Raw genomic sequence first — 71263 nt, forward strand, 5'->3', positions numbered from 1 at the left:
CAGCTAGCCTCCTAACAGAGACAAGCCACATTACATCCCTCTTTTTTTCAGATAGTTTTTTGCTCCATATATTTTTCAAGCACACCTGTTTCTGCACATCATCAAGACCTTTATAGGGGAAGATGCCACCATACAGATCATCACAGATAATAGAATAAATATGTTTACTGGACATTTCGACCCAGTCAATGTTCAGGTGTTCAGAGTTGGATAATAAATCCCCATACATTAACTTATAATAAGGTACTGAGCTCCTTGCCCTACCCTTCTTTTTGGACCAACTTAAAACCTCTCCAATCCACAGAGCTTTCCTTTTAAAGCCAGATGCAACATTTTTACAAAATGAAATTTTTAGTTTGAGCCCAAAGTCCACAGCCCCCAGCCCCCCATTCTTTTTACTTTTATAAAGCAGGTCTCTTTTTGTTACCTCTCTGGTGGTTCCCCAAATAAAGTTAACCAAAGTTTTATTAATTTTTTTCAGAGTCTGGTCCTTGGGAGGAAAAATTGTTGCTAAGAAAAGCACCTTAGAAACAATAAATGACTTAATAATAATAATCTTAGTTCTATAACAACAGGATTTGTTTTCCCACTTGTTTAATTCCTCCTTAATTTCTTTATCTTTTTCGTCCCAATTTCTCCCATAGGAATCACTGGCACTGAACTTAACACCCAGGATCGTCATAGAATCTGTATCCTTTATGTTAATATTCGGCCGTGCCTCACTCCTCCCAAACCAGACACCCTCCGTTTTATCCAGGTTTAACTTTGATCCAGAGACCTCTTCATAATGTGATAGATGCTCGTTAATTATATCTAACTCTTTCTTATTTTTAACAATTACAATTACGTCGTCGGCATAGGCCAGGACAACCAAGCGCTCACCCTCACTAGTTTTAATACCTGTTAGTCTTTTATCGTTTTTTATCTTTTTTAATAAAGGGTTAATTGCCAGAATATAGAGAGCTGCCGATAGCGGACAACCCTGTTTTACTCCTCTTTTAATTTCAAAAGTTTCAGTCAAGACACCATTAACATTTACCGCCTTTTCCACGCCCACTCATTTTTCAGTGTCAGTCGAGTTGAAGATGCAGAAGTGAATGATTCCAGAGCTGAGAGCCATGCCTTTTTATCTGTGTTCTGAGGACGTAAGGGAGGACAGGCAGACTGCCATGCCCCTCCCCTACCACACACACGCACCCCCCATGTTCATTTTGGTCAAATCACCCCCTAGTTTATTCAAGTCCTCTATATCATAATAATTGTACATTTTTTAAACGTATCCCCCCATTCATATTCTTGTCAATGTACATTTGGTGTTACTGAATACATGCCTAATACACCCTCTGGGCCATAGCATTTCTTTCGACTCTCAAGTTCAAACGTTTGTATTGTCACAGACATAACCTAAATACAGTTATCTCATCAATAATTAAGTATTAATACGGAATTCTTGTCTCGCTTATTTGAGGTGGACCAGGGTTACTATGCATAATAATGTATACGATTCTGAACAATAACAATGGTAGTAGGCTACTATTCGATATCAATGTTGAATTTGAACCAAAACATACTAGTCAGGACAATGTATCTATTAGTATCTATTAATGTATCTATTAGTGATTTATGATTGAACAAAAGTGAGAGAAATGGCCACATTCAAAACGTAGGACAAAGTAAAGGCTGTGCTTATGTTTATTATAAATACATTTATGTCTAGACTGTTAGTGTCATTATTTGTGAGTGGCATTAGACCATTAACACACATGTCTATTAAACAGACTGGTTATTATTCCAGTGCTCACATATGACCATGGCATATAAAAAGTGAGGATACTCTTATAAAATGAAGTGGTTGGCTCTTAAAAGAGCCTTTTGTGGGAATAAAGATGGAACAGATGATTTACTTCTTTTTGGGGGCTGCCTTCTTTGCTGCCTTGGGTTTGGCAACCTTCTTGGCTGGAGCTTTCTTGGCTGCTGCGGGCTTCTTAGCCACTTTCTTGGGGCTCTTGGTGGCCTTCTTGGGGCTTTTAGCGGCTACTTTCTTGGCGGCGGGCTTCTTGGCTTTCTTGGGTGATTTCTTGGCAGCTGCGGGCTTCTTTGCTGCCGCCTTCTTGGGCTTCTTAGCCGCTGCGGGTTTCTTGGCGGCAGCGGGCTTCTTTGCTTTAACTGCCTTCTTTGCAGCGGGCTTCTTCGCCTTCACCGCCTCTGCCTTGTTCATCTTGAAAGAGCCAGACGCGCCGGTGCCTTTGAGCTGGACCAGGGTGCCTTTAGCGACCAGGCTCTTGACGGCGATCTTGACGCGGGCCTTGTTCTTCTCCACATCGTAGCCGCCGGCAGCCAGAGCTTTCTTGACGGCAGCCAGGGACACACCGCTCCGCTCCTTGGAGGCGGACACGGCCTTGACGACCAGCTCAGCGACGCTGGGCCCGGTCTTCTTGGGTCGGGGAGCTGCTTTCTTCTTGGCGGCCTTGGCCGGGGCTGGAGTTGGTGCGACTTCTGCCATTGTTCTCTTCTCAGTAGTTTATCCTTCCTTTCCTAAAGTAAAGTCTGACGGACTGGTGCTGAACGCTCTGAAGGGGCTGGACTTAAACACCACATGAGAACCATGTAGAGACAACACACACAGCCCCTCTTGTCTATAGTGGCTTAATGTGCCTTTTGTGTTTTCTCCTCTATTAAAACAAGAGATAACTAACTGCGTTGTGTATTATTTAATGCAACAAAGAGCTGTCCAGTTAGCACACATGTGCCTTTTCGTCATTAATATATCTGAGATGAAAACAGCAATCTAGTTTTTAAGTGATGTGATCGAAACATCACCCTTCCACAGTCCGAGAACAATGTTTCCTCCATTATATTTCTTCTAAAACATGTTAAACTATGTTAAATTAACATCATACTCACATACCTCTTCGCAGAGATACTTTGTGACGCAATACCATAAACTATATCTTGTTTTGCTATCAATTTCGCTATAACTAGAAGGTTTTCTGACCCCAGTAAACACACTTCAGTTTATGCAGCATGGTGGTGGATTTGATCTGACTACCAATGACATGACACATGAAAACCGTTGGAACAGTTTGGACAGATAACTTATTTGTGATCAAGCTAAAGTAAACTAAACGTTTAAACATTCAATCAACTGTATCACACAAGGTAGAAGGCCTACTTCATGATGAAAGCCAAAGGTGTCATTCTATATCATATTTTTATGATTAATTCACCATTGTGCTCTGTATAGAATCAAATAAAAAGTGCTGCCATATTTAGATACAATGTTATGCCACCTTACACTTATAGCAGCATGTGACAGAACTGTTTAAATACCTATATCACATCTGTCACTGCATAACTGAACAACAGAAGGCCTTTAGTCCGCAGGCGGTCTAAAGAGGTGGTAATTGTATTTATTATCAACATAAACACATGTTGTCATCATTACAATAACACCCAGATATAAACAGAAGTTGAATTAAAAAAAGAGTCACACACACGCACGCACAAACGTGCAGTAGTGGTGTGTTACATCCATCCATCCATCTTCAACCGCTTATCCGGAATCGGGTGGCGGGGGTAACAGTTCCAACTGAGACTTCCAGATTTTCTTATCCCGAGCAACTTCCTCCACTCCCTCAGGGAGTATACCGAGGCGTTCCCAAGCCAGCTTGGAGATATCCTTCCATCTGGTCTTTGGTCTGCCACGGGGTCTTGCATCGAGGACCTTCCTAGGAAGGAACTCGGGGGGCATCCGTACTAGATAGATACCTGTATTATCCCAAGGGGGAAATCAGTTGCCCAGAGGCAGCACAGCAGCATAAGGTTATTCACAAAGTTACAGAGAAGTAAGAAAAAGATAAAAGAAAAACAAGAACATATACAGTAAAGAGTAAGGTACATCAAGAGAGGGAATAAGATACAGGTGTGTGTGTATATATATATATATATATATATAGTGTCCAAATCAAAAGTGACCATAGCAGTCCTTTAACTTTACATTTATTTATTTACCTAAACAGAGAATACACCATGGCAGAATACCTGAGCAAGGTGGCCGACCCAAAACAAAGAAAAATCTTAACTAGGTACAGACTCAGTGAGCACAGACTTTGTACCAAGACATCAGAGACACATACTTCCCACAGATCATAACCACTCAAGGAGAGTTTGAAAATATGACCAATGATGAAAAACTCCCATACCTGCTGTGTGAAGTAAAACGATGTGCAAACACAGCAGCAAGATTCGTGAGCTGCTGTGATAGGATATCAAATGGAACCCAACCACCTTAAAAACCATATGTCCCTGCTCTGCCTGCACGTAACCGCGATGCATGAAAACTGTACATATTTTAAACATATTGTTGTGCCCTGCACTGTCCCTCAGCGCCCCCTGTCGTTTTTCCCCCTCCACTGACTTGTTTTGCTCTTTGACTCTGATTGTTTGACTCACAGCTGTACCTGGTTCTCTGATTATTGTTTGGTGCTGCTACTTAAGTTAGCCTGTGTGATTCACTCTTCACGCTTGCATTAACCGTGTTAAGACGTTACTCTGCCATCGACTTGCTCTGTTGGACTTTTTGCATTTGAACTCGCTCTCCTAGCTCCGAGCCGAGCCTTGAAGGTCGAGTCCCCGACCCCAACTCCCCCGTAGTCCGACAAAGAGTTCCAGTCGGCGCGGCGGGTAACCCGACTCCGCACCCCGGTGCCAACCCGTTCCCCTTCCTGTCCCGGAGGTGGTCCAGCACAAGCCTCACTGGGAGCCACAGCCTGGCGAGAGGCGCCAGCCCTTTGAGGAGAGAGAGCGGCGCATGAGGCAAGGCTGCTGGCTGCTGATAAATAAATCATTGGTCAACTTCATTTGGGGAACCACTAGGGAGGTGACCAAAAGAAACCTTTTATATAAAAGTAAGCGCTATGGAGGTCTTGGAGCTGTAGACCTGGGACTAAAACTTAAAATTTCCTTTTGTAAAAATGTAGCTGCCGGCTTTAAAAGAAGTGCAGTGTGGATTGGTGAGGCTCTAAGCTGGACTAAAAAGAAGGGCAGAGCAAGGAGCGCTTCTCCTTATTTTAAAATTACGTACCGAGATCTTTTGTGCAATTCTGCTCACCTGAATATTGATTGGTCTGAAATGTCAAGCAAGCAAATATATGGTGTTTTATGTGATGATATGCATGGTGGTGTTTTCCCCTACAGAAATCTGGATGACAATCAGAAGCAGGTGTGTTTAAAAAATATTTGGAGTAAAAGCTTGTCTGAAAAAAAGAGAGACGTCATGTGGCTGGTGTCCGTAAGACAACTAGCCGTTTAGTTTTAGTTTAGTTTAGTTTAGTTTATTTGCACATTTTTAAAAGAACATATGGATCAACAAAATAGAAAAAAGACAAAACAATACATCATAAAGAAATAAAGACAAAATAAAAATAATGTGCCGGAAAGGCCCAAAAAAAACCATGAAGGGCTTGTCGAGTGGCCTTCCTAAAAGCTATCATTCAAGCTTAAAATCATCTTTACAAGAAAATGAAAAATAGTTATTACTAATAATACAATTATGAAATACTGTAAGTATTCATTTTTTCAGTATGTATATCTTAACCTTCCGTGAAGGCAGAAATTATCCATAACATAGTTAATATAAGAAATGGATGATTATAAATATATACTACACTGAATATAAACCCACACACAACATACCAGTATCACATGCAGACAACCATATCCATAACTAACCCACTAATGGCTAGCTATCTATGTTTTCTAACAAAAACATCATTAGTTGTTTCTTGAAAGAGCTGAGGGTTGTACTGTCTCTTATTTGATGTGGCAAACAATTCCAAAAATGAGGTCCTCTATATTTTATGGAAAATTGAGCGGTTGTTGTCCTAAAGAAATTGGAATGCAAATCATCAGCTGACCTGGTAAAGTAATTATGAATTTCATTGTTAAACTTAAATACATTTTGAAAACTGTCTGGAAATAGTTTATGAATTGACTGAAATACAAAAATGCATATTTGAAAGTTGTTTAAAGCAAAAATGGGGAGAATTCTGAGAGACTGAAACAATGGAGTTGAACTAGTGAATCTGTTAGAAAAAGTAATCATTTTTATAAAACGTTTTTGAAGCAGAAAAATACAATTGAGATTGGTTTTAAAATTGCTTGCCCAAACCATATTACAGTATGAAATATAAGGATATATCATTGTATAGTATAAGTTAATGAGTATCTTTCTTGCCACCAGGTGGCGTATTCTTCTGATGACTCCAATATTCTTTCCAATCTTATTAGATACAAGTGCTATATGATCTTTCCAAGTAAGGTTTTCATCTATAAGTACTCCAAGAAACTTTGTTACAGTGACCCTTTCTAATATATTATTGTCAATCTGGATATTATTAAGGTTAAGACCACTCTTAACTGGGTGATTAAGAGGTCTGAACAACATATATGAACTTTTCTTTGCATTCAGAGATAATTTGTTTGCTTTGAACCAGGTGTCTACTTTACACAACTCCTGGTTCATTTCCACTATTAATTTTTGTTCGTCATTACCAGAAAAGAAAATATTAGAATCGTCAGCGAATAAAATGAAATAAAGTTTTGGAGAGATTAAATATAAATCATTTATATAAATAAGAAAAAGAAAAGGGCCAAGTATTGATCCCTGGGGCACTCCACAAGAAATCAATTTGTATTCAGAGGAGGTGTTATTCCATGAAACAAATTGCCTTCTTGATGATAAGTAGCTCTGAAACCATGACAAGGCAGTTCCATTTAAGCCATAAAGTGACAGTTTATGCAATAAAATATCATGATTGACGGTATCGAAAGCCTTCGATAAGTCTACAAACACGCCTAGTGTAGTTTCTTTATTATTACGAGCTAAGAGGATATTATCGACTAATTGGGTGAGAGCCATTGAAGTGGAATGTTTTTCTCTGAAACCATACTGATGGGCATAAAGCATATTGTTATCATTAAAATATTTTACCAAACGATTATAAACTAGTCTTTCCAAAACTTTAGAGAAACATGGAAGGATGGATATAGGCCTGTAATTAGAAAATAAAGCAGAATCCTCTGCTTTATAAAGAGGGATAACTTTAGCTAATTTAAAGGAGCTATAGTCAACTTTTTCTTGAAAAACGGATGCTAAAATAAAAATAATGTTTCGAAAATATTTTATAAAAAAATAAGCTTCATATATGTGTTTCAATTAAAAAATGAGCACAGAAAGCAGAAAAATAATGATAAAATAATCATTTTGGCCCTTTGTTTACATTTACGGGCCCTGTAAATGTAAACAAAGGACCAAAATGATTATTTTATCATTATTTTTCCGCTTTTTGTGGTCATTTTTTAATTGAAACACATATATGAAGCTTATTTTTTTATAAAATATTTTTGAAACATTATTTTTATTTTAGCATCCGTTTTTCAAGAAAAAGTTGACTATAGCTCCTTTAAATTGATCTGGAAATACACCTGTTACAAGAGAGCGATTCAAAATATGAAGGAGTGGTTTGGAGATGTATGGAAGGCATTTCTTCAAAAGTTGAGATTTAAGTTCATCATACCCAGCTGCACATGATTTAAGTTTATTTATAATATCATTAAGCTCTTTCTCCGTGATCTGATCGAGCACAAAGGAATGAGAGGGACACTTTAACCCAGAGATTAACAATGGAGTATCTGGTATTTTTTCACCAAGCGAGGGACCAATATTTACGAAAAAATCATTAAATGCATTTGCTATTACAGATGGATTGGAGGTCATTGTGTCTGCCATTTTAAATTCAGTTTGCAAATTAGACCGGTTATTTTTTTTATTTATAAGCTCATTAATAATCTTCCATGTAGATTTCATGTCATTTTGACATTCAGAAAATTTGTTATCATAAAACCTTCGTTTTGCTGACCTCAATAAGTGATTTAATTTATTTCTGTAAGTTGTATATTGATTCAAATTTAACGGTGAAGGATTAGTGAGGTAATCACAATGTAATTTATGTTTCTTTTTAATTGACCGTTTAAGGGCGGCTGTTAACCAGCCATTGTTCTGTTTCCTAACTTTATTTGTTTTCCTTTGCAGTGGAAAGGCCTCATCAAAAAGTCTGAAATACATACCATGGAAGAGATCATATGCAGCTTGGGTTTCATTTTCATTCATAACCGCATCCCAGTTTACTGTGGATAGGTCATTATTAAACTTCGCAATCCTGTTGTTGTTAAAGCTTCGTGCAAAATAAACATTGTTATGATTAGGGCTTATTATAACTGATTGTGGTGCCAAATAAAACACCGGATAGTGGTCGGATATGTCACAACGCAAAACACCAGGTACACCTGAAATGCTGTCATGATTTGTGAATATATCAATCAATGTTTGACTTGTGGGAGTAACTCTGGTTGCCTTGGTTATAAGAGGACGGAAGGATGATGCGTTAATTAGATCAATGAATTGGGATGATTGACTACTAAACAAATTGATATTGGTATCTCCCAAAATATAACATGTTTTATTCTCATTCATAATCTTACCAAGTGCAGTATAAAAGCAATCAATGAAGCAGTTCGTATTTGAACTCGGAGGTCTGTAAATACAACCCACGATAACCTTCTTTTTAAAGAAAGGCTCAATAAGTTCTATAAAAACAGCCTCTGCTTCATCTCCAATTAAAGCTACCAGATCGTTGCGTGGGGAGAATGCGATGCCCTCCTTAACAAAGAGGGACACTCCACCTCCACCTCGCTCAGATCTAAAGCTCGGGTAGTGATTATAGTTATTAATAAAAACTTTTTTTACTTTATCTTTGTCCAACCATGTTTCAGTTAATCCAATAACGGTAAAGTTTATGGGGAGTATGTCAAGATAATCTATAAGATCGTCAAAATGTTTGTCATTATTAAGACTGCAAATATTGAGATGGAACAAAGAAAAGCAGTTTTCATTGCTTATATTTTTATCCACACAAATAGACTTTAAGGAGTCAGCTGAATAATAATCACAGGATGAAATGCCTTGATTAAAAACTGTGGAGTTGGTATCAGGGTCAACATTAGCTAAAGGAAAAAAAATACTTTTCATCTCGAGAAAGATTTGTACCTGTTAACCTGAGTCGGCTCGAAGTGTCCAGGTCCACCATGAGAAAAATTAAAAATTAAAATAAAATCAAATTAAAACTAGAAGCAGTGCTCTTCCGAGCACAGGTCTCCACCAGGCCACACAAATCGGCCTGTTATAGCGCCACCATGAGGCTGATTTGAAAAATGTGGGGCAGAGGTTCTGATTTGGCATCCAGGGAGTGTGTGTGCTCAGTTTGGCAGCGATCGGGCCAACGGCGCCAGAGATTAGCTGGTAACAACCAGGCCACACAAATCGGCCTGTTATAGCGCCACCATGAGGCTGATTTGAAAAATGTGGGGCAGAGGTTCTGAATTGGCATCCAGGGAGTGTGTGTGCTAATTTTGGCAGCGACCGGGCCAACGGCGCCGGAGATTAGCTGCTCACAAACTGCGAGGACGCACGGACGGACGCACGCACGGACGCACGCACGGACGGATGGACGGAGGGGAAAACATACTCTCCCTCAGCCTTCGGCTGGTGGAGACAATAACAAAAAAGTATAAGGAAAATAAAAACAAACTATTTATTTATAGGCTAGATAAGGCCTACGTCTCCTTCTCCAGTCTCTACAGGAGCAGTGCGCGAACGCACGACCAGCTTGTCATATCTGAGGTGCGCAATGTTGCCTTTGTTGCGCGCCTCTCTAAGCTGGGGTAGAAGATCCTTTCTTCTCTGTCGAACTTGGTCTGAGTAGTCCTCATTAATGTAGAGATTTGTGCCCTTTAGGTTTTTGCATCTTTTAAGTATTTCTTCTTTATCTTTGAACCGGAGGAGTTTAATCACCACGGTTCTGGGCCGCCCGTCGGCTTCGAACCTCCCGGTTCTATGACAGCGCTCAAGTTCAATGAGTTTAGGATCCAGCTGCAGATGTTGAGCTAGAATTGTTTTTACTTTACTCTCTGAATCTTGCCAAGATTCAGTTTTAATGTCAGGGATGCCGTCAATCAGGAGATTGTTGCGCTTAAGTTGATTTTGCATGTAATCTTCTTTAGCGGATAAATCAGCAAGGGAGGACTGAATTTTTAGCAGGTCATTATTAACCTTGTCCTTTTCATAAGACACATTTGCCTTATTTGTTGCCAATTTCAGATCCGCTATTTCTGCTTGTGAAAACTCCAGGCTCTGTGCGATCTTACCAAGCTCACTGCTAAAGCAGTCCATTCGCTTGTTGGTGGAATCCATGATCATCTGTACAGTACGAATGATCTGTAGGTCTTCTCCTGCTGTTCCAGTAGATCTTTGAAATAAGCCTTTTGTTGATCAAGCAGTTCTTGAAGAACTGAGTGGCAAATAAACTCATCATCCGAACCAGCGCCGCCGCCGGCAGTCTGGATTGGAGCTTTCCGTGGCATGGTGAATTCAAACTGTAGCAAATAGTCCGCTGCGGTGTCGGAATCTGGGTCCCGGCTGAAGACGAGCCTACCAGTGGTGGTGCAGGCTGCTGTGGGCCTGGTGGTGCAGGCCTCTGTGGGCCTGGTGGTGCAGGCCGCTGTGGGCCTGGTGGTGCAGGTGTCGGGTCCATATCTGCGCGGGGTCCATATCTGCGCGCCTGCCATATTAACATCCGGCGGTTGCAACTGACGGCACACAATATGGTGTTGTGATTGGCTTTTCCTCTTCAAACCTTTATTGAACAAGGACTAACAACATCCCCCAAAGTAACTTTTAATAATACATAACAGTACTGCATTAATTCTTATTGCCTTTAATAATAAATAACAGTATTGCATTAATTCTTATTGCCGAAAATTCCAAGTAACTTTTAATAACTATAATAAATAATAAATAACAGTACTGAGGTACCCCCCTGAGGACCGGTGGTCTGCGAGAGACCTCAGTGTGAGTCAGCCGTCCTGCGGGGGTTTCTCACCGCCGACCACGGGGCGAGGTCCGTGACTGACCGTGAGTGGTGGTCTCCCGGTGGAGGGTCGCACGGTGGCCGTGAGTAGCCGCCCTGCGAGGGTCTCTCGCCGCCGACCACGGAGCCGCTGACGCCCGCTCCTCTCACGGACCTCCTCTCTCACGGACCTCCAGCGGAGGAGGTCCGTGAGAGGAGCGGGGGTCAGCGGCTCCGTGGTCGGCGGCGGGGGTCTCGCCGCTGACCACGGGCTGCGGGGGGCTCGTCGTGGTCGGCGGCGAGAGACCCCCGCAGGGCGGATGACTCACGGCTACCGTGCGGGGATCTGTCGACCCTCCACCGGGAGAACCGATGGTCACCTCGCCTCGCCGATGACCGTCACCTCGCCTCGCCTGACCGTGGTCAGCGGCGGAGGTCTCGCCGCTGACCACGGGACCAGCGGCGGGGGCCTCGCTGCTGACCACCGGGGTGTCTCTCACCGCTGATATTTATTATTAAAAGAAACTACCGGTATTCACTATAATTATTAATAGAGAAACTATTTACTATATTATTATTATTACTATATTAAAATAAACTATTACTATATTATTAATATAGTAAATAGTTTCTTTTAATAATAAATATTCTTAAAGAAACGTGTTATTTTCCTGTGTTCAATAAGAATAAACCCTTTTGCAAATCCCGCCCCATTCTGCCCTGTTACTATGATGGGACATTAACCCTGGGCAGATGGTATTTATAGTGGAAGTGGATGGGTTTTTTTTCCCCTTCATAGCCTCATTACAGCTATATAAAGTACCAAAGGAAAAACACCTAGGTGATATTAATAAAAAGGGAAGACAAAGGTACAGTAGTTACATTGCAAAACAGGGGATTTACCCGAAAATATATGTTTTAATTTGTTTAATCCCAGTGGGACAGAATCCTCTTTGCAGATTCTTTTATAGTGGTAGTGGATGCGATTTTTTTTCCCTTCATAGCCTCATTACAGCTATATAAAGTACCACAAAAAACACATCTACGTGATATTAATAAAAAGGGAAGAAAAAGGTACAGTAATTACATAGCAAAACAGTAGTTTTCCCCCGAAAAATAAATGTTTTAATTAGTTTAATCCTCTGGATAAGAGATAGAAAGAGAAGCGCATTGCATCTTGGGTACTAGGAAGAGGACAGAGAGAATGTTTCTCCTCACATAATAGGCTGGCTTTTCGTAATTCTGCCCATTTAAATTATATGTACCCAATCGTGACTCTTAGACCATTGATAAGGTACATGTGAACTAGTTTGTTGAAGCTTATTCGTTATGATGAGCGAGATCGCTTGACGCTTGCCGTCGCTATCACCGTACCGGCCGATCTCCGTGTCGCGCACTGCGGACAGTTTTTGAAAGGCTGAAGCAACATTCTCCACTGCACAAACTCCACCCCCGATAGCAAAAAGTGAATGTTTTTTTCTGGTTGGCCAGTCAGGGAGTCTCAGGGACCAATCAGAAGGCTGACAAACGGTCTATTAATAATCCATGCAGCTGTAGTATTCTAAAAACTGGGCACCGGTGGCTGTGTTGGGTGGCGAAAACAGCCGATCTACAAGCCCACAAAGCGTTGCGCTTGCTATGCGTTTTGAGCTTGTAGGTCTGCTGTTTTCAGCCATATTTGTGACGTCAGTCGCAAGCGCCGGAAGAGAGCAGAAAAGGCAGAGCGAAAAGATCGAGTACCGACACAGGCCGCTGTGGGCCTGGTGGTGCAGGCCGCTGTGGGCCTGTTGGTGCAGGCTACTCAGGCAAGGCCTGGTGGTGCCAGGCAGGCTGCTTCTGGCCTGTTGGTGGTGCAGGCCTGATGGTGCAGGCTGCTGCCGGCCTGGTGTTGGAGGCTGCTGTGGGCCTGGGGGTGCTGGCTGCTGTGGGGCCTGCTGATGCAGGCTGCCGACCTGGTGGTGAAGGCTGCTGTGGGCCTGGTGGTGCAGGCTGCCGACCTGGTGGTGAAGGCTGCTGTGGGCCTGGTGGTGCAGGCTGCCGACCTGGTGGTGAAGGCTGCTGTGGGCTTGGTGGTGCAGGCTGCCGACCTGGTGGTGAAGACTGCTGTGGGCCTGGTGGTGCAGGCAACTGGGGGGCTGGTGGTGATGGCTGCTTCCGACCGTGTAACCTGGCTGTTGCTGGCTAGTTTAGCCTGGTGTTAGTTGGCTGATGCTAGGCAGGTAGAACCCAGTGTTTGGTGGCTAATGCTGGCTTGGTAGAGCCTGGTGGCAGCAGGCTAACAAAGAGCCTGGGCCTCACCCAGCTTGTAACTGGAGCATAGGCTCAATCCAACTTCAGACATTAAAATCCACTTCAGTTCAGAAATACTAGCTATCAGGTTATAAGAGACTATACACACTACTGGTAAATCTTGGATTAAAAAATGAAAAAATACTGAGGATTGACAAGATGTATATCCACTAAACTGCTCAGTTCTGTGCTCAGTGCTCTGCTCTGTGCTCAGTGCTCTGCTCTGCTCAGTGCTCTGCTCTGCTCAGTTGCTCTGCTCTGCTCAGTTGCTCTGCTCTGCTCAGTGCTCTGCTCTGCTCAGTGCTCTCCGTTAGAGAAGTTGTCAAGTGGAGCTGTTTCGTAACAACTGTTAAGTGCCCATTTGTGAGCTGTAATGATGATGAAACAATAGAGCACCTGCTAGTTTATTGTCCAAGGTCACAGTATGTTTGGGGGAGAATGGCCCGTATTGGTTTCAATGTAAAGTTGACTTATAACGCGGTAATGTATGGCGTATTTGATGAGAAGCTCTCACCCATGGACCAGGACTTTTATTGGGCTGTTGTAGGTACCACAGTTAATAAGCTGTGGAATACCCGCTGTGCAATGACTATTAAGCAGGAAGCGGAGCGGTTAAGTGCTACGATCTTTCAATTTATGATAAAAGCGTGAAAATTGGCATGAGCAGTCTCCATGGGTCACTTGACAAGACAATTGGCCGAGGCAATTTAAATTTCAATATGGCGGCCGTTTTTCAAGATGGCCGACACCTTAGTGCAGCATTTAAGTAATATAATGGTTTATTTGGTGATACAAGCATGAAAATTGGCATGAGCAGTCTCTGTGGGTCACTTGACAATAAGCCACCCACAGCTACTTGACATTTCAAGATGGCGGCCATTTTTCAAGATGGCCACCACCTTGGAGGAGCAGTTAAGTGATATACTGGTTTATTTGGTGATACAAGCATGAAAATTGCTATGAGCTATCTGAAAGGCTCATTTGACAAAAAAACGCCACAGCCACTCAAGATGGCGGCCATTTTTCAAGATTGCCACCACCTAAATGGAGCAGTTAAGCAATATAATTGTTTAGTTAAGTGACACAAGCATGCACATTGATATGAGCAGTCTTTATGACAAGAAATCACTTCCAGCCACTTGAAATTTCTATTTTCAAGATGGCCCCCTGGATCCTCAAAAGATACATTTTCTCATAGAATTGTATGTATTTTTCATTAAGGACGATGATGTCATTTTAGATTATGTTAAATAACAACTTTTAACACATCAAAATTCAACTGTGTTGATCATAGATAGATTAGAAAAGTGTGAATATCTGCACTACCAGGGCACACTGGTGATATATCACTGCTGTTAAACTCAGAATGGGGTTCAATGTCAGCGAATTGAAAGTTAGTATTAGCCTGACACTCAGCCTGAATTGACATTTTGTTTCACTCCATTATTCAGTCTGAACTCGCTTCCACCGAAGGCGATTGCAGGGATGGGCGTTGCCAAAAAAGAGGCAGTCTTCAGCGATTGGTTCACCGTCTGACAACACATGAGTTGTGTTGTTATGTGTGGCTGGCTAGTGGCTAGCCTGTTGCTTGCTAGTGCTACTTGCTAACCAAAGAAACAGGCAGAATAGGAGCACTACAAACTAGTAATCAAACACAACATAACATGCCTGCCACTGGTGTTTCATAGCGAGATCGATACGATCGCATTTTACCACAATTTACCGCATTTTACCGCGATGCACGGTACGGTACAGGCGCTGGTTTACTTGGAAACGCACATGAGTTCTGGGAAACCCCCACCCACGCTGATCACAAGACGCTGATTCACAACGCTGATTCGCCGTACGGATTTTCGAACGAGGAAGGCCTCTTCAATGAGACCCCTGAATCGCCAAAACAACATTTTTAAGGGGTTTGGCTAGCGATTCAGGGTCTGGAACTAGGCTAAGTTAGTATCCCAAATGCTGTCTAATTTACCCCAAAACAGTTAGATAGCTGCACCTGAACTGACAGGTTGTGCCAGTGCGGGAGAGACAAGCCAAGGTTAATGGGGTTTTAGTTAACCGGATGGTGTACAGATCACACAGGATTTAAATGGCATTGGAAGACCGACTGGACTAAGTGTAGGGTTAAGGCATGAACTTTTGTTGTATCCCATACATCAAAGTGCTTGCAGTAAAAGTATAAACCCTAAGCCTCTGCTAAGACATGGCAGAAGCCATCGTAACAGTTGAGAAAACTAACTGGGACAGATGTTTCATTTGTCAGCAGGTCACCAAGGAAAAACTAATTCAGCCAAGTTTATTCAGCAGAGAGTACGATTGTACTGGTTATGATCTCATTGCAAGAAATGTTCCATTATTTCATAACAAAATAACATCGCATGGATGCACCTGGGACGTATCCTCAGTGATGTAGCCCCAAGCTCATCAGTGTTTCAGGTCTAGCAATATCATGCCCCTCACTTGTGTGACCCAGCCGGGGTTGATCAAGTCCCGACTTATGTCCCAGTAGCTACCCTAATTCACTCCACCGCTCCGGAACTACTCTGCAGAGACTGGGAGAGGCAATCTGGCGCATGGAGGGACTAGGCTGAGTGGATTGACTCCTGTCCGAGCCCCTCCTATGTCTCACCAGGTCCAGGACCTGTGCGTTGCACCAGACTCCAGCCCCAGACATTTCACTCAGGAGTGGTAGATTCTTGAGCTGCAGTGGTACTGCAGGCTCCACCTGGCCCAACGGTGGTGCTGCATGCAGGCTCCACTTGCGGCTTGAATGGCCCTCCTAAAGGCCTAACCGTGGGTTTGTTGGCTGGGGCGCTAACCCTACCTGCTCCCAGATGCCGTCTACATTCTGGCTGTCACCCGTCTCTCCGGTGGTCACCAGACTATTCCTGGTTGTCACATAGTCTATTCTATGAGTCACTATAAATAAGATCAATGCTCTGCCTATCTTACTTAGTCCAACACGACTAGACGAAGGAGATGCCATAGAAAGCACATTGACAAGACACAGGGCAAAATATCATTCAAGCTGTAAACTTAAGTTCAACAACACAGAGCTGGAAAGGGCCCAAAAGAGAGCATCTACTGCTGCTGAAGACACCAAAGATACCAAAGATATCCATGTCAAGAGGCCAAGAAGATCCCAGCCCTCAAAAGCTTTGTGCTTTATCTGTGAAGATGAGAGTGCAAAGTCCCCCTTACAGGACGCAATGACAATGAAACTTAATTAAAGTTAAAATGAATGTGCCAGGAATCTAAGCGACAAGAAGCTCCTTGCAAAGCTTGTCATTGCGTCCTGTAAGGGGGACGTTGCACTCTCATCTTCACAGATGAAGCACAAAGCTTTTGAGGACTGGGATCTTCTTGGCCTCTTGACAAGGATATCTTTGGTATCTTCGGTGTCTTCAGCAGCAGTAGTTTATCCTTTTACCAACTTTTACCAAGCACTTTGATGTATGGGATACAACTAAGTTCATGCCTTAACCCTACACTTGGTCTGATCATTCATCCAATGCCATTTAAATCCTGTCTGATCTGTACACCATCCGGTTTGTGCCCTGGTAGTGCAGATATTCACTCTTTTCTAATCTCTCTATGATCAACACAGTTGTACTTTTGTGTTAAAAGTTGTTCTTTAGCATTTTGATCTTTTGAGGATCCAGGGGGCAGCCATCTTGAAAATAGAAATGTCAAGTGGCTGAAAGTGATTTCTTGTCATAGAGACTGATCATAACAATTTGCATGCTTGTGTCACTAACTAAACAATTGTATTGCTTAATGCTACATTTAGGTGGTGGCAATCTTAAAAAAAATTCCACCATCTTGAAAGCGGTTGTGGGCATTTTCTTGTCAAATGAGCCTTTGAGACAGCTCATGGCAATTTTCATGCTTGTATCACCAAATAAACCATTATATCGCTCCACTAAGGTGGTGGCCATCTTGAAAAATGGCCGCCATCTTGAAATTTCAATTGCCTCGGCCAATTTTCTTGTCAAGTGATCCATGGAGACTGCTCATGCCAATTTTCACGCTTTTATCACAAACTGAAAGATTCTGATGAAAAAAAGCAGTTAGCCGCTCCACTATCTCTGGAGAGGTGGTCTTTAAACATTTATGCACTGAGCTGAAGAGACAAAGAACGTTGGACTCTAAACAAGCTGTACTGAAGCCGTGGCACCTTTTGACGTTGTAATTTGCATTATATTGCTCTTATATTTATTATATTTCTATTTTTCTATTATGTTTTTTGTAGCTAAAGACTTGGGCCTGATATTGAAAAAAGGGGGGTTTAAAACGGAAAGTAATGGCCTTACATATATTTTCTATACGTGTCTATTATAATGTACTTAAATGCCTTTGAATTGTATGTATGAATGAAAATGCTGAAATGATTGTAAACTGCCAATTTTCAATAAAGTTTATTTAAAAAAAAAAAAAAAAGCAAGGCTGCTGTCTCTACTGTGGTCTTAAAGGGGTATTTCACTTTCAAAAAAACTTTTGGTAATTTTATCATCTAATCAGGCTTTCATGAATACCCTGAACAGTTTTTAATTTGCTTGATTGAATATTTAGATATTTGATGTAAATGTTACCAGGCCCTCCAGGCCCAGGGCCTCTCCCCACACACACCCATTGTAACTTCAAACTTCATTTAAACCATGATAGATTCATTCAAAACACCCATTATTTTTTCTGGTGACTCATAATACCCTCCTAATACGTGAGCAGGCTGTGTTTCTTCGATAACTGTTTTCATTTATTTTTAATAATATTTTTTTTGTATTTCATTTTTTCCATTTTCCCAAATAATTATTACAAATAAATGAAAAAAATTAACGAAAAAACACGGCCTGCTCACATATTAGGAGGGTATTATGAGTCACCAGAAAAAAATAATGGGTGTTTTTAATGAATCTATCATGGTTAAAATGGAGTTTGAAGTTACAATGGGTGTGTATGTGGAGAGAAGCCCTACCACTGCTCCCTGTTGAAAGTGGAATATCCCTTTAAGGGCCATTTCATTAACAAGTGTCCTACGAGGCCTGTAAGTCCCTTTCTTTAGTTCAATAGTTCCACCCGCTGTTTTCTTTTTTTTTTTTTTTTGTCTAGGTTCCAGCTGTAATGTGTTTTTTTTTTTCTTTTTTCCTGCTAGTCTCCCTGCCGGCTTCTGAGACCATGCTTTCTGTTCTGTAGCTATACTAGTTTTCTAGCGTTCCAGCCCCTTTTGGTAGCTGTGTTTTTTGTGTTCTCCCCGTTACCGGCTCTGTTGAGCTGTAGTTTTTTTGTTTTAGTCAGCCTTTTGCTGGTTTTGCTCCTTCCCGTTTTTGACTTTTTTTTTTATTTATCCCAGCTGCTTATACCAGTTTTTTATTTTTTCTCCCTGTGTAGTTTCTCTGCCTTTTTTGTTTTTTTGTCTCACCTTTTGTGTTTTTTGCTTCCCCCTGTATTTTTTGTAGTTTGTAGGATTGAGCCGTTTTGAACAAAATGCCTCAAATCACAAACACAAAGCGCCATTATCATGAAATCGCACATATACATTCCCACTCGGCCGAGGAAGAAATGCCACTTTAAAAAAAAAACAGCCTCATGGTGGCGCTATAATAGGCCGATTTGTGGTTATACCCATAGACATAGAAAGGTAGACGCCTCCTTCAACTCTGATGCATGTGCATCGAGGGACATCTAAGGGAATCACGTGTGCATTGCTTCCACGTGCGTCACACATAGGGAAGTTGCTAGGCCAATCAGAGGTAGGTGGGGGCGGGTCTTTACGTACACAGCCTGTAAGAACAGCTGAGCGCAACATCGGAACTGGCTTTGTTGAATTGAATTGTAGTCCTTGGATAAGTCCCAGAAAAGTCGCGCCGTTCCCTTAGTTTTTCCAGGATGTCCGGACTACAACTGTTGCACGTCGCTCCAATGAACTGCAGAGGCGAACGAGGCATCTAGCTCTTTATATCTGTGGTTTTACCTATAACTCCACCGATCAGTGTCAAACGTTGTACGCGCACTCCCTAGAGGCCAAGGAAAAACCTTTTCACTGCATTTTTCACACTTTTGTAAAACACATTTTTGGATATTACTCCTTCAGATTTTCTCCAAAAATAACACAAATCGGTACACAGTATCTCTATAGCCATGTGATCAAGTCTGATCCGTCTGATATTTCATATTCCATCCTGATTGGCTAATATTAGCTTCCAAAGTTTGCAGGATTGCTCCATTTTTGAACAAAATGTCTCAAATCATCAACGCAGCTTGCGATTACCGTGAAATTTGCCACACATATTCCCACTATGTCAAGGAACAAATGCTACCCTTTTCACATTGGCCTGTTATAGCGCCACCAGTAGGTAGACTTTAGCAAAACACATTTTTGGAACACGATGCCTTAAATCATGCATGCAGTGTCCGATTGCCATGAAAGCTCTAAGGTGAAGAACATATGCCACCCTTTTTACATTGGCCTATTATACAGTAGCTATACAGTAGCACCACCAGGATGCCTGGCCTGGTGGAGTCCTGTGCTCGAAAGAGCACTGCTTCCAGTTGTACATATTTTGACAAAATGTAGGCCTTTGTAATCTGGCCTTTAGAGAGAGGCCATGTTGAAAGTGGTTAATGTGTCATGTAAATGTCTTCCACACGTATTACAGGTGCAACTGGTATGGTATAACTGGGTGCGGCGTGCAGTTCCAACTGGCATTGTTCCTGAGTTGCAACGTTACAGAGTAGGACAATGCTCCCTGCTGGGACACTAGATATTCATAGTCCTGGTACGAGCCACTTCTGTACAAAGCTCTGAATCATTCGTGGCTATCAATCATTCTTTAAGTATAAGTGTTTTATTGTAAATCTAATCAGCATGTCTAACAGTGGCTTCTCAAAGTGAAGGTTCGGTATTGAGGGGTCTCCAGCATGGGCAAAGTTCAGAATGTATTCAAATAATAATCAAATGACTTTGTTTGTAAAAACATATCTAGTCATCATAACATATATTGTCATGTACAACTTAAGTAGCAGCACCAAACAATAATCAGAGAACCAGGTACAGCTGTGAGTCAAACAATCAGAGTCAAAGAGCAAAACAAGTCAGTGGAGGGGGAAAAACGACAGGGGGCGCTGAGGGACAGTGCAGGGCACAACAATATGTTTACATTGCCAAAGCAGAAGTGTACACAATACAATACAATCAGAACAAAATATGTACAGTTTTCATGCATCGCGGTTACGTGCAGGCAGAGCAGGGACATATGGTTTTTAAGGTGGTTGGGTTCCATTTGATATCCTATCACAGCAGCTCACGAATCTTGCTGCTGTGTTTGCACATCGTTTTACTTCACACAGCAGGTATGGGAGTTTTTCATCATTGGTCATATTTTCAAACTCTCCTTGAGTGGTTATGATCTGTGGGAAGTATGTGTCTCTGATGTCTTGGTACAAAGTCTGTGCTCACTGAGTCTGTACCTAGTTAAGATTTTTCTTTGTTTTGGGTCGGCCACCTTGCTCAGGTATTCTGCCATGGTGTATTCTCTGTTTAGGTAAATAAATAAATGTAAAGTTAAAGGACTGCTATGGTCACTTTTGATTTGGACACTATATATATATATATATATACACACACACCTGTATCTTATTCCCTCTCTTGATGTACCTTACTCTTTACTGTATATGTTCTTGTTTTTCTTTTATCTTTTTCTTACTTCTCTGTAACTTTGTGAATAACCTTATGCTGCTGTGCTGCCTCTGGGCAACTGATTTCCCCCTTGGGATAATACAGGTATCTATCTAGTACGGATGCCCCCCGAGTTCCTTCCTAGGAAGGTCCTCGATGCAAGACCCCGTGGCAGACCAAAGACCAGATGGAAGGATATCTCCAAGCTGGCTTGGGAACGCCTCGGTATACTCCCTGAGGGAGTGGAGGAAGTTGCTCGGGATAAGAAAATCTGGAAGTCTCAGTTGGAACTGTTACCCCCGCCACCCGATTCCGGATAAGCGGTTGAAGATGGATGGATGGATGTAACACACCACTACTGCACGTTTGTGCGTGCGTGTGTGTGACTCTTTTTTTAATTCAACTTCTGTTTATATCTGGGTGTTATTGTAATGATGACAACATGTGTTTATGTTGATAATAAATACAATTACCACCTCTTTAGACCGCCTGCGGACTAAAGGCCTTCTGTTGTTCAGTTATGCAGTGACAGATGTGATATAGGTATTTAAACAGTTCTGTCACATGCTGCTATAAGTGTAAGGTGGCATAACATTGTATCTAAATATGGCAGCACTTTTTATTTGATTCTATACAGAGCACAATGGTGAATTAATCATAAAAATATGATATAGAATGACACCTTTGGCTTTCATCATGAAGTAGGCCTTCTACCTTGTGTGATACAGTTGATTGAATGTTTAAACGTTTAGTTTACTTTAGCTTGATCACAAATAAGTTATCTGTCCAAACTGTTCCAACGGTTTTCATGTGTCATGTCATTGGTAGTCAGATCAAATCCACCACCATGCTGCATAAACTGAAGTGTGTTTACTGGGGTCAGAAAACCTTCTAGTTATAGCGAAATTGATAGCAAAACAAGATATAGTTTATGGTATTGCGTCACAAAGTATCTCTGCGAAGAGGTATGTGAGTATGATGTTAATTTAACATAGTTTAACATGTTTTAGAAGAAATATAATGGAGGAAACATTGTTCTCGGACTGTGGAAGGGTGATGTTTCGATCACATCACTTAAAAACTAGATTGCTGTTTTCATCTCAGATATATTAATGACGAAAAGGCACATGTGTGCTAACTGGACAGCTCTTTGTTGCATTAAATAATACACAACGCAGTTAGTTATCTCTTGTTTTAATAGAGGAGAAAACACAAAAGGCACATTAAGCCACTATAGACAAGAGGGGCTGTGTGTGTTGTCTCTACATGGTTCTCATGTGGTGTTTAAGTCCAGCCCCTTCAGAGCGTTCAGCACCAGTCCGTCAGACTTTACTTTAGGAAAGGAAGGATAAACTACTGAGAAGAGAACAATGGCAGAAGTCGCACCAACTCCAGCCCCGGCCAAGGCCGCCAAGAAGAAAGCAGCTCCCCGACCCAAGAAGACCGGGCCCAGCGTCGCTGAGCTGGTCGTCAAGGCCGTGTCCGCCTCCAAGGAGCGGAGCGGTGTGTCCCTGGCTGCCGTCAAGAAAGCTCTGGCTGCCGGCGGCTACGATGTGGAGAAGAACAAGGCCCGCGTCAAGATCGCCGTCAAGAGCCTGGTCGCTAAAGGCACCCTGGTCCAGCTCAAAGGCACCGGCGCGTCTGGCTCTTTCAAGATGAACAAGGCAGAGGCGGTGAAGGCGAAGAAGCCCGCTGCAAAGAAGGCAGTTAAAGCAAAGAAGCCCGCTGCCGCCAAGAAACCCGCAGCGGCTAAGAAGCCCAAGAAGGCGGCAGCAAAGAAGCCCGCAGCTGCCAAGAAATCACCCAAGAAAGCCAAGAAGCCCGCCGCCAAGAAAGTAGCCGCTAAAAGCCCCAAGAAGGCCACCAAGAGCCCCAAGAAAGTGGCTAAGAAGCCCGCAGCAGCCAAGAAAGCTCCAGCCAAGAAGGTTGCCAAACCCAAGGCAGCAAAGAAGGCAGCCCCCAAAAAGAAGTAAATCATCTGTTCCATCTTTATTCCCACAAAAGGCTCTTTTAAGAGCCAACCACTTCATTTTATAAGAGTATCCTCACTTTTTATATGCCATGGTCATATGTGAGCACTGGAATAATAACCAGTCTGTTTAATAGACATGTGTGTTAATGGTCTAATGCCACTCACAAATAATGACACTAACAGTCTAGACATAAATGTATTTATAATAAACATAAGCACAGCCTTTACTTTGTCCTACGTTTTGAATGTGGCCATTTCTCTCACTTTTGTTCAATCATAAATCACTAATAGATACATTAATAGATACTAATAGATACATTGTCCTGACTAGTATGTTTTGGTTCAAATTCAACATTGATATCGAATAGTAGCCTACTACCATTGTTATTGTTCAGAATCGTATACATTATTATGCATAGTAACCCTGGTCCACCTCAAATAAGCGAGACAAGAATTCCGTATTAATACTTAATTATTGATGAGATAACTGTATTTAGGTTATGTCTGTGACAATACAAACGTTTGAACTTGAGAGTCGAAAGAAATGCTATGGCCCAGAGGGTGTATTAGGCATGTATTCAGTAACACCAAATGTACATTGACAAGAATATGAATGGGGGGATACGTTTAAAAAATGTACAATTATTATGATATAGAGGACTTGAATAAACTAGGGGGTGATTTGACCAAAATGAACATGGGGGGTGCGTGTGTGTGGTAGGGGAGGGGCATGGCAGTCTGCCTGTCCTCCCTTACGTCCTCAGAACACAGATAAAAAGGCATGGCTCTCAGCTCTGGAATCATTCACTTCTGCATCTTCAACTCGACTGACACTGAAAAATGAGTGGGCGTGGAAAAGGCGGTAAATGTTAATGGTGTCTTGACTGAAACTTTTGAAATTAAAAGAGGAGTAAAACAGGGTTGTCCGCTATCGGCAGCTCTCTATATTCTGGCAATTAACCCTTTATTAAAAAAGATAAAAAACGATAAAAGACTAACAGGTATTAAAACTAGTGAGGGTGAGCGCTTGGTTGTCCTGGCCTATGCCGACGACGTAATTGTAATTGTTAAAAATAAGAAAGAGTTAGATATAATTAACGAGCATCTATCACATTATGAAGAGGTCTCTGGATCAAAGTTAAACCTGGATAAAACGGAGGGTGTCTGGTTTGGGAGGAGTGAGGCACGGCCGAATATTAACATAAAGGATACAGATTCTATGACGATCCTGGGTGTTAAGTTCAGTGCCAGTGATTCCTATGGGAGAAATTGGGACGAAAAAGATAAAGAAATTAAGGAGGAATTAAACAAGTGGGAAAACAAATCCTGTTGTTATAGAACTAAGATTATTATTATTAAGTCATTTATTGTTTCTAAGGTGCTTTTCTTAGCAACAATTTTTCCTCCCAAGGACCAGACTCTGAAAAAAATTAATAAAACTTTGGTTAACTTTATTTGGGGAACCACCAGAGAGGTAACAAAAAGAGACCTGCTTTATAAAAGTAAAAAGAATGGGGGGCTGGGGGCTGTGGACTTTGGGCTCAAACTAAAAATTTCATTTTGTAAAAATGTTGCATCTGGCTTTAAAAGGAAAGCTCTGTGGATTGGAGAGGTTTTAAGTTGGTCCAAAAAGAAGGGTAGGGCAAGGAGCTCAGTACCTTATTATAAGTTAATGTATGGGGATTTATTATCCAACTCTGAACACCTGAACATTGACTGGGTCGAAATGTCCAGTAAACATATTTATTCTATTATCTGTGATGATCTGTATGGTGGCATCTTCCCCTATAAAGGTCTTGATGATGTGCAGAAACAGGTGTGCTTGAAAAATATATGGAGCAAAAAACTATCTGAAAAAAAGAGGGATGTAATGTGGCTTGTCTCTGTTAGGAGGCTAGCTGTTAGAGCGGTTGTAAAATGGAGCTGCTTTGTAACAACGGTGAAATGCCCAATTGGAAATTGTAATGACGATGAGTCAATAGAGCACCTGCTTGTAGACTGCCAGAGGTCAAGATATGTTTGGGGGAAGATGGCACACATCGGTTTTAAAATCAAGGTGACTTATAACGCTGTTATGTATGGTGTTTTTGAGGAAAAAATGTCTGCTATGGATCATGACTTCTATTGGTCTGTGATTTGCACTGTAGTAAACAAGTTGTGGAACACTAGATGTGCCATGGTGATTCACCAGGAAACCATATCTGGGGAAGTTGTGTTCAAGCAGATAAGAACTGAACTGAAAAGACAAAGAACACTGGACTCAAAACAAAACATACTAAAGCCATGGCACCTTTTGGCACTTTAAAAAATTAAAAAAAAAAAAAAAAAAAAAAAATATATTTTTCTACTTTTTTGTCTTGTATTTATAGGCCTTTTGGTTTCGATGTAAAAAAAAAAAAAAAAAAAAAAAGGGGGTTGAAAAAAAAAGAGAAGTAATGCCCTTGTGTATAATGGTGTAATTACTGTATGATTGTTTTCATATGCCTTTTTACTGCTTAAAATGAATGTATTCATATGCCTGTTTGATTGCTTGAAATGATTGTAAAACCTGCAAAATTTCCAATAAAGTTTATTTAAAAAGCGAAAAGGCGGAAAGGGACTTGGGAAAGGAGGCGCCAAGCGTCATCGCAAGGTTCTTCGTGATAACATCCAGGGAATCACCAAGCCCGCTATCCGCCGTCTGGCTCGCCGTGGCGGTGTGAAGCGTATCTCCGGTCTGATCTACGAGGAGACCCGCGGTGTCCTCAAGGTCTTCCTGGAGAACGTGATGCCGTCACCTACACCGAGCATGCCAAGAGAAAGACCGTGACCGCCATGGATGTTGTCTATGCTCTGAAGAGGCAGGGACGCACTCTGTACGGCTTCGGAGGTTAATAATGCTGACTTGATCTACCAACAAACAACCCAAAGGCTCTTTTAAGAGCCACCCACACGTTATGTAACGAGTTCATTCCCACTTTTGTAAATAACTACAGCTTTTAAACTGTACATGTGAATATATATATATATATATTTGAATACGATAAGTAAACAATCCAATTACAAAACATGAATATACTGTGCTGCTAATGACACACAATGTTGTAAAACGACACGCACAACCAGGCAGAAACGTCATTTCCACATTTGCCCAAAATAAGCCTTGCTTTGCTTCATAAACCCATTTTAAGCAGCACGGAGCCTCGCACACAATCCTTGACAAGCGCTTGTGACTCTGCCATTATTAGTGTATGAACATCTAGAGGCGGGAAAACACACCGAGTTCATCATCTTACTTTGAAATACTCAAAATACAGAGTTTACATTGTCCCAACTGAAGTTAACTGGAGTGATGGAACTAAGTCGAATCTGCTTTCATTGTCTTGAAGTAATAAACGGGCTAGGGTTCAGGAATGGAGAAAAATAAAGTAACACCCGGTTCTCTATTTAGTTTTTCTAAGCCCAGAAGAGAGCGGAATCACATTTAGGGGTCTACACATTATAATACTTAATTAACTATTTCTTATAATGCCATTGTCTCAATGAATGGACAGACTGAAATAGTCTATACCTTTTGTTAGTCAAGAAAGCACTGTTTCCTTTGGGGACCTTTATGGACATTAAAAATGTACATTTACCCAAAGTGCATGTTTAGCCGCTCAAAATATTACAGGGACAATAGAGCGCACGAGCGGGAGAAATAATACAGAAATAAAGACACCGCCCTCTTTGTGGGATGATCAGCCAATCATCTGCTGGGAGTCACACCACCACATTGGCATTGGCTGTGTATAAATAATGGTGCGACTGCGCTCCCTCATCCCATTCGTCTCTGCAAGTCACTGATAGAATACAGTCAGGATGCCCGAAGTCGCGAAGCCAGCGCCCAAGAAGGGCTCCAAGAAAGCTGTCTCCAAGACCGCCGCCAAGGGCGGCAAGAAGCGCAGAAAGTCCAGGAAGGAGAGCTACGCCATCTATGTGTACAAGGTCCTGAAGCAGGTCCACCCTGACACCGGTATCTCCTCCAAGGCCATGGGCATCATGAACTCCTTTGTCAACGACATCTTTGAGCGCATCGCCGGTGAAGCCTCTAAACTGGCTCACTACAACAAGCGCTCCACCATCTCATCCAGGGAGATCCAGACCGCCGTCCGCCTGCTGCTCCCCGGTGAGCTGGCCAAGCACGCCGTGTCTGAGGGCACCAAGGCTGTCACCAAGTACACCAGCTCCAAGTAAACCGCTGTGTCTGCTCTAAACACAACGGTCCTTTTAAGGACCACCCATATTTTCCAAGAAAGAGCTAGATCCAAATGCTAACCATATAGCTTGTCTACAATCCTGATCAGCTATTGTGATATGAGATTTGCAAATTAAATATACCCAGACATGGCACATTAATTAACGCTGACTTGTTTACAAAGGAAAGACTAACATGGCATAACAGTCCTTACAGTAGCGCATATATATATATATGCAGCCAATGTTTAATCCATAAACTTGCTTATAAAAAAGTATATCAACATTCGTCATTTGAGATGAGTGTTGTCCTTGCCTCGTGTTTTTATTTTGGCAGCCAAGTATATTATGAAGTGTAATGATTATACTAAAATGTTACTAAAAGTTGTCATGCGTGAAACTACTCACAGAGCTAATAATCGAACAGATTGATTACATCTGGGTAATCAGTCCATTCTGAAATGGCGTGTTATCGTTTAAATTGTAAAATATATTCCATCATGTTTATACAATCGTGTAGAATGAACCAGTAACATTGCGGTACACATTCTCCTCATAGGGCATTAGGAGCGGCATTAGGAGCAACTCTTTGTTGAATCAGTGGGTGGCTCTTAAAAGAGCCTTTGTGGGGTTTATTCAGACGAATGAAGCAGGTTTATTTCTTGGCGGCTTTCTCGGTCTTCTTGGGGAGCAGGACAGCCTGGATGTTGGGCAGAACACCGCCCTGAGCGATGGTCACTCCGCCCAGCAGTTTGTTGAGCTCCTCGTCGTTGCGGACGGCCAGCTGGAGGTGGCGGGGGATGATACGAGTCTTCTTGTTGTCACGGGCAGCGTTTCCAGCCAACTCCAGGATCTCAGCGGTCAGGTACTCGAGGACAGCCGCCAGATAAACCGGGGCGCCGGCGCCGACTCTCTGGGCATAGTTGCCTTTACGCAGCAGCCTGTGGACACGACCCACGGGGAACTGGAGCCCGGCACGGGATGAGCGAGTCTTGGCCTTCGCTCTGGCCTTTCCGCCGGTCTTGCCTCTTCCGCTCATCGTGTAGATTTATTTCTAGAGTATAAGCTCGAAGAAATGTGCTGGAGGAGCGGAGCACGAGACCTTTTATAGGCTACGTTCGACTTTGTAACACACACACTTACTTTTTTGTGATTGGTCGGAGATACTCTCTGAGCTCCCCACCAATCACTACTACTGGCGTGATCGGCTCCTCCCAGTCTAAACTCTGGTTCCTCCCAAACAAGGAGGTTCCTGACCACAGACCAATCAGAGAAAGACGGCGTCTCAGAGCCGCTGAAATAAAAAGGAAGAGTTTGCGCTCGTTCTATCACAACTTCTTTGTTAACTCAGAAGAGAGGAAATGGCCAGAACCAAGCAGACCGCCCGTAAATCCACCGGAGGCAAAGCCCCCAGGAAGCAGCTCGCCACCAAGGCAGCTCGTAAGAGCGCGCCGGCAACCGGTGGAGTGAAGAAGCCTCACCGTTACCGTCCCGGTACAGTGGCTCTGAGGGAGATCCGTCGTTACCAGAAATCCACCGAGCTGCTGATCCGCAAGCTGCCTTTCCAGCGCCTGGTGAGGGAGATCGCCCAGGATTTCAAGACCGACCTGCGCTTCCAGAGCTCCGCCGTCATGGCTCTGCAGGAGTCAGCCGAGGCTTATCTGGTCGGTCTGTTTGAGGACACCAACCTGTGCGCCATCCACGCCAAGAGGGTGACCATCATGCCCAAAGACATCCAGCTGGCCCGTCGTATCCGTGGAGAACGTGCATAAGCTATCCGTCACTGTCTGACCCCCAAAACGGCTCTTTTAAGAGCCACCAAATGTATTATTTGAAGAGACTTTTTCCTGCAAAAGGACTAGGCACTAAAATAAGGCAATGATGGAGTATGATTTAACCCATAATGAGTAAATCATAACAACTTAAATAGCAACATATTAAACAAGTCACACATCTGGAGAAACTACACACAGACGCAACTAATGTCATACATAGAGACGGCTACTTTTTGTTCTACATGGGTTTTGTAGTAAATATAATGTAGCTGTAATGCTGGACACATGTATACAGACAGTATAGTAAATGGAAGGTTGGCTTAATGGCAAACACTTCATGGACAACCGTTTGAATGAATAGTTTTATTTTTCGGTGCCATGTATCATTACAGAACACAAAAGATCACTTTGTTTGATTTAGGCGGGTACCACACAAGCCCGGGAATCTGAGAACAAAAGGCTTTGTCACAGGCAATGGGCAGTTATTTGCAGTTTTCAAAAAAAGGGAAGGGTGGGGGGCGGGTTGGGATTTTCTAAAGCACCGTTTCCCAAACACTGGGTTGGGTCCCATTTCTGGGTCACGGACGAATCTATGCGTCACAACCTAGTTATCATTTTACTTTTAGAAATTAAAAACCAATATGAATTTGAGAAATGTTCAAACAAACAAACACATCTAAGAAATTCCATAAATACATAGTAGTAGGCCTAATAATACTAATGATAATAAAGAAGTAGTGAAAATAGACGATCTACAAGCTCTTAAGACGGCGAGAATCAACGCATCGTGAGCTTGCAGATCTGCTAGTTTGGGTCCTGGGCGAATGTATATAATTTGGGTCAAGGGCTAAAACGTTTGGTAACTACTGTTCTAACTAAATAAAACAGGTTAGATGTGTCAACAATTCCTACTCGGTGTGGAGTAAAATATATGCACAAGGCAGGTCTTAGCATGTAGGCATAGAGAGAACTCACTAAATAACATTATGGACCATGGCCAGACTTTACAGTATGAGTAAAAGCTGATTTAATGTCTCTCTGAAAGTATATGAATGACCCAGACTTACATGTCCACTTTCAGAGTTTAACTAACGCCTGACTTTATTATGTTGACTTTGAGTATCACTCTGCTCTTATACTGAATGATTATACTCGGCTTTATTTTTCAGATCGTGAAAATAAAATGTAATTTCACTATTATACCACTAGAGGTCACATCCTGCTCATGGAAAACCTTGGCTTGCACGTAATGCATTCAAATCACATAGTAGTTTGTGAAGGAGAAAAGCATTTACTCATATTAGTCTAGATTTGAGACATTGGGCTCTATTATGATCCAGGTCTTATGCCTTATGCCTTAACTTCTTTGCCGTTTTTTTTTTCTATTTTGATTTTTTTTTTAAATACTTCTAATGCTGATCTACATCTGCACGTTGTGAGCTTGCAGATCAGCTATTTGAAATATTAAAAAGAATATGTCTATATAGTAAAAAAAAAAGCCAAAGAAGTTAAGGCATAAGGCATAAGACCTGGATCATAATAGAGCCCATTCTCTCCTAAATGATGTCCTCTACCTAATAGAGTTGTTGAATTAAAACAACTTTTGGGTAACCGGATGACATGATTATTATTCCTATAATCTAGTACCAAAATGTAATTTGCCGACCGAAGGTTGCAGGTTACCATGAGAAATGTCACAGTTTACCATGTGTAGACTTGTTTGTACACATGTTTTACAGTCTATGGGACGGTTCTCTTAACACATGTGACACACTGTGACATCACAGGTGATATCACATGTGACATCGCCTATGTAAAAGTCCATACTATTCCCCAGAATCCCTTGTATGCGCATATATGAAGATCCCTGAGGTTGCATGTCGCCCTGAGGCGTCTTACTAGTAATAATAATATGTATAAGTGGGTTGGACGAGATACTTTTGAAGAACCAAGTAAGTATTGAATTGGATTAAATTATGCCTTTAAAATAAATGGTGTGTAGACCCATTCAAACCCCCAGATCCACTTTGAGGAGCCACTGATGATATACATGTTGATTAGATTTACACCAAAACATTTAAATGTGTGTGATTGTGAATGATTCAGAGCTTGAGGTGGGTATAAGTATCACTATCCGTGCCAATATTTAAGAAACATCTAAGCAATATCGGAATTCTTCCTCACTGTCGTCAATGTCCACATGATTTCATCTTGTTGTTGTCTTGTTTTTTTTCTCTCTCTCTATTTTGTGCAGTTTCTGTTTTTTATTTCTGTATTATTAGTGAACGTTTAGTCTGTTTAAGTAATGACCGTTGGAAAGGATCCCAAATAATCCTGCAGGCTTATTCCTCTCCTTGCACAGTATTGTGTTGCCTTGATATGTAGTGTTCTACTTGTTTTATAACTTTGTGCTAATAAAACTAAACGCCATACCTGACAAGACAAGTGCACACAGGACAGTGGCAGAGGCCGGGATTGTTACACACAGTGTGTGACATGCAGACGCAGAGATCACCTATGTTTGTACATTGTTGACACAATCTATGCCCAAAAAAGGGAGGCCATGTTGAACGAATCTAGATCTACACATCTAAATCTAAACTTAAAAAAGCCAATTTGTGATCAGCATGCACATGATTTGAATCCCCTCGGTCACTCAGACATTCAGCTCCACAGCTCTATCCTGTGGGGAGGTGAGGGTGTTGAACTCATCAAGATGCTTCACACCAAAACCAGCAGCTACTAGATATTCATAGTCCTGGAATGAGGCACTTCTGTACAAACCAAGAGTTTTGGTGTAAATCAAATCAGCATAACCCACATGTGCATGGCCTTTTGAATTGAATTGATTTAAAATTTGAATTGTGTGTGTGTGTGTGTGTGTGTGTGTGTGTGTGTGTGTGTGTGTGTGTGTGTGTGTGTGTGTGTGTGTGTGTGTGTGTGTGTGTGTGTGTGTGTGTGTGTTCCCCCACAGACCCCCCAGGTATGTGATAGGCATACCTGGCTCCCTAGAGAAAACAGACTTTGCACCCAAGACATCAGAGACACACTTCCCATAACCCATAACCACAAAAGGAGAGTTTGAAAACATGACCAATGATATGATGATAAACTTCCATACCTGCTGGGTGAAGTTAAACAATGCACAAACACAGCAGCAAGATTTGTGAGCTGCTGTGATAGGAGACGGATATCAAATGGAACCCAACCACCAAAAAAAGTATGTATCCCTGCTCTGCCTGCACGTAACATTGATGCATTATAACTGTTTTCACCTGTATCTTGTTCTGATTGTATTGTATTGTATTGTATTGTATTGTATTCACTTCTGCTTTGGCAATGTAAACATATCTTTCCTCATGCCAATGAAGCCCTTTGAATTGAATTGAATTGAATTGAATTGAATTGAATTGAATTGAATTGAATTGAATTGAATTGAATTGAATTGAATGGAATGTGGGGTGTCAAAGCCCCACCCCCTGCCAGACTCATCAGAGACAATAAAAGCTTCAGATCAAACCCACACATTCAGGATCTCTGCATTCTGCATGCAGAGAAACTCAAACTCTTCTGTCTGGAATGTCAACAGCTGGTGAGTCTCGTGTGTTTTACACACCAAGCACGTATCCAGAACCGTGGCTGAAGTTGCACTGGGCCGCAAGGAGGAAGTGCAGAAATCACTGACATCGTTACAGAAGAAACTGGACGTTTTCGATGTATTTAAAACAAACTGCGACCAAACGGCAGAATACATTCAGATCCAGGCCCTGAACACAGAATGGCAGATGGAGGAACATTTTAAGAAGCTTCATAAGTTTCTACACGAGGAAGAGGAGGGTCGGATCGCTGCACTGAGAGAGGAAGAGCAGCAGGAGAGTCAGACGATGAAGGAAAGGCTTGAGGATCTGGACAGGAAGATATCGACCCTTTCACACACAAACCCTGAGAGCTGAACACATCTAATTTCTGCAGAACTACAGATCCAAAAAGGAAAGAGTAGGCTACAGCACTGCAGGACCCACAGCTGGACCCAGAAGCTTAAAGGAGGACTTCACTACTTTTCAACCTATCTTCATATAATAGGTCCTCACTAATGTTCATAATAAAATAGCGCAATTTTTTTTCTACTCAGTCCAAGTCTCCTAGGAGAGCTGTGGGAAGTTCGTCTTGTGACATCATCATTAAATATATATATATATATATATATATATATATATATATATATATATTTATTTATTTATTTTTTATATATTTTTTTTATTATCGCCAGAACAATGCCTTCCACTTTAACATTGCAACTTTTCAGGAATAGAAAGCCTGCAGTTTCTATTAGCTTGGATTCCCAATCGATGTTGTCACAAGACGATGGGTTTCTGACCTGCCCACAGCCCTCCTCTGAGAAAAAATCACACCCGTGTGAAGTGGAGCTGTGTGTGTGTGTGTGTGTGTGTGTGTGTGTGTGTGTGTGTGTGTGTGTGTGTGTGTGTGTGTGTGTAGATCATGTGTACCGATTTTTGTGACATTTGAAGAAAATATGTAGGAAAAGGAGCAAAAAGTGTGTTTTAGAGAAAATTCAAGATGGCGGAAAATCTATCCTGGCGCAAATGGGCGTGGCCTATATGGGGAGATGCGTCTTGACCCAAGGAATCCAGGGAAAAAATAATTTTAATTTTCCGATCTACGGTTCAAGAGTTACGGGGCAAAACGTAAAGTGGGCCGTTATAGCGCCACCATGAGGCCGAGTGATGTAATTATTTTTCGATTCATTCTTAAAATCATTATGAATCTCCTCTCCGAGGTTTGAAACTGTAGCTCCTATGGTTTACGAGAGAAAAATACTTGAAAGTGATTTCTTGCATTGTCCCATTATAAGTCAATGGGGACAATTAAGCATCGTTTTTTGCCGATTACGTCGGCATGGTAAGGCGGATCGGAACGAAAGGTAATAGAACACCATTCCCGGCCGAGCCGCACATTTTGATGTATATATTGCGCGAGTGGCGTAAATGGTGCGGCACTAGTTACGCGCCGAAGTCAGGCTACATACAAACAGACAGACAGACAGACACACACACACACAGACCCACACAGCCATGTATAGGGAGCTGCACACAGCTCCAAAAAAAAGAAGCTATTGTTTATCGAGGACCAATTATATGAAGATAGGTTGAAAAGTGGTGAAGTCCTCCTTTAAAGCTTAAAGTTCAAAATGATATGTATAACTAGTGTTACTAGTCCATAACATGTGTACATACGCACGCACACACACACACACACACACACACACACACACACACACACACACACACACACACACACACACACACACACACACACACACACAACCTGTTGACAGGAAGCTTGATGAGAAAGAGGCAGAGCCCTGAAGTGTAATAAATGTAATGTGTCACCACGTGGCAGCTGGAGGACTCCAGTGGAGAAACACAATGCAGATCTCCAGTAGAGGACCGTGGCTTCAAATAGATCTGTGGCACACGTGACACATCGACTCTAAAGCCAGTACACGTTGTTTGGTTAATATGCCCAATTAGTCGTCTTGTTTTGAACTCTGAACTCTTGCTGGACTCATGTCAATGGGGCTGGTTAGCAGCTCCTCTCAGAATGGAGTTTGCCTATTGTAAATTGTCTCATGTCTAGAAGAATCTGTTCTTTGTTCAGATGTGTGGGCAAGGGGGCCTCTTGTGTTAGCCTGATACTTCAGTCCGCACATCACCCCCCCCCCCCCCCCCCCCCCCCAAAACGAAGTGTGTGATTGAGTCTGGCGCTTGCAGTCAGGCTATCTTGTGTAGCATCGATCAAGAGTAAATGCGCCCTCTCTCTAAATTCAATTAAATTAAATTCAATTAAATTCAATTCAATTCAATTCAAAGGGCTTTATTTGCATGAGAAAACATGCTCTCTATCTCTCTCTCTCTCTCTCTCTCTCTCTCTCTCTCTCTCTCTCTCTCTCTCTCTCTCTCTCTTTTTCTCTCTCTCTCTCTCTCTCTCTCTCTCTCTCTCTCCAAATGGATGAATTAACATTCAGGATTTGACTGTCTGCATGTGTGGGGATTTTTGTGATAACTATTCTGACCCCCACAACCTTTTACATGGGTCATCTATATTGGGACCTCCCAGAACAGTGCACTAGACAGTTAACACTCTTTTACTGCTTCGGACGTTCCTGTTCGCCCCAATTTTGAACCAAGCACGCTGCCAATATGGCTCGTTCTTTTTACCTTGTCTGTGATGACTGTAAGCTGATGAGGGGTCGCACAGGTGTGTAGTAAAAACATGCCGCCAGTTTGGCTAAAGTACAAATATATTAAATACAAATAACAAATACATATTTTTCTATAACATCGCAAAGGTATAAGCTCTTCTTTTTGCTGGCACCAGCCCCAATAAATAAATGATAAATCTGGCAGTAGTAGGCAGAATAATATTTTCTGATATTGGTTGGGGTCTTTCCTCACCTGGGGACACCCTGACTGACCCTATTACCTCTGCTTGTATCAGTACTCATCATTATTACATTCCTCTCTCTGCTCCTGCTCCAGAACAATGTCAAAAGGTGTTGTATCCGGGCTATTAAAACAAAAATGAATAATAGCTAAAATTAGTACAATTTGTTTCCTTTTCCTTGCTGTCACTTCCTCAGTTCCATGGTCTTCTGGCTATGTGCACTAGTCTACATAACACGCGCACACACACACACGCGCACACGCACACACACACACACACACACACACACACACACACACACACACACACACACACACACACACAGTAGACACACACACTGACTGACAGGAGCAAACATTAGAGACAACAATTCTACATGCACTGTGGGGACAAACACAGGGTTCAGGTGATGATTGTGGGCTCTATTTTGATTGTCAGACAAGTAGGTCGGGAGCATAGACTGTAGAAAAATATGGACAAAGCGAAGCCATTGGTTTCTATGCAGCGCAAATGGCCCTTTCTACCCCTTGGAATGAGTGTCGCCATCATAGAATTGTAAAAGCATCAGAGATGCTATTGGCTGCCAACAGTCACGTGCAACGCAGGGATACATGGGAGAATGTGGTTGGAGCCTCCCGAAATACAGCACACGAAGAAGAACACAGCCGGCTGGTATTAGTTTAGTTGGCCACGCCCCCCGCAACTTTATCATTTATTTTAAATACATTGGACCACATTTCGACAAAACGAATATGATGGTGATTGAAAGGCAATTTTTAACTAGCGATAGGAACCATACAATATTCATGAAAATGTTAATTAAGGTTAGAAAACAAAAGGGGAAAATGAATGGGATCCAATGGTGGGCAATTCTTTTTGCGATCGGCCGGGGGGGGGGACAGCGCAACTAGCGGCCAATCATAGGAAGTATTAGTTCCGTATTGGAGTCATTTTAAATCGGCAGAACTATGCCCCTGGTCGGGAGTGGCTTATTGTCGGTATCAGCCGGTAACATGCAGGAGTCTGTCCCCGTTACAATGCGCTAGACCCCTGGGAGATGGACTGCTGAGGTGGAGCGCCACACCTACCATCAGCTCCCAGTACTTGCCGCACAACTTGCCAGCCCGTGCTACTCATACGCTGAGTTGGTGGTGCCCGGAATCGAACCAATGACCTTGCGGTCAAAACAATTGAAGCATAGACAAGTCCTTTTAGATGAAGGATGAAATTAAATATGCACCACAGTACATTAAGTTTAATGGCACAGGGGTTATACGACTTCTTACTTGCGTTTCACGATTTGCACTTGTGGAAGGTTCTGCTGAGTATCTATACAGCCTGATCCCTGTTGTGGGTTCTGCTCTAGCAGGGGGAATTTCCTTTGCCACCACAAGCTATATTATGTTGAGGAAAAGTCTGGAGGAGCTGGCAACTGATGCCCACAATGTTCTGATGAAGGCAGTGTCTACTTCACTGTGAAAATGTGGACTGTCAGTGGTAGAAAAAAAATGTAAATAGAATGGCAATCTGATTCTGAACAATTCACACTTGTCAATGTACAAATAAAGCTTGTTGTTCATGATTGTAAATATGTTTGTTTATTAGGTTAGTAATATCCTTAAAATCCATGTTTTTGTTTTTGTTTAATACATTGTTAGGTCCATTGTAGAGCCAAGACAGCAGTAAAATGCAGTAAAAAGCTTACAACTACATACAATATATAAACAAAGGATAATACTTGCAACAGGGGCACACCAATCATATACTTAAATGATTCTTACTGAATTCTTTTTTTTTTTTTTTTTTGCCTTCCTTGCTTCACCTCACTTTTTCAGGAGAGGCTTGAGGGACCTTTACCAAGAGATCAACAACATACACGTTTTTTTTTTTTTTTTTACAAAATATGATACTTAGAAGCATACTGTAACAATGTAACATGATGACTATTAAATCACTTGTTGAAGTTGTTGTAACCTGACCTGAGTAATTTGACAGGCCAAAATAGGTAGGCTACTGCAAAGACTTGAGTGTAGCAATGAATGATATTATGATGTGTTGTTGAGGTGAATTGTAAATCTGTGGCACAAGAAATCAACATAATTACCATGTATTTATGATCATCATGTTGTATCAACGGACTGGGAAACGATTACATCACCCCAAATCCTGTAATTTCTAAACAGTTGATGACTATTCTGCTAATCTGTTCACCACGGCTCACCAACTCAGATTGTGGTTGTGGATGGCTGCTCAGTGTGGGCACTCACTCACCTGGTGGCTGACTGTGGCATTGCATTGCATGCCTCATGATCATCAAGGCTTCACTGTCAGCACTCATACCTTTTCAACCCTAGCACCAGTAACTGCCACCTAGGAAATTAACTGGTTGCAATCAGAGCACCAAAGTTTGTTATCACTGCAGCTAGAAGGTGCTATCCCCTTGTGTCACTTTGCTAGGTTTTGTATTGGAATTCCATAATTGTATTTCTTCAAAACAGGAATCAACTTGATTTAAAATCAGTTCATATCTGGGTGTTATTGTAATGATGACATGTGTATCTGTTTATGTTGATAATCAATAAAATGACCACCAAAAATAAATGTAAATTCTTATTTCTCACAGTTAAAGGCATAGGCCTTCAGTTGTTCAGTTACTCCTCATACACCCATCCACATGCGTTTATTCTGGGGTGTGTGAATGACCCAGTTTAGCAGTAATCGGAGAGGTAATGATCACACATTTCTTATGACTCATTTTGTTCTAACGCAATGGGGAGGGCAGCTGTTACTATGTAGGGCAAAGTAATTGTATTTCAACAACAAGGCTATTTGATGCTTTACACAGAACACCAAGCAAAGGAAAAACAAGTATAAAATGACACTAGGATACAATAACATGGTAATCTGTGATTTAGACCTGCAGTTTTCTGGGAGTTTGTTCCAGACATGTGGTGCATAAAAAAACAAAACTACATATGCTGCTTAGTCCACATTTTAGTTTGTACCTATTGCATGCACATCAGACATTATTCCCCCATGATGTAGTTTGAGCTGAGAAATTGTGCTGCCTTGAATGAAAGAAATGAAAGTTTGCAGCACAGTTGTGATTAAACAGTTCTGTCACTTGCTGCTATAAGTGTAAGGTGTTGGACATACATAACATTTTCTCAGTAGTAAATATGGCAGTACCACTTTTCATTTGATTGTATACAGAGCACAATGGTGAATTAATCATACAAAATGTGATATAGCATGACAAATTGCCTAATGAGAAGTGTGCTGGGTACAGCATGTCAACTGTATCAAATACACATAGGCCTACAGTTCATTGAATATTTAAATGTTTTGTTTGCTATAGTTTGATCACAAATAAGTTATTTGTCCAAACTGTTCCAACAGTTTCCATCTGTCATTGGTAGTCGGGTCAGATCCACCATCATGCTGCATAAACTGAAGTGTGTTTACTGGGGTCAGAAATCCTCCTATTTATGCAAAACAGAGGGCAAAACAAGAGTATATTTTATGGTATTGCGTCGCTAGGTATGTCTGCTAAGACGATTGTGAGAATTGTTAGTAGTAGTATAGTATAACATGTTTTAAAAGACAAAATATGGAGGAAACACTGTTCTCGGACTGTGTAAGGGTGATGTTTTGATCACATCACTTAAAAACTAGATTACTGTTTTTATCTCAGATATATTAATGACGAAAAGGCACATGTGTGCTAACTGTTCAGCTCTTTGTTGCATTAAATAATATACACTGTAGTTTGTTATATCTAGTTTTAATCGAGGAGAAAACACAAAAGGCACATTAAGCCAAGCCATAGACAAGAGGGGCTGTGTGTGTTGTCTCTACATGGTTCTCATGGGGTGTTTAAGTCCAGCCCCTTCAGAGCGTTCATCACCAGTCTGACAGTCTTTACTTTAGGAAAGGAAGAATAAACTACTGAGAAGAGAACAATGGCAGAAGTCGCACCAGCTCCAGCCCCGACCAAGGCCGCCAAGAAGAAAGCAGCTCCCCGACCCAAGAAGACCGGCCCCAGCGTCGCTGAGCTGGTCGTCAAGGCCGTGTCCGCCTCCAAGGAGCGGAGCGGTGTGTCTCTGGCTGCCGTCAAGAAAGCTCTGGCTGCCGGCGGCTACGATGTGGAGAAGAACAAGGCCCGCGTCAAGATCGCCGTCAAGAGCCTGGTCGCTAAAGGCACTCTGGTCCAGCTCAAAGGCACCGGCGCGTCTGGCTCTTTCAAGATGAACAAGAAGGCGCTCTACAGACGGACAGCGGTTGCCGCCGGTGCTCCCGCTTGGATCTGCGAGGACCGCGCCGCGGTGATCCACAAACACACTCGCTCTTTGAGTAAACGCTGCGCGGTATTTCACAAAGATGAACACAATCCATCTCTCACCGCCCGCGTACGCATGCACAAACGAGCACGCTCGCGGGGATATTCACGGGACTGCGCCCGCTTGCCTCGCCGCCTCTAAACTTCGCTGCGCGGACGAAATAGCCGCCCGCCTCTCATTGAAAATGAATTACTAGCAGGCGGTGACCGCGTACCGTGTGCAATCCCCTGAAGGCAGAGGCGGTGAAGGCGAAGAAGCCTGCTGTAAAGAAGGCAGTTAAAGCAAAGAAGCCCGCTGCCGCCAAAAAACCCGCAGCGGCTAAGAAGCCCAAGAAGGCGGCAGCAAAGAAGCCCGCCGCCGCTAAGAAATCACCCAAGAAAGCCAAGAAGCCCGCCGCCAAGAAAGTAGTAGCTAAAAGCCCCAAGAAGGCCGCCAAGAGCCCCAAGAAAGTGGCAAAGAAGCCCGCAGCAGCCAAGAAAGCTCCAGCCAAGAAGGTTGCCAAACCCAAGGCAGCAAAGAAGGCAGCCCCCAAAAAGAAGTAAACCACCTGTTCCATCTTTATTCCCACAAAAGGCTCTTTTAAGAGCCAACCACTTTATTTTATAAGAGTATCCTGAGCACTGGAATACTAACCAGTCTGTGTGTTAATGGTGACACAACAGTCTAGACGTAAATGAATATGGCCATTTCTCTCACTTTAGCTATAGAGCTTGCAAACTCGCCCACCTCCCCTATGACCTAATTTTGTTAATCCATAAATCACTATTAGATTCTAATTGTCCTGACTAGTATGTGTTGGTTCAAATTCAACATTGATATTGATTAGTAGCCTATACTACAATTGTTATAGTTCAGAATCATATAGGCCTACATTATTATACATACTAACCCTGGTCCACCTCAAATAAGCGAGACAAGAATTCCGTATTAATACTTAATTATTGATGAATTATTATAACTTTATTTAGGTTATGTCTGTGACAATTCAAACGTTTAAACTTGAGAGTCGAAAGAAATGCTATGGTCCAGAGGGTGTATTAGGCATGTATTCAGTAACACCAAATTGTACATTGACAAAAATATGAATGGGGGGATACGTTTGAAAAATTAACAATTATTATGATATAGAGGATATAGAGGATATAGAGGACTAGCAATACCGGTATTACTATATACTAGGGGGTGATGTGACCAAAATGAACAAGGGGGAGGTGCGTGTGTGGTAGGGGAGGGGCAGTCTGCCTGTCCTCCCTTACGTCCTCAGAACACACATAAAAAGGCATGGCTCAGGGCTCTGGAATCATTCACTTCTGCATCTTCAACTGAACTGAACTGAAGCTACAAAATGAGTGGGCGTGGCAAAGGCGGAAAGGGACTGGGAAAAGGAGGCGCCAAGCGTCATCGCAAGGTTCTGCGTGATAACATCCAGGGAATCACCAAGCCCGCTATCCGCCGTCTGGCTCGCCGTGGCGGTGTGAAGCGTATCTCCGGTCTGATCTACGAGGAGACCCGTGGTGTCCTCAAGGTGTTCCTGGAGAACGTGATCCGTGATGCCGTCACCTACACCGAGCACGCCAAGAGAAAGACCGTGACCGCCATGGATGTTGTCTATGCGCTGAAGAGACAGGGACGCACTCTGTACGGCTTCGGAGGTTAATAACGCTGACTTGATCTACCAACAAACCAAAGGCTCTTTTAAGAGCCGCCCACACGTTATGTAACGAGTTTATTCCCACTTTTGTGTATAACTACAGTTTACAAACTGTACATGTGAATATATATTGACATGATTAGTTCATAATCCAAAACACGAATATACTTGGTGCCAAAGATACATTATGTTGATATTCGACCACCAGGCAAAACGTCTATTTCCACATTTGCCCAAATTAAACCTTGCTTTGCTACATAAACACATTCTAAGCAGCGCGGGACTTAAATTGGAGCATCGCAAATAATCCTTGATCTTCTAAAACGTAACCTGGAATACTTTGTGATTTGAATATTAACGTGAACTAGTATATTAAGTACAACTGGGTTTAAACAAGCGCCTGTGCCTCTGCCACTATCAGTATATGAACATGTAGAGGCGGGGAAACACACTGGGTTCAATAACTTACTTTGAAATACTCTGATTACAGAGTTTACATTACAATGTCCCAACTGAAATTAACTGGAGTGATGGAACTAAATCGATTCTGCTTTCATTGTCTTGAAGTAATAAACGGGCTAGGATTCCGGAATGGAGAAAAATAAAGCAACACCCGGTTCTCTATTTTGTTTTTCTAAGCCCAGAAGAGAGGAATCACATTTACACATTATAATACTTGATTAACCATTTCTTATAATATTGGGAATAATGCCATTGTCTCAATGAATAGACAGACTGATACCTTTTGTTAGTCAATAAATCACTGTTTCCATTGGGGACCTTTATGGACATTAAAATATACATTTATAACAATATAATAATAATAACAATAATAAAATACTTTAACGTTACAATTTACCCTAAGTGCCTATTTAGCCGCTCAAAATATTACAGGGACAATAGAGCGCACGAGCGGGAGAAATATTACAGAAATAAAGACACCGGTCACACCGCCCTCTTTGTGGAAGGATCAGCCAATCATATGCTGGGAGTCACACCACCACATTGGCATTGGCTGTGTATAAATAATGGTGCGACGGCGCTCTCTTACTACATTCGTCTCAGCGAGCCATTGATAGAATACAGTCAGGATGCCCGAAGTTGCGAAGCCAGCGCCCAAGAAGGGCTCCAAGAAAGCCGTCTCCAAGACCGCCGCCAAGGGCGGTAAGAAGCGCAGAAAGTCCAGGAAGGAGAGCTATGCCATCTACGTGTACAAGGTCCTGAAGCAGGTCCACCCTGACACCGGTATCTCCTCCAAGGCCATGGGCATCATGAACTCCTTTGTCAACGACATCTTTGAGCGCATCGCCGGTGAAGCCTCTAAACTGGCTCACTACAACAAGCGCTCCACCATCTCATCCAGGGAGATCCAGACCGCCGTCCGCCTGCTGCTCCCCGGTGAGCTGGCCAAGCACGCCGTGTCTGAAGGCACCAAGGCTGTCACCAAGTACACCAGCTCAAAGTAAACTGACTATTCTACTGTACTAAAACCAACGGTCCTTTTAAGGACCACCCATATTTTCCAACAAAGAGTTGATCCAATTGCTAACTATATAGCCTGTCTAAAATCATTGGCAGCTATTATGATAAAAATGAGGCTTACAAACTAGATATACAATCAAGACGTTGCAAATTAAGTGACTCTGGTTTACAAAGGAAAGACAAACATGGCATAACAGTCCTTACAGTATCATAGATGTATTTAATCCACACATTTAAAAATAATGGGTGCATCGCTATGCTTGTAAAAATGTATATTCACATTTGTCATTTGAGTTTGGGTGTTGGCCGGATTGTTGGCCTAGTATTTTGGCAGCCAAGTATTGTGAAGTGTAGATTATACTAAAATGTTACTAAAAGTTGTCATTCGTGAAATGACCCACAGAGCTAATAATATAACATTGATTACATCTGAGTAATGAGTCCATTCTGAAATGGTGTAAAATATATTAAACAAATGCACCTACTACTATAATTCTATCATGGTTATAAGCTCGTGTAGGATATGACCAGTAACATTGCGGTAAATGGTACTTATTTCACAATTTTAATAAGATATAACAATAAGGTATTGTGGGTACTTAAGAGTTACACTATATATATTATCTCTTTATAGGGTATTAGGAGCAACTCTTTGTTGAATTAGTGGGTGGCTCTTAAAAGAGCCTTTGTGGGGTTTATTCAGACGAATGAAGCAGGTTTATTTCTTGGCGGCTTTCTCGGTCTTCTTGGGGAGCAGGACAGCCTGGATGTTGGGCAGCACACCGCCCTGAGCGATGGTCACTCCGCCCAGGAGTTTGTTGAGCTCCTCGTCGTTGCGGACGGCCAGCTGGAGGTGACGGGGGATGATACGAGTCTTCTTGTTGTCACGGGCAGCGTTTCCAGCCAACTCCAGGATCTCAGCGGTCAGGTACTCGAGGACAGCCGCCAGATAAACTGGGGCGCCGGCGCCGACTCTCTGGGCGTAGTTGCCTTTACGCAGCAGCCTGTGGACACGACCCACGGGGAACTGGAGCCCGGCACGGGATGAGCGGGTCTTGGCCTTCGCTCTGGCCTTTCCGCCTGTCTTGCTTTTTTTTTTTTTTATAAACTTTATTGAAATTTGGCAGTTTACAATCATTTCAGCACTTTCAAAATACATACAATTCAAAAGCAACACTTTCAAAATTCAAATGCATTTAAATACAAAATAATAGACGCATATAGAATATATTTGTAAGGTCATTACTTTCCGTTTTAACCCCTCCCCTTATTCAATATCAGGTCCGAGTCTTTAGCAACAAAAAACATAATAGAAAAATAGAAATATAATAAATATAAGAGCAAAGTAGTACATATTACAAAGTCAAAAGGTGCCACGGCTTCATTATAGCTTGTTTAGAGTCCAAAGTTCTTTGTCTCTTCAACTCAGTAATTATCTGTTTAAAGACCACCTCTCCAGAGATGGCCTCCTGCTTAATAGTCATTGCACAACGTGTATTCCACAGTTTATTCACTGTGGTACATACAACAGACCAATAAAAGTCCTGGTCCATGGGTGAAAGCTTCTCGTCAAAAACACCATACATTACCGCGTTATAACTCAGTTTTACAGTGAAACCAATGCGGGCCATTTTCCCCCACACATACTGCGATCTGGAACAATCAACCAGCAGGTGCTCTATAGTTTCATCTTCGTCACAATTAACAAATGGGCATTTAACTGTTGTTACAAAACAACTCCATTTTACAACTGCCCTAACGGCTAGTCGTCTTACAGTAACAAGCCACATGACGTCTCTCTTTTTTTCAGACAAGTTTTTACTCCAAATATTTTTTAGACACACCTGCTTCTGGTTGTCATCCAGATCCCTGTAGGGGAAAACGCCACCATACAAATCATCACATATCACACCATAGATTTTCTTGCTCGACATTTCAGTCCAATCAATATTCAGATGTGCAGAATTACACAATAAATCACCATACATGATTTTAAAATAGGGAAAAGAGTTCCTTGCTCGGCCCATCTTTTTGGTCCAGCTTAAAGCCTCGCCAATCCATACTGCACTTCTTTTAAAGCCGGAAGCTACATTTTTACAGAAGGCAATTTTTAGTTTTAATCCCAGGTCAACAGCTCCAAGACCTCCAAAACGCTTATTTTTATATAAGAGGTTTCTTTTGGTCACCTCCCTGGTGGTTCCCCAAATAAAGTTGACCAATAATTTATTTAACTTTTTCAGTGTCTGGTCCTTGGGAGGAAAAATCGTTGCGAGAAATAGTAGTTTTGATACAACACATGATTTTATAATTATAATCTTCATTTTATAGCGACATGATTTATTTTCCCATTTATCTAATTCTTCTTTTATAATGTTTTCCTTGTCATCCCAGTTTTTCCCATAGCTATCACTGTTACTGAACTTGATGCCCAAGACTGTCAATGTTTCACTGTCTTTTATATTTACTGTTGGCCGGGCCTCCCTCCTCCCGAACCAGACACCCTCCGTTTTATCTGGATTCAGCTTAGAACCCGAGACCTCTTCATAAAGTGCCAAGTGCTCATTTATAACGTCTAGCTCAAACTGCCTGTCTTGCCTCGGCCGCTCATTTTGTAGGTTTATTTCTGGAGTATAAGCTCGAAGAAATGTGATGGAGGAGAGGAGCACGAGCCCTTTTATAGGTTTGACTTTGTAACACACTCTATTATGTGATTGGTGGGAGATACTCAGTGTGCGCCCCACCAATCATAAAAACGAGTGTGTGCGCGGGCTGAGTGTGTATGAGCTCCCCACCAATCACTACTAGTGGCGTGTTCGGCTCCTCCCAGTCTAAACTCTGGTTCCTCCCAAACAAGGAGGTTCCTGACCACAGACCAATCAGAGAAAGACGGCGTCTCAGAGCCGCTGAGATAAAGAGAACGAGTTTGCGCTCATTTTTATCACAACTTCTTTTTTCAAGCACCAGATAGCAAAATGGCCAGAACCAAGCAGACCGCCCGTAAATCCACCGGAGGCAAAGCCCCCAGGAAGCAGCTCGCCACCAAGGCAGCTCGTAAGAGCGCGCCGGCAACCGGTGGAGTGAAGAAGCCTCACCGTTACCGTCCCGGTACAGTGGCTCTGAGGGAGATCCGTCGCTACCAGAAGTCCACCGAGCTGCTGATCCGCAAGCTGCCCTTCCAGCGCCTGGTGAGGGAGATCGCCCAGGACTTCAAGACCGACCTGCGCTTCCAGAGCTCCGCCGTCATGGCTCTGCAGGAGTCAGCCGAGGCTTATCTGGTCGGTCTGTTTGAAGACACCAATCTGTGCGCCATCCACGCCAAGAGGGTGACCATCATGCCCAAAGACATCCAGCTGGCCCGTCGTATCCGTGGAGAACGTGCTTAAACCATCCGTCACTGTCTGAACCCCAAAACGGCTCTTTTAAGAGCCACCAAATGTATTATTTGAAGAGCAATAATTCCCTGCTTCGTATTAGGGTAGACACAAACACCGTCCATTCACGTGCAATATTACGCTGGTAAGTGTTTGTTGCACGTTCACAAGGCAAATCAATGTTCTTTACATGAACCGTAAACAACCAGCATAATTTCTTAACAAAATATTAAACAAGATGGCCATGGTAAACTAACCTTTTGCATATGCAAAAGTGGTCCTGTATCTCAAAGGCAGGCGCAGTGGAGTAAAATATAATGCTTGTTAGATTTGAGCATTGTCATAGCAAAGAGAACAGAAAATGACTAAAGTTATATTCCGATTGTGAAAATAAAATGTAACTTCCGAACTACCATTAGTTAACATGGAATTATTAAATACATTAATTGTATTTTAGCTGGGCTGTAGCCCCATTTGCTTTGTCTAATTTAGACATTTTGCTCATGTGGCATTTTTTTAACTCCATAGACCAGTTTGCTACCAGTTCTAAATTATTAAGAACACGGATCTTAATCAATTAATACAAGTTCTCACTAATGACAACTAATCACATAATTGATCGATCCTGATTGGCAGTGCCAAGACAAAAAATATATAAATAGGAACTCTTTGAATAAAGTTGTGGGTGGCTCTTAAAAGAGCCTTTGTGTTAAACTGGTTGTTGTGAGGCTGTTTACTTCTTCTTGGCAGCTGCCTTCTTGGGTTTCGCCGCCTTGGGTTTGGCTGCCTTCTTTGCTGGTGCTTTCTTAGCGGCAGTGGGTTTCTTCACTTTCTTTGGACTCTTGGCAGCCTTCTTGGGGATCTTGGCTACAGCTTTCTTTGCAGCTGCAGGCTTCTTTGCCTTCTTGGGAGATTTTTTAGCGGCTGCGGGCTTCTTGGCTGCCGCCTTCTTGGGAGATTTCTTTGCCGCGGCGGGCTTCTTGGCTGCAGGCTTCTTGGCTTTGACTGCTTTCTTTTCCGCCTTCTTGTTGAGCTTGAAGGACCCAGAAGCACCGGTACCCTTGGTCTGAAGCAGGGTGCCGTTTGCTACCAGCCTCTTCACAGTGTTCTTAACGATGACCTTCTTCTTCTCCACGTCGACGCCGCCGGCGGACAGAGCCTTCTTGAGGGCGGCCAGAGACACACCGCTCCTCTCCTTGGAAGCTGTCACAGCATCGACGATGAGATCCTGGACGCTGGGACCGTCCGTCTTGGGTTTCGCGGCGGCCTTCTTCTTGGCTGCTTTAGCCGGGGCGGCGGCAGCTGGGGCGACTTCTGCCATTCTCTTCTGTATCGTATATCAGATGCACTGAAGTAAAGTCTGAGTAGAGAGACTGAGAGGGGAGGAGGGGGTGGAACTTAAAGGATTTGTGAGAACCATGTAGTCTCAACCCACTAGGTCAGTGCTCTGTGTGCTGCAGAATACTGGGACACTTGTGTTTTCTCTGCAACTTAAAACAGATAAAATACAGACTGAAAAATATATTGAAGTCAATAAACAAATGGGGCACATAGCAGACACGTTTCACTTCATAATCAAATCATGTGGAGTGCTTAGTGCTCCTGTGTTTTGTTTGGAGACGTTAAAAATCTCAGATATACACCATTACAAGGAGAGTAGTTTGCCATCTTTCCCCTGTCATTTGGCTTTTAAAATACTTTTAATATAGAACAACCAGTTTCATATTTTCCGCAGAGCAAGATTTGATGGCTGGCTTTGAAATAAAAGTAAAACGGGTCGTCTGTGGCAAAGCTTTTTGTTTTAAAACTGAAACTTTCCAGTGTCGGCAAACACAGCACTGCTGTTGGCCTGCCCTGTGGCATGGACACTTATGAGAGGACACTGGTCATTTATCTGACTCTGCTAAGCTCTTGTTTTGTTAATAATCATAAGAAACCTGACATAGTTCATTTCAAGGCTTACATTTATGATTTATATGTATTCAAGGACGGTCAGTTAAAGGCCCAGTTCACCTCTGGGACAACCAGATCTTATTACTTATTATTTTATTGTTGTTTGGGACAAGATCAACACAATCCTGAGTTATTTTTTATTTTTTTGTGTTCAATCTGTGTTTTGAGATATGTTAGTATTTCAGCATGAATGGTGATGCATTTTGCATCATATGATGCATCTTGCATCCAATGGTGCCATTCACAAAACAATATACATACTATTGTGTCAGCAATCAGCATTGAGTTAAATGACTGTACATAGGCCATACTGATACTTAAAAAGAACAATACCATTGTGCTTTCTTGGGTTTAAATCATATTAGTAGACCGTGTATCTAAACTGTACTGCCATGTACTTTTTTATGCGGGGTCTCGAGCTAGTTCGAAGCAAAGTAAAATAATGATGCTGTTATCATCCCAATCTTCCCTTTGGCTCTGTATGCCTAGGTATCCAATAGATTGCTGAGTAAATTCACACGCAGCCAGCATAATGAAAATAGCTATATAAATAGAAACTTTTATTTATGCTATTACTTAGGTCGGGGGAGAGGGGCACTGGTACGATTGTGATCTGGTACGATTATGATGCAGCATGATGACTCATATGATGCAAAATGCATCATCATTCATGCTGAAATACTAAAATATCTCAAAACACAGATTGCACACAAAAAATAACTCAGGATTGTGTTGATCGTGTCCCAAACAACAATAAAATAAGATCTGGTTGTCCTAGAGGTGAACTGGCCCTTTAACTGGTGAGTAGCGGTGAGGTGAGTCTGATAAGGAAGGTTAAGCAGGACCCTAATTAGTTTGTTTTGGGCTGTTTGGAGCTTAGTTTTTAGGGCTTGTGAAGCTGGATATTTTTTTGTGCTGTTGGGGCTTGCAGCCACATGAAGCTGGATATTTCGGCCGCAAAGCTGGACATTTTTAAAACCGGATAAATAAGTGGAGAGATTGAAAAATATCCGATTCACTGGGTCCGTGTAGACAGGGAACCCGGATATCTCTGAAGACTTTACTGTGTGTGTGCTTGTTAGACCTAGATATCTTTGTCGTGTGGACCTAGATATTTTTCTGTGGATATCTGAAAAAACGGGATATATGAAATATCCAGCTCTGTGTGGACCTAGATATTTTTCTATGTGGATATATGAAATATCCAGCTCTGTGTAGCCATGGCCATAGTGGCAGCCTACAGAATACAGATGGTGCTGATTACCTTTGCAATGTAAGGATATATTCCATAATCCTGTGTCAATGAAAAAGAAGGGGAAAAAAAGCATGCGTCACCTGCTTTCCTCCTGCCTAGTCCAGACGGTCATGTTAGACTGGATAATGTCTGTGATTTTGGATATTGTACTATTGTGATTGATTTGGCATTAGTGTTCTTCTAGCTTATTGGGACTCAAACTGAAGTATGTCTTGTAGGCCTACTTGGCCTGAAAAAAGGGTATTGGAGCAACCCTATTTTCTAGTTCTTAGCTAAAGAAATCGGTATCGGAAAGAATCGGTTTTGGCAGGTCAGACCTTCATAAAACCGGTGGATCGGTATCGGCCAAGAATTTTGCTATCGGTCCATCTCTACTTATTTTAAATAATACATTACATATAATACAAAGAAACTTGGCATAGCTCATGCAGTCTTGCAAAATGCATACCTTTTACAGTGTAGTTATATCACTGGTGTTTCACATGACAGATTAAAACAACAATGCTTTGCACCAACACAGGTAGTTTAGGTATTATGCAGACATATATGTTGCATATTTGTGATAGTATGCTTTTAATTTGCCTGTTAAAATAGTGTATAATGACAACTAGCAAAAATGCAGATCTACAAGCTAAAACACGCCCTTTGAAGTGCTGTAAGATTGTAGATTGGCTATTTTAACTCATTTAGACAAATCTTACATGATCATTTGTGGAAAAGCCTTGAATAGGTCCCCAAATATATAGGACCAACATGGTTGTTTGTTGGTGATTATAAAGATACATTCATACTCAAAGGATTAGAGGAAACCCATTGCATTTAATATGGATCACTGATAAATTATGTGAAAATAGCAGATCTACAAGCCGTGAGCTTGTAGATCTGCTATAGCATAACTGGTATAGAGCTGCTATATTGACGTTGTAAAGTTTTATTTATTAGATTATTTCATTTTCAGGTCAGTGTGATAGTGGGACATGCAAAAGGAAGCAACCAATTTTATTCATATGGATCCTCTGTTTTGAGAGAGAGAGAGAGAGAGATTGTATTGTATCATATTGCAGTCTGACATGATTGATATTCAGACTCATCCTGCATATTGGTTTTAGAGCTTAAATTACATTGAGAACCTGTCAAAATGTATATCTGACAGTTGACATGAAATAAGTCAGAATTATGTTTTTTTTTATTAGTATTGATTTGACAATTGACAAAAAAACAAAACAAAAAAGTTTTAAAACTATGGTATTGATCTGACATTTGGTCAAAAAGTCAGAAATTGCAATGTTGGGAAATTGTGTTTATGCTATAACTTACTGCAATATAATTACGTTTTATAGTACGCACGCACGCACGCACGCAAGCACACACACACACACACACACACACATACACACACACACACACACAAGAGCTGTCAGGAACAATGCTTTTAGTAAGCTTTAAATTAAAACATGGAAGTGTTTTACTATTGTAGTTTTACTGTGATTTATTTACATTAACCACTTCAGACTTTGCTATTATGCCAAATTGGAAATAGCTGACCTACACAATGCCATAACGATGCATTGAGAGTTTGTAGATGGGCATTTTCGTATTTTTTGTAAGAAAGTGGCCCAAACTAGATTAAAAGTAGACACTTAACAGCAGCCAAATGAAATCAAAACCAAGTTTTATTTTTATATTTTTTTTACCCCAAAAAAAAACAAAAAACAAACAGACAGGCCATGGATCATAACAACCTGGCATCATCATTGTATGGACATGGAAATACAGATCAGTGTTCCTCTACAAGACACGTTATCCTCATTGTCATACAGTCATTTTCCTCTTGAATGACTCATTGTGTCAAAATGTCCCAGAGCAAAGACTCTTAACCCCTAGTAGCTGCTGACCGGGCGCTGGATTGAAGGAGTAGTTCACCCCCAACATGATTATTTATAACTCACACCATGGAGACTTGAGTTCAATAATATATATTGTTTTGTTTTGCATTTTGGTCCCCATCCAGAATCAATGGGGGTAAATTTACTATAATCAAATTCAAGTCTTAGAAATGCGACAAAAACAAACAAATATGATGTGATTGAACTCATGTCTCCATGGTTTGAGTTATCAATAGAAACAAAAAAAGTTATTTTGTGGGTGAACTACTCCTTTAAAGCATCCACTGCTCCTAATAGTTAATGCAGAGACAAATTTCACATATGTGCAAATTATATTGTTTACATCATCATCATGTTTCAGTTACAGTGACTTTCCCTGGCAACATTTTCAGAGGGAGAGCACTATCCAAATTGCAAACGTATGGATAGAGCATGTCAGTGAAAGTGTGTGTGAAGGTGCGAAAGTGTTTGTTAGTATCGGGATCTGAGAATGACAGCTCTCCTCTGTTCCAGTCCACATGGACTCTGATCCTCTGGATATTCTGCCTCATTGAGAGAGATCTGACTTCGCCCGGCGCACAGATAGTGTATGCATGAACACTGAAACCCACATTCCAAAACAGATTCACGTCGTTATCGTTATCTGCTAACACACCCACCTCCCAGTCTGTACTGTGTCCAACCTCAACATCCCAACTGTGAGTGCCAGAGTCAAAGCCCTCAGAACCCTTGACATAGAGAGGATCATAGAGCCGCGGAATCAAAGCCCTTAGTCCCTGAGTCAAAGACCTAGATGACCTTGACGGGTCATTTAGGTCGCACGCACAGCTCACACTGGTCATATCATCAGACACCTTCTGTGTTGGATGGGCAGTGTTGGGGTTCAGGATGACAGGATGATATGAGATCATGTCCTTCATCTTGTTCCAGACTCTGAAGGTCAAGTTGCCCATGCAGGTGCTTTGCAACATCTAGCATTGCCCCTGGGATCCGCTGAGGGTCCTGTTGTGTGGATGGGGACGTGGGGCGCTGGAGTCTTTCCACTGTGGCCTTGTAGTTCTGTAGGAATGAGATGTCTTCAGCTCTCAGCTCCTCCTCCACGGCTCTGATTGTGCGTGAAAGGGTCAATATCTCTCTGTTCAGTCCTTCAATCTTCTCCCTCATCATCTGACTCTTCTGCTGCTCTTCCTCGCTCAGAGCAAAGAACTTATCCTCCTCTTCATCGTGCAGAAACCTATGGAGCTTTCTAAAATGTTCCTTAATCTGACCCGTTGCCATCTGGTTCTGGGTCTTAATGTATGCTGCTGTGTCACACGTTGCTTTAAATGTGGTGCAGACCTCCAGTTGATGCGGTAACCCATCATGCACTCTCTCAATGTCCACCTTGAGGTCCAGTGCAGCTTCTCTGATGGAACAGAAAGGGTGGTTTGTGTGTTTGTCTGCAGGTTGAGCACACGCAAGACACACTGGCTGTTGGCATTCCGTACAGAAGAGCTTGAGTTCCTCCGTGTGCAGCAGACCGCAGAGATCCTCTGGTGATGTTCTCTGACGTTTTGGAGCTCTCCCACGTTTCTTCTGCCTGATGGTCTCACATAGGTTCTTCAGAGCCAGGTTGCAGGGTGGATCCAGGATTGAATTTATTTTCTTACAAACTGGACATTCATTCATGTCCTTCTCTGTCCACCATTTCTCCAGACATTCTTTACAGAAGCTGTGGCTGCACAACAGGATAACGGGATCTTCAAAGACGTCATGGCACACGGGACATAGAAAATCCTCATCTGCAAAAGAAAACTTTGATGACATTGTTGTCACAGGCTTCCCACAGACAGTCAGGCACTAAGTTGAGTGAGAGTTGTGTGGGGGAGGCGGGGGGCAGAGACAGCACAATGCATTCCGGATGGAAGTCTAGTGTTTTGAAGTCTAGTGAGAGTCCTGTGGTTGCACAGAGCACCATCCAACAAGCACACAATACGCACTAGACTTCAAACCACTAGACTTCCATCCGGAATGCATTGTGCTGTCTCTGCCCCCCGCCTCCCCCACACAACTCTCACTCAACTTAGTGCGTTCCAGTCTGAGTGCAGCCTCAGAGTGAAGACACAAACACCAACCCTCCTCTAGAATGTTCCCTGAAGTTGACTGTGAATCGTCCTCCCTCACTGGAAGGTTTAACTGGGGTTTGGTCTGAAGGTGAATCTCTTTTATCCAGGGGGGTCTAGCAGGGGGGCGGAGCTTTGACACCCCCATGCAGACCTGTTGCACATGCATGCTACACACACACACACACACACACACACACACACACACACACACACCTAAACAGTAAATCTATATTTCAATATTCCCCACAGAGATATTCAGTGACAAAATCATGTGATATAGGCTACAAACTGACATCACTAACTATGGCAAAAGTCTTTGGAATGCCACAGCAGACACGAATGTTCCAGTACAGTAGAGGTGTTCATTGTTGTTGACAAATATTATTGATGGACATATTTAGTGCTATGACTGAGACAATACCAACTCAAATTAATCATACAATGGTGAATATAAGTGGGGATATGAATCTAATCTCCACTCTGAAATAAATGTAATTTTGTGAAGGGTTTTTCATGCCATCAAACTCTCTCAGAGTTGCACATGTTTAAATCCACACTAAGGATGTTACTGTGTACATTAGGGGTTAGACAAGATGTGTTTAACAAAAACAAAAAAGTAATTTGATTACAATTATAACTAATGTACTTCTTTTCCCTTCAGATGTTGGAGAGCCCCTCAACCCCAACCACTCAGAGACATGCTGATTAGATTCACACCAAAACACTTACTGTACTTGTCTGGTCATGAATGATTAAGAGCTTTGTACAGAAGTGGCTCATTCCAGGACTATGAATATACAGTATATAGAGTCCCAGCAGGGAGTTCATTGTCTTGCACTGGCCTACTCTGTAATGATGCAAGTCAGGAACAAGGCAAGTTGAAAAGGCAATTTCAACGGTCATTAACAAAAGGAGGAGGAGATCCCATCAATGGAGGTTCCTCTTTTCAACCAGAACTTCAGCTTCCCCACGAGGATGAAGATGTCAAATAATATAAGAAAGAGTGAAAAATGACAATAGCTCTGTGAGCTTGTAGATCTGCTATATTCACACTATTTATCTGTGGAACCGAGTCAAACAAAATACATGCAACCTCAATTCCAGGTGCTTTACAGGGTGGGGGTACCTAGCTAGTTCTAATATGATTATGTTATTATTCTTAGTGAAAATAGCAGATCTGCAAGTTCATTTTGAGCTTGTAGATCTGATCTTTTGATTGATTGATTGATTGATTGAGCTATTTAGAAGTTTGGTAAAGTTTCATGACAGTACAGTTCACTGATACAATGTCAACTAAAATGAAACTCGGGTAAGGCAAGGCTTATTTAGGACAGGTGTCGAGTAGACTGTAAGGGGTCCTTGGCCTGAAAAACGCTGAAGACTCCTGCATACATGATCACACAACACACTTTGATTGATTCACCTGCATCCTCGTACGTGTATGCACACTGTAGCACTGTGTGTGTTGCAGAACACAACAGCATGCTGTGTGACCTGATTCATTATTATGGCGGAAAAGCACGTTTTAACATTGCTGCCATAGAACAGCTGCAGCATTCTGTTGCACAAACAACAAATACATGGCCCCGGTTGTCGGACCTTTTTGCACCATGAGTTCATCATGAACTTTCATGCCACATGAAGGCTTTCCATTGGCGTCAAAGCGTCAATTTGTGATGCTTTGTGAGCTTGCAGATCTGCTATTTACTGTGCACGACACTGGCACACAACTAAGTATAGTTGCTAGTTGCCAATGAATTCCTTCGGTAAAGGAATTCTGTCTTACCATTATTACTGCTTGGGCTTGAGCTGAATTTAAATTCTGTTTGAGGAGGAGGGATGTGTACACTACTGTACATAATACTCTTTGTTGTGTTTTCTGCTAGCCCACACCGTTTCTGCAGGAACTGCATTTATAGCCATCCATAGAGCACACTACTGGTGAGTAGAATAGTGGAAATATCAGATCTACAAGCTCAAGCTTGTTCACGGGGAAAGTCCCTGTGTAACTGGAACATGATGATGATGTAAACAATATATTTGCGCACACAGTATGTGAAATTTGTCTCTGCATTAACTATTAGGAGCAATGGATGCTATTAAAGGAGTAGTTCACCCACAACATTTCTTTTTGTTTTCCCTCTCTTGATTACTCATACCATGGAGACCTAAATGTACCCCCAATGATTCCGGATGGGGACCCAAATGCAAAACCAAAACATATTCTACTCCATAGTGTGAGTAATCAATAATCATTTTGGGGTTGAACTACTCATTTAATCCAACGCCCGGGGAGCAGCTACTTTCAATCAAACTTTATCAATCAAACTTTATTTATAAAGCACATTTTACACAACCGTAAAGGAGCTATAGTCAACTTTTTCATTGTAGGGCCGACACTTTGTTTACATCCTAGTCTATAGACTAGAATGTAAACAAAGTGTCGGTCTGACAATGGCCAAAATGATTATTTTATCATTATTTTACGCTTTTTGTGGTCATTTTTGAATAGAAACACATATGAAGCTTATTTTTTTATAAAATATTTTCGAAACATTATTTTTTATTTTAGCATCCTTTTTTCAAGAAAAAGTTGACTATAGCTCCTTTAAGCTGACCTAAGTGCTGTACACTGGTGAAAAGCAGTTTAAAATCAAGAAAGTTTTAAAAACAAGCAGATACTTCAAAAGCCAACAAAGAAAGATAAGACTAATATTTAGGAGTTAGTAAAAGCCAGAGAAAAAAGGTGCGTTTTATATTGGGACTTAAAAATGTCAATAGATTGAGCAGATCTGATGTGGGGGGGAGATTATTCCAGAGCTCTGGGGCCACCACCGCAAAAGCGTTGTCACCTCTGGTTTTTCGGTTTAGGGGTTAAGAGTCTTTGCTCAGGGACATTTTGACACAATGAGTCATTCAAAGGGAAAATGACTGTACGACAATGAGGATAACGTGTCTTGTAGAGGAACACTGATCTGTATATCCATGTCCATACAATGATGATGCCAGGTTGTTATGATCCATGGCCTGTCTGTTTGGTTGATGATAATCAATAATGATGCATCTGTTTTTTGTCAAAAAATAAAACTGTGTTTTGATTTCATTTGGCTCCTGTTAAGTGTCTACTTTTAATCTATTTTGGGCCACTTTCTTACAAAAATAGTGAAAATGCCCTTCTACAAACTCTCAACGCATCGTAATGGCATTGTGTAGGTATTTGCAATTTGGCATAATGGCAAAGTCTGAAGTGGTTAATGTAAATAACTCACAGTAAAACTACAACACTACTGTGTCTCTCTCTGTGTGTGTGTGTGTGTGTGTGTGTGTGTGTGTGTGTGTGTGTGTGTGTGTGTGTGTGTGTGCGTGCGTGCGCGCGCACACATGTGCACGTTTAATATTTTTTATTCAACTTCTGTTTATATCTGGGTGTTATTGTAATGATGATAAAATGTGTTTCTGTTAAATGCAATTACCACCATCTGTCTGCAGACTAAATTAGGCCTTCTGTTGTTCAGTTACAGCTCAGTGACAGTCGTGATATAGCTATCTTAACAGTTCTGTCACATGCTGCTATAAGTGTAAGGTGGCAGAAATATTTTCTGTAGTAAATATGGCAGCACTTTTTATTTGATTCTATACAGAGCACAATGGTCAATTAATCATAAAAGTGTGATATAGAACGACATTGCATCATGAGAAGTGTGATACAGTTGATTGAATATTTAAAAGTTTAGTTTACTGTAGTTAGTTTGATCACAAATAAGTTATCTTTCCAAACTGTTCCAACAGTTTTCATCTGTCATATCATTGGTAGTCAGATCAAATGCACCATCATGCTGCATAAACTGAAGTGTGTTTACTAGGGTCAGAAAACGTTCTATTTATAGAAAACACGGATAGCAAGACAAGATATAGTGTATGGTATCGCGTCACAAATAATCTCTGTTAAGAGGATTAAGAGTTTTGTTGTTAATTTAATATAGTTTAACATGTTTCAGAAGAGAAATGATGGAGGAAACACTGTTATCGGACTGAGAAGGGTGATGTTTTGAGTGTATAACTTAAAATCTAGATTGCTTTTTTCATCTCAGATATATTAATGACAAAAAGGCACATGTGTGCTAACTGTTCAGCTCTTTGTTGCATTAAATAATACACACTGTAGTTTGTTATCTCTTGTTTTAATCGAGGAGAAAACACAAATGGCACATTAATAAGCCACCAGACAAGAGGGGCTGCGTGTGTGTTGTTGTCTCTACATAGTTCTCATGTGGTGTTTAAGTCCAGCCCCTTCAGTTCAGAGCGTTCATCAACAGCCTGACGAACTTTGCTTTAGGAAAGGAAGGATAAACTACTGAGAAGAGAACAATGGCAGAAGTCGCACCAGCTCCAGCCCCGGCCAAGGCCGCCAAGAAGAAGGCAGCTCCCCGACCCAAGAAGACCGGCCCCAGCGTCGCTGAGCTGGTCCTCAAGGCCGTGTCCGCCTCCAAGGAGCGGAGCGGTGTGTCTCTGGCTGCCGTCAAGAAAGCTCTGGCTGCCGGCGGCTACGATGTGGAGAAGAACAAGGCCCGCGTCAAGATCGCCGTCAAGAGCCTGGTCGCTAAAGGCACTCTGGTCCAGCTCAAAGGTACCGGCGCGTCTGGCTCTTTCAAGATGAACAAGAAGGCAGAGGCGGTGAAGGCGAAGAAGCCCGCTGCAAAGAAGGCAGTTAAAGCAAAGAAGCCCGCTGCCGCCAAGAAACCCGCAGCGGCTAAAAAGCCCAAGAAGGCGGCAGCAAAGAAGCCCGCAGCTGCCAAGAAATCACCCAAGAAAGCCAAGAAGCCCGCCGCCAAGAAAGTAGCAGCTAAAAGCCCCAAGAAGGCCACCAAGAGCCCCAAGAAAGTGGCCAAGAAGCCCGCAGCAGCCAAGAAAGCTCCAGCCAAGAAGGTTGCCAAACCCAAGGCAGCAAAGAAGGCAGCCCCCAAAAAGAAGTAAATCATCTGTTCCATCTTTATTCCCACAAAAGGCTCTTTTAAGAGCCAACCACTTCATTTTAAAAGAGTATCCTCACTTTTACCAGACGACATGTGAGCACTGGAATAACCAGTCGGTTTTAATGGTCTAATGCCACTTAAATAATTAATGACAAGAGTAGAAATATAACTCATTTTATAAGGGCGCGTTCGGAAATGCGCACTCAACGCACTGGTGTGCCATGTTGTCGTTCGTTTATTCGGTGCACTTGGTGCGTTGTCGTTCGGAAATCCAGTGCGCGGCGCACTGGTGTGTTGAGTGCACGCACTCGCCAACCCTACTCAGAAGATGGGGTTAGGCGGTGTGGTGCGGTGGTTCGGTGTTCTGATTGGTTGGTTTTCATGGCCGTGTCTCGAATGCTTCTCAGCTGTGAACAATGGAGGAAATGACCGCAAAATACAGCACTTGCAGCTTAATTGGTCGTTTGGGCTTGATAGTTTCACACGCATAAAGATGTAAACTAACAGCAGGTGTGCCAATGTTATGAATTACATCTCCTTTCAATAGCAACGTTACGTTAGCATACTTAGCAACTGCTGCTTTTCAGAAAGTTTAGGCTACTGAAAAAGCACACAGCTGCCTCTTAAAACTGGTCGTTCGTAAATAAGCCACACTGAACGCACTATACAACGACACGCCCACTGCACTCACTACACCGAGCACACACCCGGTGCGGGTTTCCGAACGCACCCTTAGAGTAACCTCACTTTTATACCAGCCTACATGTGAGCACTGGAATAACAAGTTTGCTTTAATAGACATGTGGTGTTTTAATGGTCTAATCATGCCACTTAAATAATTAATGATAAGAGTAGAAATATAATGGTAACATAATTATTTATGACAAAGTTAATAGATATTAACGCAGTCTACTTTGTCCTACATTTCGAATACGGCTATCTCTCTCACTTTAGCTATCAAGCTTGCAAACCTCCCCTATGACCTAATTTATTTACTGTAAATCAAAAATCACTGTTCGATTCGCTATTGTGCTGTCCTCCTGACTGCTAGTATGTTTGTTTTGGTTCAAATTCAACATAACATTGATATGGAATAGTAATTACTACAGTTTACAGTTTAAGCATTTATTTTAGCAGACGCTCTTAATCCAGAGCGATTTAGCCTACAATAAGCAGGGTAATACATCTACCATTGTTATAGTTCAAAATCACATACATTATTGTAAATAGTAACCCTGGTCCACCTCTACATCGTGTGCAACACATAGCAAATGTCACATTTCTCAAATAAACCAGACATGAAGTCATACTTAATTATTGATGAATTACCTTTGTTTAGGTTGTGTGATAAAACGTTTAAACTTGAGAGAGTCTGAAAGAAATGTTATGGCCCAGAGGGTGTACCTACGCAATACGCATGTTAACACCAAATGCACATTGACAAGAATATTAATAGGGAGATTTCAAAAGTGAATAGCAATTACTATATGATATAGATAGAGGATTTGACTAGCAATGTTACTATATTCTTATTCTGCGTTAAACTTCTCATTTTTCGCCACTAGGGGCCAGGGGGCACTATAATCTATGAACAAGGGGGAGGTGCGTCCGTGTGTGGTGGGGGATGGGAGGGCGGGTATGGCACCACCCACACTGCGAGGTCTGCCTGTCCTCCCTTACGTCCTCAGAACACACATAAAAGGGCATGGCTCAGAGCTCTGGAATCATTCACTTCTGCATCTTCAACTGACCTAAAGCTGAAAAATGAGTGGGCGTGGAAAAGGCGGAAAGGGACTGGGAAAAGGAGGCGCCAAGCGTCATCGCAAGGTTCTTCGTGATAACATCCAGGGAATCACCAAGCCCGCTATCCGCCGTCTGGCTCGCCGTGGCGGTGTGAAGCGTATCTCCGGTCTGATCTACGAGGAGACCCGCGGTGTCCTCAAGGTCTTCCTGGAGAACGTGATCCGTGATGCTGTCACCTACACCGAGCACGCCAAGAGAAAGACCGTGACTGCCATGGATGTTGTCTATGCTCTGAAGAGACAGGGACGCACTCTATACGGCTTCGGAGGTTAATACTGCTTACTTGATCTACCAACAACCCAAAGGCTCTTTTAAGAGCCGCCCACACGCTACGAGTTCATTCCCAATTTTAAGCACGACAATAACCTCCAGACTTTTCGGGTGAATATATTACTCAATTTAGATCTTAAACATGAATACACACGATAAAGCTGTACAATGTTGTCATTCAACCGCACCACAATTCACGTAGGAGCAGGCATTTTTGCAGAAATGTTAATGTGCACGTCTATTTACACATCTTCCTCAATTAAACTTTGCTTTACCTCAAACCCATTTCAAGCAGCACATGACTTGCATTGGAGTGTCGCATAAAACAATCCTTGGTCTGTATAAGACAGGTTTTACTTGTGGAATAGCCTAAGTATTGGATTGTGATTTGAATATGAACGTGAAATAGCCTACATATGCACTGGGATGAACTGTATTGCAACTGGGTTTAAACAAGTGCTTGTGACTGCCATTATTAGTCTATGAACATGTAGAGGCGGGAAAACACACTCAGTCAGCTCATTATCTTACTTTGGAATACTCAGCATACAGAGTTTATATTACATTGTCCCAACTGAAGTTAACTGGAGTGATGGCAACTATACGGTAAATCGATTCGGCTTTCTTTGTATTTTAAGTAGCCTAATAAGGCAAGGAATAGAGACAAATACACACACACACACACACACACACACCCTGCTGCCAGCAGCACCCAGTTCTCTATCGTGTGTACACATTATAATATTTCATTAACTATTTATTATATTATAATATTGGGAATAATGCCATTGTCTCAATGAATAGACACATTGATATATACCTTGGTTGGTCAAGAAAGCACTATACTATAGCTTGTTTCAATTGGGGTCCTTTGTGGACATCGTTTACAAATCTAAGCAATATAATAATAATAACAATAATAAAATACTTTAACGTTACAATTTACCCTAAGTGCATGTTTAGCCGCTCAAAATATTACAGGGACAATAGAGCGCACGAGCGGGAGAAATAATACAGAAACAAAGACACCTCCCTCTTTGTGGGAGGATCAGCCAATCATCTGCTGGGAGTCACACCACCTCATTGGCATTGGCTGTGTATAAATAATGGTGTGACTGCGCTCTCTAGCACATTCTTCACTGCTAGTCGCTGATAGAATACCTTCAAAATGCCCGAAGTTGCGAAGCCAGCGCCCAAGAAGGGCTCCAAGAAAGCCGTCTCCAAGACCGCCGCCAAGGGCGGCAAGAAGCGCAGAAAGTCCAGGAAGGAGAGCTACGCCATCTACGTGTACAAGGTGCTGAAGCAGGTCCACCCTGACACCGGTATCTCCTCCAAGGCCATGGGCATCATGAACTCCTTTGTCAACGACATCTTTGAGCGCATCGCCGGTGAAGCCTCTCGTCTGGCTCACTACAACAAACGCCGCACCATCTCATCCAGGGAGATCCAGACCGCCGTCCGCCTGCTGCTCCCCGGTGAGCTGGCCAAGCACGCCGTGTCTGAGGGCACCAAGGCTGTCACCAAGTACACCAGCTCCAAGTAAACTGCTCTGTCTGCTCTAAACACAACGGTCCTTTTAAGGACCACCCATATTTTCCAAGAAAGGGTTCCCTAAATGCCAATCAAATGCCTAGCCGCCTGTCTTTGACAGATCAGATCTTTTAGCGGAGTACACGCTAAGGATGGTTACATGTCTGACTGGAGTCCTCAAAGTAGCAAAACACTAGTAGCCTAATAGTAAAATATCAGCTGTGTATATTGAACTGCAAATGAAATGCACAATTGTCATTTATGAGATCAGTGTTCCATACTTTAATTCCTTTGCTTTTTTTATTTTTAAATACTTGAAAATGTGTAGTTTTACAGTCATTTTTAAGCATTTACATTAAATGAGAATAGGCATGTCAATAAATTAGAATTACAATATATATAAGAAATATGCCGTAGTAGCTGTTTGTATAGCGACCGTATATAGTAAATTAATTCAATAGAATATTGGCTTGGCAGACACTTCATGGACAACCGTTTGATTTAGGCTACCACACAAGCCCGGGAATCTGAGAACAAAAGGCTTTGTCACAAGCAATGAGCGGTTATTTCGGATTATTTGCACTTTTCAAAAAAAGGGAAGGGTGGGGGCGGTTGAGATTTTCTAAAGCCGTTTCCCAAACACTGGGTCGGGACCCATTTCTGGGTCACGGACCAATCTTTATGCGTCACCACTGGAGTAAAAAAATATATGAAATATGTATCATTTTACTTTTAGAAATTAAAAACAAATATGGATTTGACCAAATTAATGTTCAAACAAACAAACACATCTAAACAAAATATATATCCATGAATACATAATAATGCCGTAATAATAATAACTCAGTAGTGAAAATAGTCGATCTACAAGATTCCTACTCTGAGTGGAGTAAAATATATGCATGAGGCAGGTCTTAGCATGTAAGGCATAGAGAGAACTCACTAAATAACATTATGGACCAGACTTTACAGTAAAAGCTGATGTAATGTCTTTCTGAAAGTGTATAGAGTGTACAGAGTTAAACTAACGTCTGCTTTTATTGTGTTGTTGTTATGGAGCCATATACTGACTATACTCTGTTTATTATAACACTGTTACTTATTTATAAAATAAAATGTAATTTCACAATTATACCACTAGAGGTCACAGCCTGCTTATGGACACCTTGGCTTATATGTTAATACATTCAAATCACATAGTAGTTCATAAAGGTATTCTCTCTGTTCTCTAATAGAGTTGTTGAATAAAACCAACTTTTGGGTAACTAGATGACATGATTATTATCCCTATAATCTAGTAGTTACCGAAATGTAAGTGTGTAGTGTGTAGTGGGGGGGGGGGGGGGGAGGGTTGGACGAGATACTTTTGAAGAACTAATTGGATTAAATTAGGCTATTAAAATAAACATTGTAGACCCCCTCAACCCCCACTTTCACTTTGAGAAGCCACTGATAGACATGTTGATTAGATTTTACACCAAAACATTTAAATATGTGTGATTGTGAATGATTCAGATCTATCACCTTGCCGATATTTAAGAAACATCTAAAATTATATCTGATTTCTTCCTCACTGTTGTCCACGTGATTTCATCTACTGATGTGTTATTTTACCTATTGTGTCTTTTTGTCTTTTTCTCTCTTTTGTGCAGTTTCTGTTTTTATTTCTGTATTGCTCTAGTAGTTAAATTAGATTATTTTGTATTGTTCTCATTGAACTTTTAATCTGTCTAATTAATGACCATTGGAAAGGAATCCAAATAAGCCCGATGGCTTATTCCTCTCCTTGCACAGTGGCAAAGGCCACAATTGTGACACACAGTGTGTGACGTGCAGAGATCACCTATGATTGTACATTGTTGACACAATCTATGCCCAATCGGCCAACAGAAAGAATCTAGATCTACATCCTACATCTAAACTTAATAAGCCAATTTGTGATCAGCATGCAAATGATTTGAATCCCCTCAGACATTCAGCTCTATCCTGCGGGGGAGGGAGGTGAGGGTGTTGAACTCATCAAGATGCTTCACACCAAAACCAGCAGATACTAGATATTCATAGTCCTGGAATGAGGCACTTATGTACAAACCAAGAGTAAGCGTTTTGGTGTAAATCAAATCAGCATACCAGTGGCTTTTCAAAGTGGAGGTGGGGGTTGAGGGGGTTAAAAAAAGTAATTTAATCATTGTAATCAAAGTTTGTGTTGTGTAAACCACTTGTGCACAGTACATTCCTCTGTGTTAATTTGTTGCATATTATGTAACTCTGAGAGGGTTGAATTGTGGGAGATGTGATATATTTTCCAGTCATGTTCAGATTTGTAGGACTCATGCGAGTCTTTGAGTCATTGCCTGACATAAATCAATATCTGTCACTCAGACTAATTAATGTAACACCAGTAACTGAGCTAAAATAACTGAGTCTGGTGCAAGAGTCTGTTCTGGCATTCCAAATACTTTTGTTGCCATAGTGGATAGGTTCATAAGGTGTCAGTTTTATCTCTGGGGAATATTGACAAATATTTTCTGTGTAGAAGCTGTGACAAACACGTGAGAACATTTACAAACATGTCTTCCCAGTAGGTTTTGTTAAGCAACCACTGGTGAAAGTCTTTGAGATTAAACTTTCAACAGATGTTGCAATGCAATAGTTTCTCTACTCAAAGCCCCACCCACTGCCATACTCATCAGAGACAATAAAAGCTTTGGATCAAACCCACACCTTCCAGTGAGGGACGTTCTTTCCATCCACAGCTACAGGAGGAGGGAATAGTTACTGATCACTACTGATACTGCTGAGAACACTGGAACCTGAATTGACTTAATAATAAGAACCAGGATTCACAGTGAAAGTCAACTTCAGGGTACATTCTAGAGGAGGGAGCGTTATCGTTTGACTGTTTGTGGCTTCACTTGAAAAAAGACAAAATATGTTGTTTACATTTTCTTTTTCAGAAGAGGATTTTTTCTGTCCTGTGTGTCATGACGTCTTTAAAGATCCCGTTGTCCTGTCGTGTAGCCACAGCTTCTGTAAAGATTGTCTGCAGAGATGGTGGAGAGAGAAGAACATTACGGAATGTCCAGTTTGTAAGGAAACGTCGTCGACACAAAATCCACCCTGCAACCTGGCTCTGAAGAACCTGTGTGAAACTGTCTCACAGGAGAGACACCAGAGAGCTTCAAAACGCCAGAGAAATTCATCCAGGTCTGAGGATCTCTGCAGTCTGCACGCAGAGAAACTCAAACTCTTCTGTCTGGAATGTCAACAGCCGGTGTGTCTTGTATGTCTTCATTCAGAAAAACACACCAAGCACGTATCCAGAACCGTGGCTGAAGTTGCACTGGACCGCAAGGAGGAAGTGCAGAAGTCACTGACATCGTTAAAGAAGAAACTGGACGTTTTCGATGTATTTAAAACAAACTGCAACCAAACGGCAGAATACATTCAGATCCAGGCCCTGAACACAGAATGGCAGATGAAGGAACATTTTAAGAAGCTTCATAAGTTTCTACACGAGGAAGAGGAGGGTCGGATCGCTGCACTGAGAGAGGAAGAGCAGCAGAAGAGTCGGACAATGAAGGAGAGGCTTGAGGATCTGGACAGGAAGATATCTACCCTTTCACACACGATCAGAGCCGTAGAGGAGGATCTGAGAGCTGAACACATCTCATTTCTGCAGAACTACAGAGCCACAAAGGAAAGAGTCCAGCTCACACTGCAGGACCCACAGCTGGAGCCAGAAGCCGTGATATATATGGCCAAACACCTGGGCAACCTGACCTTCAGAGTGTGGGAAAAGATGAAGAACATTGTCTCCTACACCCCTGTCATTCTGGGCTACAGCGCTGCCAATCCAAGACTCAAATCCTGCCTGAAGATCTCGAAAGCAGCAGCTTCCTGAAAATCCCTCTGCTTTGTGCTGGGTTCTGAGCGGCCTGACAGGTTTCTTCATAACATATAGAATCACGGTACCATTTTGTAGGCCTATGCATTTAATTCAGTAACCTTTGATGATCCTGTCACGGTACAATATAATTTAGCATTGGATTCATCTGTGGTCTGATTTCTCTGTAAAGAAAACTGTATGCAATGGAATGATGCTTAATTCAAATACAAATCCAATCCAAAATTTCTTGTGATTATTATGATTTTTTCAACTGCATCTAATTACAATCTGTTCCATATATGACTTCAGACAGAATGACATGTTATACGATGTCCTGCTATAACATAATTCAAAGCATCTTAATGCAACACTGATGTGACAGGGCCTGACATCCATATACAATTCTACTTACCAGTAAGACTCCCTAATCGGGAGATAAGCGACCGTAGGTCACTTATCTCCACAAATAGAGCAAAAATGTGTTTTTCCAAAATCTTCCTGATCCATGTTGATGACATGAGTGTAGACATACTGTGTAGTGATTTTCGGGCAAAATCTGAATCGGCCTCATGGTGGCGCTAGAGGGCCATGTGAGAAATGAGGGGTGGGGTCTCCGCGCCGCCAAGGCGGACGAATAGGTACCGGCCCCGGCTCTCCCGGTCGCTCCTAGCCCGAGTTACGGCATTTTATGTGAGCTGCAGTGGCAGGGGGTCCTCCACTGGGGGCGCCACCACTTTTGCATCCGTTCTGGAGCACCAGGAGTGGGTGGTCCCCGGGAATGCCCCGTGAGCAGCCCCGTTGGGGTGGTCATTTGGTAATTTTTGCACATGTGCTCATTTTTTACACTTGGGGGTCCCCGAGGGAGCTGGGGGTCCCTGGAGCTCCGGGGGTCCTTGGAGGTTGTAGTTTGGCAGGTAAGGAGTGTGTGTGCAAAATCTGGCATGGATCGGGGCAACGGTTGCGGAGATATGAGCAGGGCAAAAGTGTGACGTGTGACGTGTGTGACGGACGGACGGACGGACGGACACCTCGAGCAGCTTTCTGTAGTAAGTGCGACCTATGGTCGCAATAATCGTAATAGTCTTTTTTTCCCTCTTGCTGGGAAGTAGGCAAATGATTACTATTTGGGGAGAAACAAACGACGGGGATAAGGATAAACATGGATAAATAAAAACACTGTAAGAATCAGCTCAAATAATAACAAACATTCAATCAAACATAATACGGTAGTTTACTTTTTTATCAGGGATTTTGAAAGAACTTTGAAGGTAACAGAAATATAAGCCAGTTTTAGTCACTTATTTACACTATATTTACGACCAGATTGATGAATCGGAATTGTCTCCAACTCTGAATTGTGTTTTGCAGATTAATCCAATTTCATTCCAGTTGATGCCCGTCCATCTACATGTAACACGCGCGATAATTTATAATGATGCAACCATTACTTTACTTTTAACGAGGTATCCCAATGTTTTTCACTTATAGGTGAATATCTTCAAATGTTTTCTCTTTTCACCTCTAAACCAACAGTGAAAATAGTGGATCTACAATAAGCCGGCGATTTATTTATTATTATTTACAGTAAAACTGCTAGCCCCCATAAGTCACATCTGCCCATGAAAGATTACTCATATTTTCTTTTCTCTAATTAAAATCTAAAATATGAACCCTTGAAAAAAGAAAAATGTAATAAAAGAAAGGTGTCCTTTAAGAGGTAACCATTTTTTACCACACCCCCCATTTCTTTCTGAAACTACGCTGCTGCTCTCACCAGTCAGGTGAGTTGTATGCCATTTTTCATTCTTGTGACAGAGGTGACCTGAAAGGCTGAAACATTAGCCTACTGATAGAATAGCTTTAGATAATGGATAGACAGTCCATTATTTAAAGTACGACCTTTCAACCTGTCTTTGTATAATTGGTCCTCACTGTTAATGATAAAATATAACAATGTATTTCTACTCAATGCATGTCTCAGTGACAGAGGAGGGCTGTGGGCAGTTCAGAAATCAAAGCCAATAGAAACTACATGCTTTAGAAGAAAGTCTGCAGCCTGAAAAAAGACAGGTTTTTTTTTGTGTCCTTCTCTATGTCCTAAATCAAGCAGGACAGACCCTTGCATAATCATGAGTGTGGCACAGAGAGACAGGTACAAACCCACAGATGGTGTCAATGTTTTGACAATCAAAGAAAGGAATAGTGATTCAGAGAAGAAGATGAAGGCACTCTTGGAACATAACATGGCGGTAAGGCGGTAAGGCTGAACATCTTTCAATGCATGGGAATTTATTTTTAAATTAAATCTTACGTGACTAAGAATTTCTGGTAGTTATATTATGTATTACTATAGGTAGGCCCTAAACATGTTGTTTTATCCACACAATGGGATCAAAATATTCTATCTTCTATCCTGTCATTCTACTCGAGAGATTGAAGTTTAGATTATTATTATTATAGTTATCATATTTCCATGTACTTACAATACATTCAGAAGTAGCCACCCATTTTGATCAGGGGTTATCACTGATTTACTACGACACTGTGTATGGCACAATAGGAGTCCACTGGTGCAGTGGTTTTATTTTCAAGGACCCCCATAACTCTTGAGAGTTACAGATATGTAATGGTCACTTATTGTAGGGCTATCTCTCTATGTTTTTGTCTACTCATTTTGTTTGTCAAAAATATCCACCACAAGCCAGCATGCATGGCGATGACCAGGGGTGGACTGGCTGCATTTGCCCGCACTTGGAATCTCTTCCGTGTGGCTTCCTTGGCGAGATAGACAGTCAGATAGGCTATGTTTTATCCTGTTTGACAGGATGGAACTAATGTTGATTCATCTTAAGTAGTTGGGGGCTTGCCACCCTGCAATCTCTTCCATGTGGCCTCCGGGTGAGATAGACAGTTAGCTAATATTTGATCCTGTTCAAACTTCCCCCAATGGTGTGTCACACGGTAAGTATAGTTGTAGGCTTGCCACTCTGGAATCTCTTCTGTGTGGCCTCCTTCAGTAAAGATGGGAGATTGTACTGGTCTACATTGGTCTACATCTACATTGATCCCCCTAAACTCTTTGGACTTGCTGCCCAGTGTGGCTGTGAAGTGGTCAGCCTACTGGTCACAGGATCCATGATGGCTTTCCAATGCCCTACCACTACCATTCTACCCATGAGAGTTACCTTCTTACTTTATAGGAGATTACCATCACTGGTAGCATTTTGCATTTTAGATTTTAAAATGGCTTTTGAGAGAGTGTTACTTGAGGACACCATGGAAATACAGCTAAACTAGTAAAACTATTTTTGTGCTTGTCAAAGTAGCTGAACAGATACTGTAGTGTAGTCTTTGTTAATAATAGTCAAAACAGAAATGTCTGTTCACGATGAGTGATTTATGAAGGCATGACAGGAATGTCAGAAAGGAATTCAGTTCAAGTTGATGCAAAGGTGAGGAGGTCTGATGGTGAGGCTGTGAATCAATGGTTTGAATAGATTATGATTGTTGAGTGGCAAAGCCCCTATTGAAACACTGGCTATTTTTCTTCCACCACTTTTTGCAACCGTGCAAAAACTGGGCAATATGGTTGAGTGCAGAAGGCAAACTGGCGCTATAGAACTCAATTTAAAATTCAAACTTTGAACCTGAATTAGCTACACCTTTGAAGGTATAACTCATGCCCTGACCGCTGACCCCCACAGCCATGAAACTTCAATACACATGCATCTGCTCATGCCAAACAATTTGAACAGTCAGACTTTTAACCTCTGACCTTTAAGCCCTTTGCACACAGGACAGTTGCGTTTTTTTTTGTTTTTTTTTTCGTTTGCTGCATGAATAAAATGCATTGGATTTGGTGTGCAATGCTGTGCGGAATCGGCGCTGCGGATCCCAAAAGGAGTCATAAAAGGAGTGATGAGTTTTTTACCGCATGCGACAAGCCTCACAAATCGAGCTGGGTTCGATCGAGAAAAAAACGCACGGCCGCAGCCACTCGTCGCACGGCTAATTCGGATCCAGTGTGCATGAGGTCGTAGAGAATCATTGTTTTCTTTAAAAAAAATGAAATTGTCCGTTTTATCCGTGCGGATAAACGCGCCTGTGTGCAAAGGGCTTTAGATCTCCCACCATAATGAATTATATGAAGAAAAAAAAACTATTAAAATCTATTTCCTCCTGGGATTTTCACACATTGTGCATGCGCAGAACTTTTTAAACATGAACTTTGGACCAATATCTATAGAAAATGTGTGTTTATTGTCTCCACCAGCCGAAGGCAGGGGGACAATATGTTTTCGCCCCTGTCCGTCTGTGCGTGCGTGCGTGCGTCCGTGCGTCCCCCGAGTTTGTTACCAGCTAATCAGCTAAGAGGTTCTGAATTGGCATCCAGGTAGTGCGCTTCAAAGTTTGAAACTGATCGGTGGAGTTATAGGTAAAACCACAAATCGGCCTGTCGGCGTGATTTCATGTTAAATGTTAGTTAATCACAAACTCTGCGTTTGTGATTTGAGGCATTTTGTTCAAAACGGCTCAATCCTGCAAACGTTGGAAGCCAACCTTAGCCAATCAGGATGGAATATGCAAAATCGGACAGATCCGTGTCGATCACATGACTGTCGAGATACTGACTACCGATTTGTAGGATTTTTGGACAAAATCTGCAAGAGTAGTGTACAGAAATGTGTTTTGCAAACATCGGCCACTAGGTGGCGCTAGAACAGGCCCATTTGAAAAATCTGCGAGGACGCACGCACGGACGGACTCACGCACACACGGACGGACGAAGGGGAAAACATACTCTCCCCCATGCCTTCGGCTGGTGGAGACAATGACAAGCACAAGGTAGCAGCACAATTACATTACAGAGTCTGAAAATTAGAGACACCATGAGAAAGCTGTACAGGCTTGTTTCAATAGGGGCCCTGGTTTACTCTTTTCATAGAAAACATTCAGTGACAGACACATATACAGTACTGTGCTAAAACATCATGTGAGAAATCAAAAAAGGGCTGGGGGGGAAGAAGTAGAAATATATACCTATACAGTTGCTTGGGGGGAAAGGGGAGGGCTTTAAAGCAGAGTGGCTTTAAAATAGAGTAGGGATTTACACTCTTATGCTTGTTGGTAGGGCATATCACATTGTTGTGGCATGTGTGTTTAGTTTGTTTTCAGAAGTTATTGACTGAGAGGTCTGTTTTGCCTTGTTGATTCCTTGTGGCTCAAGAAAAGATTTCACTCACATCAAATGAAGTTTACTCACAACTTGGATGCAGCAGAATGCCATCCACAGCCAAAGAGAGCAGTAACAGTGTGCTTACTTTGTTTTACAATTTACAATTTAGGCATTTAGACACTCTTAATACATGCGACCAGGTTTAGATCAGGGGTCTA

General features: G+C 42.0%; 14 protein-coding genes across 14 annotated transcripts in view; 10 read left to right on the top strand and 4 right to left on the bottom strand.

Moving 5' to 3' along the window:
* LOC308285568 (histone H1-like) overlaps nucleotides 1-2503 on the bottom strand; it is a gene marked incomplete at both ends in the record, with an annotated part of 17747 nt that extends 15244 nt beyond the window's left edge. Inside the window, one exon of the mRNA XM_080726357.1 lies at nucleotides 1994-2503. Within this exon, the coding sequence (XP_080582483.1) occupies nucleotides 1994-2503 (510 nt within the window). The remainder of the gene's footprint in view (nucleotides 1-1993) is intronic.
* A 19801-nt stretch (nucleotides 2504-22304) lies between these two features.
* On the top strand, nucleotides 22305-22907 carry LOC308285572 (histone H1-like; the record flags this gene model as incomplete). Its single annotated transcript, XM_080726361.1, has 1 exon — nucleotides 22305-22907. The coding sequence occupies one exon, from the start codon at nucleotides 22305-22307 to the stop codon at nucleotides 22905-22907; it is 603 nt and encodes a 200-aa protein (XP_080582487.1).
* A 3839-nt stretch (nucleotides 22908-26746) lies between these two features.
* LOC308285581 (histone H2B-like) lies at nucleotides 26747-27121 on the top strand (the record flags this gene model as incomplete). The annotated part of the gene is made up of 1 exon (XM_080726370.1): nucleotides 26747-27121. The coding sequence occupies one exon, from the start codon at nucleotides 26747-26749 to the stop codon at nucleotides 27119-27121; it is 375 nt and encodes a 124-aa protein (XP_080582496.1).
* A 655-nt stretch (nucleotides 27122-27776) lies between these two features.
* On the bottom strand, nucleotides 27777-28160 carry LOC308285579 (histone H2A-like; the record flags this gene model as incomplete). Its single annotated transcript, XM_080726368.1, has 1 exon — nucleotides 27777-28160. The coding sequence occupies one exon, from the start codon at nucleotides 28158-28160 to the stop codon at nucleotides 27777-27779; it is 384 nt and encodes a 127-aa protein (XP_080582494.1).
* A 322-nt stretch (nucleotides 28161-28482) lies between these two features.
* LOC308285577 (histone H3.2) lies at nucleotides 28483-28893 on the top strand (the record flags this gene model as incomplete). The annotated part of the gene is made up of 1 exon (XM_080726366.1): nucleotides 28483-28893. One exon carries the CDS (start codon nucleotides 28483-28485, stop codon nucleotides 28891-28893), a length of 411 nt encoding a protein of 136 aa, XP_080582492.1.
* Nucleotides 28894-39323: 10430 nt separating this feature from the next.
* Nucleotides 39324-40243, top strand: LOC308285569 (histone H1-like; the record flags this gene model as incomplete). Its single annotated transcript, XM_080726358.1, has 2 exons — nucleotides 39324-39651; nucleotides 39939-40243. The coding sequence occupies 2 exons, from the start codon at nucleotides 39324-39326 to the stop codon at nucleotides 40241-40243; spliced, it is 633 nt and encodes a 210-aa protein (XP_080582484.1).
* Nucleotides 40244-41046: 803 nt separating this feature from the next.
* On the top strand, nucleotides 41047-41358 carry LOC308285586 (histone H4; the record flags this gene model as incomplete). Its single annotated transcript, XM_080726375.1, has 1 exon — nucleotides 41047-41358. One exon carries the CDS (start codon nucleotides 41047-41049, stop codon nucleotides 41356-41358), a length of 312 nt encoding a protein of 103 aa, XP_080582501.1.
* Nucleotides 41359-42443: 1085 nt separating this feature from the next.
* Nucleotides 42444-42818, top strand: LOC308285583 (histone H2B-like; the record flags this gene model as incomplete). The annotated part of the gene is made up of 1 exon (XM_080726372.1): nucleotides 42444-42818. The coding sequence occupies one exon, from the start codon at nucleotides 42444-42446 to the stop codon at nucleotides 42816-42818; it is 375 nt and encodes a 124-aa protein (XP_080582498.1).
* Nucleotides 42819-43552: 734 nt separating this feature from the next.
* Nucleotides 43553-43972, bottom strand: LOC308284790 (histone H2A-like; the record flags this gene model as incomplete). The annotated part of the gene is made up of 1 exon (XM_080725516.1): nucleotides 43553-43972. One exon carries the CDS (start codon nucleotides 43970-43972, stop codon nucleotides 43553-43555), a length of 420 nt encoding a protein of 139 aa, XP_080581642.1.
* A 1834-nt stretch (nucleotides 43973-45806) lies between these two features.
* Nucleotides 45807-46217, top strand: LOC308285578 (histone H3.2; the record flags this gene model as incomplete). The annotated part of the gene is made up of 1 exon (XM_080726367.1): nucleotides 45807-46217. The coding sequence occupies one exon, from the start codon at nucleotides 45807-45809 to the stop codon at nucleotides 46215-46217; it is 411 nt and encodes a 136-aa protein (XP_080582493.1).
* A 721-nt stretch (nucleotides 46218-46938) lies between these two features.
* On the bottom strand, nucleotides 46939-47526 carry LOC308285575 (histone H1-like; the record flags this gene model as incomplete). Its single annotated transcript, XM_080726364.1, has 1 exon — nucleotides 46939-47526. The coding sequence occupies one exon, from the start codon at nucleotides 47524-47526 to the stop codon at nucleotides 46939-46941; it is 588 nt and encodes a 195-aa protein (XP_080582490.1).
* Nucleotides 47527-57772: 10246 nt separating this feature from the next.
* LOC308285570 (histone H1-like) lies at nucleotides 57773-58378 on the top strand (the record flags this gene model as incomplete). Its single annotated transcript, XM_080726359.1, has 1 exon — nucleotides 57773-58378. The coding sequence occupies one exon, from the start codon at nucleotides 57773-57775 to the stop codon at nucleotides 58376-58378; it is 606 nt and encodes a 201-aa protein (XP_080582485.1).
* A 1763-nt stretch (nucleotides 58379-60141) lies between these two features.
* On the top strand, nucleotides 60142-60453 carry LOC308285355 (histone H4; the record flags this gene model as incomplete). Its single annotated transcript, XM_080726081.1, has 1 exon — nucleotides 60142-60453. One exon carries the CDS (start codon nucleotides 60142-60144, stop codon nucleotides 60451-60453), a length of 312 nt encoding a protein of 103 aa, XP_080582207.1.
* A 1165-nt stretch (nucleotides 60454-61618) lies between these two features.
* On the top strand, nucleotides 61619-61993 carry LOC308285841 (histone H2B-like; the record flags this gene model as incomplete). Its single annotated transcript, XM_080726730.1, has 1 exon — nucleotides 61619-61993. The coding sequence occupies one exon, from the start codon at nucleotides 61619-61621 to the stop codon at nucleotides 61991-61993; it is 375 nt and encodes a 124-aa protein (XP_080582856.1).
* Between the last annotated feature and the right edge of the window lie 9270 nt (nucleotides 61994-71263).

This window comes from Nannobrachium achirus, assembly GCF_963921795.1.
Source record: "Nannobrachium achirus genome assembly, chromosome: 5".
Taxonomy (NCBI): Eukaryota; Metazoa; Chordata; class Actinopteri; order Myctophiformes; family Myctophidae; genus Nannobrachium; species Nannobrachium achirus.